This window comes from Vigna unguiculata, chromosome 4 (genome assembly GCF_037176805.1).
Source record: "Vigna unguiculata cultivar grain cowpea cultivar isolate G323 ecotype 2 chromosome 4, ASM3717680v1, whole genome shotgun sequence".
Taxonomy (NCBI): Eukaryota; Viridiplantae; Streptophyta; class Magnoliopsida; order Fabales; family Fabaceae; genus Vigna; species Vigna unguiculata.
In genome coordinates this window covers 41,342,461-41,403,408 of record NC_140795.1, presented here as the reverse complement: position 1 = coordinate 41,403,408, position 60,948 = coordinate 41,342,461, and the positions used below count along the sequence as shown (strand labels likewise).

Sequence of the window (60,948 nt, the reverse complement as noted above, 5' to 3'; positions counted from 1 at the left end):
CCCAAAGCACCTTTTGCCTTGTCATTCCTAGTGTTGACTTCGTATCTCACAAATTTGTGGATTTCTTCAGAGATAATTGTGGCGATGTCAACAGTCAGATCCTCCCTCATTATGCAATAAAAGAGATGACATCTAGGAACATTCAAGTTTGACACGTGACCAATGGGCACTATGTTTGCAAGTAAGAATGTGGTCCAGACTTGGGCTAAGGTTTTCATATCTCCTCTTAGAATTCTGAGGGGATTTCCAGTGGGTCCGACTTGATAAGATCGGTTGGCAGCGCATATAAGGAGTGCTACTTCATTTTCATCATAAGGTTCATGACTCCTCCTTCTTGTTGTGAAGTCACAGCGTTGCCCTGGTTGTAGAGGTAGTGGATTACCAAGGAATTCACTGATGGCAGCTCGATCATAGTTTACCCACCTCCCCCTAACTTTAGATCTCTTCTCACCAGGATTGTCCTCAGAATAAGCATTTGCATAGAACTCCCTCGCAATCTCTGGATCAAATTTAGGAAGCGGGTCAGCCAACTTCATCCAATTCCTCTTGATAAGGCCATTCAAGAATGGATCATATTCATCCGGAAGTAGGACCACCTTTCTTTCTTTGATAAAGACCCAGTTCTTTATCTTCTCATACCGTTCTTCTCTTTCGAGGTCCCTAAAACGGTTGCTTATTGGCCTTTCAGGAGAAGAGCTACTTGCACGTCTTCTCCTCTTCCCTTTGCTGGTTTCAGTAGTGGGAAGTCTAGCTGTTGTCTTTGTTCTAGCCATGGACCTGCAAGGATGAAATTCAACCCACCAAAAGCATGCCATGTCAGCTTTCACAACTTAAATGACCAACCAAAACGAAATTAAGTCACACATTTTGTCAAACAGCTTGAATACACTCTTAAAATATGAAATTTTTGAACCAATTCGCGCATAAACAACCCACATTATTCTGCTACAGCAACAATTCATATTAAAACTCATAACATAAACACAAAATGCAGCAAACAAAATATGGGCACTACCTAGGGTTTGCAAGAGCACAAAAACGTGACTATGCTTGATGGAAATGTAGAGAATGAGGAGTAGAACTTACCTTGAAGAGGAATTAGCAAAAGGAGCAAGAAAATTTTGAGTTAAAATGCAGAGAAAAGACTGAGTGATGGCACGCTCAAAGCTGAGGAGGGGAGAATTCTGGGCGAGAGTTGTGAGTGAGAGTTTGGGGAAAGAAAAGTGAGTGAATTCTGCCCCTGTCCCTCACTTAAACGCGAATTCTCGCTTAAGCGACTCAGTCTCGCTTAAGCGAGATGAGCGTGAGAGGAAAATTCAAAAAGTCTCGCGCAGGCGAGACTGTGTCGTCCAAATCACCCCTGGTGCAGGGCATTCTCGCCCAGGCGAGCAACTACTCGCTTAAGCGAGTATATCAGCAAAATTGGTTGGCTCAGGTTCTGCATATCTCGCCCAGGCGAGATATGTTTAGCTTGGGCGAGATTTTCATGCAGTTTTCACACACACTGATTTTGCCACTTTTCAATTTTTGGTTCACTTTCACTCAGCCATTTCATAATCCTTTCAGTCCAATTAACTCATAAACACACACCAAGCCATACTTCAATCAATTCTTTATCATTCTAAAAGGTTTCACATCAACAAACTCAAAATCAAGTTTTTAAACTCAAATTTCACAATTTGGCCAAAACAAGGCAATTTTTAGCATTTGATGATCTCAATTCTGGCACCAAAACTCATTCCCATGCTTAAAACACCAGTTTTGTTTGAAAACACTAAAAGTGCATGGTTTGCCTTATTGAGATGATTGGATGCTAAAATTCACCTTTTTACACACAAACATCGAACTTTAAACACAAACACATACTTACATACACAAACACATTTAATCACACAAGATGAAATTAAAGTGCAAAAACATAATTAAAACACTGGGTTGCCTCCCAAGAAGCGCTTGTTTAACGTCACGAGCCTGACGCCTGTTTCATTTAAGGTTCATCAAGTTGAATGATTGTGGCGAGCCTATCAATCTCACCATCCAGATAGGGCTTCAACCTTTGCCCGTTTACAACCCAGCTCTTTTTAGATTCAGGATCCTCTAGCTCAATGGTTCCATAGGATTTCACGTCTTTGACAAGGAATGGTCCTGACCACTTTGATTTTAGCTTTCCAGGGAATAATCTCAACCTGGAATTGAACCATAACACTGATTGGCTTGGATAAAATTCTCTTTTGAGAATTTTCTTATCATGATAAGCCTTCATCTTTTCCTTGTAGAGCTTAGAGGACTCATAGGCGCTGAGTCTCATTTCCTCCAATTCTTGTAGCTGTAATTTTCTCTTTTCTTCTGCTGCCTCATCATCATGAACACCAGCTAAAGCCTTTTTTAAAGGGTTTGCTTTTGTCACTTGCTTCCTAGCTGATAAAAAAGTTTCATCTATCACATCCACTTTGAAACATTGTTGTTTGTCTTTAGTATGTTGCATTGCCTCGAATACAGTAAAGTTGACTTCATCATCCTGCACTCTGACCTTCAGTTTGCCATCATCAACATCAATAATGACATTGGCTGTTTTCATGAAAGGTCTTCCCAGTATCAGAGGGACTTCAATGTCTTCCTCAATATCCATCACAACAAAATCGACTAGGAATATGAATTTGTCAACTTTAACTAAAACATCTTCTGCCACTCCATATGGATACTTCAAAGATCTGTCAGCTAATTGCAATGTCATCCTTGTAGGCTTTACTTCTATACCTCCTATTCTCTGTAGCATAGACAGAGGCATCAAATTTATACTTGCACCCAAGTCGAGCAATGCTTTATCTACTGGCAATGTTCCAATTGTGACTGGAATTGTGAAGCTCCCAGGGTCTTTGGATTTCTGAGGTAATGATTTCTGGATTATAGCACTGCACCCTGCTTCCAGCTCCACTGTCTCTTCAGAAAATTTTCTTTTCTTTGTTAAGAGCTCTTTCATGAATTTTGCATAAGTTGGCATCTGCTCCATAGCATCCAAAAAAGGAATATTAATCTGCAGTCGCTTGAAAATATCCATGAACCTTGCAAACTGCCTCTCTTTGTCCTTTTTGGAAGGGTTTTGAGGGTATGGAAGGTTTTTCAACTGGGGTACCTGTTTCTCACCCTTCTCCTTCTTTTTCTCCTTATTTTTATTTTTTTCTTCTTTTTCTTCTCTTCTATTTACAAACTCTCTTTTATTTTTTTCTTCCTCTCCCTCACACTCATTTTTTTCTTTCTCTCTCTCTGGTTCCTCCAACACCTCCTCCTCTACAACCAGGTTGTCTCCAATCCCTCTTCCCACAATCTTACCACTTCTGGTAGTAATTGAATTACAGTGCTCCTTCGGATTAGTCTGAGTGTTGGCTGAAAATTGACCTGCTTGCTGATCTGATAATTGCTTAGCCAACTGTCCAACCTGTACTTCAAGATTTCTGATTGAAGCTTCTGTATTTTTCTGATTAGTCAAAGAAGCTTGCATAAACTTTTCTAGAGTATCCTCCAATTTAGTTGTTCGATCATGCACAAAAGGATACTGTTGTTGCTGCTGTTGATAAGGAGGTTGTCTGTGTGAAGGACCAACATCTTGCTTCCATCCAAAATTCTGATTTGGGTTGTTTCTCCACCCTTGTGAAAAGTTGTTATTGTTGGAGAAATTTCCTGGTCTTCCTTGGTTGCTCACATATTGAACTTCTCCTTGTGAGCTATTCTGATAAGAACAATGACCATTTGGATGATCGCCTTCACAAAAGTCACATCTCATGGGTTGTTGACTGGGAGAAGATTGCACAACTTGCAACTGCTCTGGCAATTTAGACATCTGCTTCGTCAGTGCTTTAATCTGTTGAGTCAGAATTTTATTTTGAGCTAAGATCGCATCTGTAGTACTAAGATCAAACACTCCTTTCCTCTGAACAGTTTGCCTATTATGCTGGGCTTGATGATCTGTGGATGCTAATGCCTCAATGATTCTTGTTGCTTGCTCCGCATCTACACTCATCATTGTTCCACCTGCTGCTGCATCTAATATCATCTTGGTGTCAGGCCTCAGACCATTACAGAATATGTTCAGCTGAGCAATATCCTCAAATCCGTGATTTGGGCATTTCCTCAATAAGGAATTGAACTGCTCCCAAGCTTCGCAGAATGGCTCATCTGGTCCTTGCCTAAACGTCGAAATATCAGCTTTGGCTTTGATGTAGCGAGATGGTGGAAAGAATCTGTTCAAGAATTTCTCCTCAACATCCTTCCAACTGTTCAAACTCTGGTTTGGATGTGACTTAAGCCATTCCTTTGCTTTACCTGCCAAAGAAAAAGGAAACAAACGCATGTATACATGCTCAAGATCTCCTTCTTGAAAGCCCATGGTTCCTATCAATTCATAGAATGTAGAAAGGTGAGTATATGGATCTTCATTATCCATTCCAGTGAATTGATGAGAACTGATTAAGCTGAGGAAGGCTGGCTTCATCTCCAAAGTTTTGGTGGTGGATGGTATTGCTATGCTAGAAAAATATCTTGGCCCTTGCTGCATAGCATAGTCTCCAAGTGTCTTTCTGGCTGGAGCTGGTCTTTGATTCTCCATGTTTTCTGATTGAGGTGTGATGGAAGTACTGGAAGATTCTTCCCTTGTCTTTCCTTGCTTCTTTTTGCTTTTGCCTCTGTTCCTTCTAGCTGTCTTTTCTATCTCCGGGTCAAATGCTAATCGATCTTCAGAAACCTGACCTCTTAAGAGCATAAATCAAACAGCTCAAGCAAGGATTAGTACAAAGGAAAAATTTAATAAGCTATCTAATAAAGAAGAAAAAAAATATACACAAAGCTGGATGAGATAACTAAAAATTTCAAAAGAACACCGCTCCCCGGCAACGGCGCCAAAAATACTTGTTGGCCTCTTGGCAAGCGTACCAAAAGTCAACTGTAGTATAATGATTTGAAGTAAGAGTGTCGAACCCACGAGGAACGGATTCAGTGAAAATTAATAATTATCTCAATCAGCATATATATGCAGAAATTTTAATTCGATGGATTATCAGCAGTTAAACTAAATTGCACAGATAAAATACAGTAAAACAAAAAATTAGTTAAAAGATCAATAAAAGAAACTGGGATTGAATTTCATCTATCTCCCTTGTCTGTAATCTGGATGAATATAATATATATAACATCTGAAAATACCAATATTGAGGCACACTCAAAAATCATTTATACCGATCCCTCGTGTATAAAATTCATAAGATTAGTTTCCTGAATATTGATTCCTCACATATTCAGCAAACTATCCAGCATTACGGTCGAGTGTTAAAAGCAATTGATATATTGAGATCTATTCCTAGCATCACAGTATATCAAGTATCATTGTTCAAATCAGATTTTCAGAAATACTTTCCAATCAGATCTAAAAATCAAAATCAAAACATCTATTGATCAGATAGAAGTAAGCATTAAGAGCAGAACAATAATACCAATACTGAGTAAAACAGAAATGCTATATATAAATATCACCAGATTACATCCAAGTTTGAGTAGATTACATTCAATCCCAAGGAAAGAGATTAGCCACTCATGGTAGCTATCAAAATCCTAAGAGCTAAAGAAGAAGAAGAAAATGTGAACTCTGTAGCTCGTGGTCACAGCTCCAGCAATTCTGCAGTTTTTCTCCCCAAAATCTCCAACTCCCTCACTTTCTGATGCACTGAGAATATATACCCACGAAGTCTCGCTCAAGCTACCTAAGTCTCGCTTGAGCGAGATAGCATTCTTCATCCTAAAGAAAGCCTCTCGCTTGGGCGAGATGTGCTGAAGCCAACATCTCGCTTAGGCGAGCAAGAGTACTTCAAGCTGAAGAAAGGATCTCGCTTAGGCGAGCAAGAGTACTTCAAGCTGAAGAAAGGATCTCGCTTAGGCGGGATTGGCAGCATCTGAACTCGCTTGGGCGAGTATGGCGGCAAGAGAGAGCCTCCACTGCACGAACTCTCGCTTAAGCGAGATTCTGCGTCGCTTAAGCGAGAATGGCGGCAATGGCTTTAGCTTAGGCGATAATGCTTTGGTTTTGAGCGACGTTGACAGCATTCCTTCCCTATTTTCTCTGTTTCTTGCTTTCTCCTTCACTCTTCTTGAGTTCTCTTTAGTCTTTCCTGAAAAACACACAAAATAGGATCAAATGATTTCTTTAAATCAAAACTTGGAAGCATGTGATTGAAACTTAGGTTTAGAGAGAATTAATATGAAATGAACACAAATTTAAAGCATAAGTGCCAGAGTTTGTTATGAATCTTTACTGAATTTTGGCACTTATCAACTCCCCCCAACCTAGCATCTTGCTTGTCCTCAAGCAAAGTAACAAAATCAACAGCCATTCAAAACTAAAACTGAAATTGGTTATGGAGAAATCATTTTCATAGATCCTGTCCAAACAACTTTTGCATCCCAAACCACAGATTCAAGATCAGAAGCAAATGGTGAATCCAATTATCAAACGACAGTAGGATAAGAGTGCAGCCAATTTTTCAGGAAAACCAATTGTAAGAACAAATGATTCTAACCAAGGAAATTCTCTCTTAAATCTCACAGGCATGTGTTTCTCTCATTTTCCATTGGATTTCAACAAATCAAAATTGCTAGTCATTTTCAATTTAACCACAAACACACATTCAGCATGGATCTTAAGGTCTTTTCAAGGTTGTAATGAGGCTAGGCTTTCAAGAATAATGGTTTTTCAAGATTACCAAAAGCACAACTTAGAAAAGAGAGCATAACTACAATTCAAACCCAATTCTACTCTCCATTCCTCACAATTCAGACCTCAATACACCAAGTTTCTTTTTCATTCATAATTCACTCTTATCTCTTTTTGTTGTTTTCTTTTCTTTCCTTTTTGGCACTTATCAATAACCCCTTGTGTCTAGACTTTGCAGAGTTTAGAACTAGCACATGCGCATACTTCCATTAGAATTCTATATCAAAAGTATAATCTGAATATTTGAGTCAGAAGGTCTTGCATTTGTTTGCTATCACATGGCTTGGGTGCTTACTGGTTCGTATGTTTATAACCTGATTTAACATTTACTTGCTCAATAATACGATTAAAAATCTTTTGCTCTAGCTTACCCTTTCTGCTTGGTGTCTGTTTCTCTATTTGGCTTTTCCTTTTTGCAATGATCACTAAAACCTTGGTGTGAGTAGATGTGGAAATTCCTAGAGATCGTTCAGATGGTGGTGATGTTGCTTTCCAGTTTAGAAGTGTTATTTATAGCTATCTTTTTAGCAACTTTTGAGGCGCTAATGCCTAGGTAGTTTCTTGCTCTATGAGCGATCCTTTTGCCATTTATTTTTCTCAATTCCTATTCGAGGCATTCTGTTGTGCCTTTGGGTATTCCTTTCAGTATATTTTCTGTTGGTGCTCTATGTTATACAATAAACATGCGACGTTTTATTTATTAGATTTATTCTACTAAATTTGGACGTTACAATCTCTCCAGCAAGTAAAACACCCCTTTGACTTTCAAATAAAACACTTTTGCTATGAGAGATTCACTCGCCCAATGAATAAAGCTTCCCCTGCCTCCCTAACTTCACAAATTATGCTCTCGCTCAACGAGTAAAGCATTCACCCAAAGAGTCAACATAAATCAAACTTCATATCAAATTGGTAAGTCTGTTCAATTAACCTCATATGGCAATTATAAGCCTAAATGTACAAACTAAAACTAATTAAGCCAAATTTATCGATCTTTAAGATAAACGTCACAACAAACCACAATTACACATCACAATCTACCTAAGTCATCAATTCAACCAATCCGCTAAATCATATTATCAAACCAAAAATTCACACCACACACAAATTCATCTATTCTAAAACATAATTGACCACAATACCACTTGACAATGCAATCAATTTTAAATAACTAACTTCCTTTACTTGATTATGAGCAAGCAAACATTACTTTTCTGCCTCTAGGAGCCTCTAATCACATATAAAGGAATATCTATACAAGCAAAGCTCAAATGAATACCCTAACAATCCTAATTGAGCATAAATTCATCTAAAGCTTTGAGATGACACATACAACCTCCTAACCTCACACATTCAGTACAAAAATCTAAAAGACTCTAAAGAGAATAAATGATGAACTTTCTATGTTCGACAAACTAATTGGGTAGGAACATAGACCTTGCTGCCAAGAGTCTTATGACATACTTCAATACTCAAACAGATGAAGGATGGAGTTATAGATCTAGAGAGAAGGTAGAAAAAGAGTTTAAAAAAAGTTTTAGAATTATAAAATTAAACTCAATTACAACAAAATTCTATTAATTGTCTAACTTTTAGTAATAAAATAATAGAGTATCATCTCTTAATACTACTACTCTTCATTATTTTTTATCTCCTTACATTCACCTTTTTTATGATAACAAAAACTAATAAATTTATTATTACCATAATTCTAAAAGTAAATATAAATAATTTTTATAAATTTATTATAGATAATTATTTTAATTTTAAGAAATGGTTAAATTTAAAAAATGAGTCAAATGAAAAATACCAATTTTAAAAAAAATGTCATTTAAAACGTTAAAATTGGAAAATTAATTATTTTAATTTTAAAAAGACTTATTTACAATATAAAAATTGAAAACAAAATGTGTACAAAAAAAGGATTCCCCTTTATATAATGAAAAAAAAAATAGAACTATAATTATAAAAATAAATATGATTAATTTTTATTTTTATTTATTTCTGTAGATAATTTTATTTATTTAGTTTAAAAAAAGTTGAAAATATTAAATAAAAGATGTTAAAACTGAAAAAAGTCACTTATTTGGATAAAATTGAAAAAGAAAGTAGACACACAAAAAAAATCCTCTTTTTATATATATATATATATATATATATATATATATATATATATATATAATATAATATAATAGAATAGAATATATATACTAGCGCAATTATATAGACGCTATGACGCACATATGGATGAATGTAGGCATTTTTATATGTATATACATTTTTTTAATTTTAAAAGTAATAATTAAAGGCATAAAATTGAAAAATAAATATATAAAATTTTATATATATATATATATATATATATATAATAGTTATATACAAAATAAATTTTAATTATAAGTAGTATTGTGAAATAATTTTTCTTTTAGATAAAATAAATTTTAGTTATTGAAATAAAAAATATTATATTAAAATGATTAAAGAATTCTTTTTATTACGAGTATAATTATTTAAATTTAAAAATTAATTATTAAAAAAGTAAAATTGAAAAATAAAAAAATAACACAAAAAAGTTGTATATCTTAATGTATAGTTATAATTGAGATATAAATATAATAATAAATAATAATATAGAAATATAGATAATTAAAATGTTTTCACCATGTTATATACTTTCTCATTGCTTAATTATGTAGTTGAAATAAAAATAATAGTGTTTATCATATTCATCTTTATTCTCATTATTTCATTTGATAGCTTGATTTAAGAGTTAGTTTCCTTTGATTTTGTTTCCCATTTAATTAATTTTACCTGCGAAACTTTCTTCCATATTTGACTTGTAGTAGTCAACAAAGACTTTCTTTCTTATTTGACTCGTAGTAGTCAACAAAGACGGAAATGAAGTCTTAGCTACACAACTGTGTACAGACTGTTAAACCCTGTTCCTGGATTGTCATCACATTGCAAATCATCATTTGTAGTACTTCTGTTTTTTCACTTATCAAAGTTCATAGCATAGCAGAAAGTTCATATCTGGAAAATTGTAATGGCTTCTTTCATACTAAAAGCATTGTTTGCATTATCAATACTCGTTTTACATACCCAAGTGCTCATTCATGCATTCATCTCGTCATCATCACATGTGAAGTGCATAGAGAGGGAGAGAGACTCACTTCTCAACTTCAAACAAGGCCTCATTGATCGTTCTGGCATGCTGTCCACATGGAGGGATGATGACAGTAACAGAGATTGCTGCAAATGGAGAGGCATTCAATGCAACAATGAAACAGGTGACGTACGAATTCTTAATCTTCGTGGTTCCAAGATTCATTTTTTGACAGGTTCAATCAGTCTTACTTCATTGATTGACTTGAAAAACATGGAATATTTGGATCTTAGCAATAATTTTGATTATAGTAGAACGCAGCTCCCTCAGCAAATGGACTCCTTCAAAAAATTAAGATATCTCAATCTATCAAAAGTGAATTTTTATGGGGGATTCCTTATGAACTGGGAAATCTGTCAAAGTTGCAGTATCTTGATCTTAAAGGAAATTCTCTCGATGGAGCAATCCCTTATCAACTAGGGAAACTTGCAAGTTTACAATATTTAGATCTAAGTGACAATTATTATCTCCAAGGAGAAATTCCTTATCAGCTTGGAAATCTCTCAAAGTTGCAGTATCTTAGTTTTGGGTTTACATTGCTGTCTGGAGCAATCCCTTTCAAGGTTGGAAATCTTCCTCTCTTGCATACTCTTAAACTTGGTGGCAATTTTGATCTTACAGTTAATGGTGAAAAATGGCTATCTTCTCTTTCTTTACTAACAACTCTTGGTCTGGATTCATTCACTAATCTTGCTTACTCTCGTCACTGGCTACAAATGATTAGTGAGCTTATTTCAAACTTGAGAGAGTTGAGTCTAATCCGTTGTAGTCTTTCAGATAAGGATGTTTCATCTTTGTTTCCTTCTCATTCCAACCTTTCCACTTCTCTTTCCATACTTGATCTCTCTGGTAATATGTTGACGTCATCAACATTTAAATTGTTGGTCAACCATAGCCATAATCTCCAAGAGCTTTATTTTCGTGAGAATAATGTCTTTTCCTTTCCTTATTATCTAAACTTTCCTTCTCTTATGGTCCTTGATCTCTCTGTCAATAACCTGATATCCTCAACGATTCAAGGAAATTTCAACTTCAGCTCCACACTACAAGAGCTTTATCTGGTAGACTGCAGTCTTGCTGATGAAAATTTTCTTGTTCCATCTGCTTCCATGGGAAAGTCTTCAACTTCTCTTGTCACCCTTGATCTCTCCTTTAATGCATTGAAGTCATCGACCATACTTCAATTGATTTCCAACTTCACCACCAATCTTCATGCACTTTCCCTTAACGGTAATTTGTTAGAAGGTCCTATTCCAGATGGATTTGGGAATGCAATGAACTTTCTTGAAGTTCTTTCCCTTTCCTACAACAAACTGCATGGTCAGATCCCAGCATCCCTGGGAAATATATGCACACTACAAGAGTTACACCTTCGAAGTAACAACTTAACTGGGAAAATTTCTAGCCTCATTGAAAACTCTTCACTGTTGTCATCTTTGAGGATATTAGATCTTTCTAATAATAGGTTAACCGGAGAAATACCAAAAAGCATCGAGCTGTTGTATGAGTTGGAGATTCTTCACCTGCGGGAGAATAACTTGGAGGGTGACATCTATGAACTGTATTTTACAAATTTGTCCAAATTGATGGATTTAGACTTATCACACAACTCATTGTCGCTAAAGTTCTCAACAACCTGGATTCCACCTTTCCAATTATTTAATTTGGAACTAGCTTCTTGCAAGTTGGGTCCTAGTTTTCCAAGTTGGCTCCTGACTCAAAGCCGCTTAAGCTTTGTAGATATTTCTGATGCTGAGATTGATGACTATGTACCAGATTGGTTTTGGAACAAGTTACAATCTATAAGTACTTTGAACATGTCTTACAACAGTCTCAAAGGTATAATCCCAAATTTACCAATCAAGCTTACCAAGGCAGACAGAAATACAGTAATTCTAAATTCAAATCAACTTGAAGGTGGAGTTCCTACTTTTTTGTCACAAGTTGGCTCCTTGGATCTTTCCCAAAATATGATTTCAGATTTGGATGCATTTGTATGTGGAAAAGGAGCAACTGCAAACATCAACGTGCTAGATTTATCAAATAATCAAATAAAGGGTCAATTGCCGAACTGTTGGGAACATCTAAGTTCACTGGAATTTCTTGATCTAAGCAATAATAATTTGTCTGGGATCATTCCAAAGTCGATGGGTGCTCTTGTTAATTTGGGAGCTTTGCTCTTACGAAATAACAGTTTAACCGGAGAGCTACCACAAACATTGAAAAATTACACGCATTTAGAGACATTAGACTTAAGCGAAAATTTGATTCCTGGTCTAATACCTTCATGGATTGGAGATAGTTTACAGCAATTGAAAATCTTGAGCTTGCGATCGAATCGCTTCTTTGGAAGTGTTCCTGTACATCTCTGTCAGTTGAGGAGAATTCTTGTTTTGGATCTTTCAAGAAACAACTTGTCCAAAGGAATTCCAACATGCTTGAGTAATTTTACTGCAATGATGGATAGAACAGTAATAAACAGATCTGAAGTTATAGAAGGTACTTATGACTCTAATGTGTTATTGATGTGGAAAGGACAGGAACGCGTGTTTCTAAATCCGGAGTATCTTTTGAAGAGCATTGATCTCTCGAGTAATGATTTAACAGGTGAAATACCAAAAGAGGTTACGAAGTTACTTGGATTAGTTTCTTTGAACATATCAAGAAATAAGCTAGATGGAGAAATTCCTTTTGATATTGGGAATTTAAATTCACTAGAATTTCTTGACTTATCAAGAAATCATTTGTATGGAAAAATTCCTTCTTCTCTCTCCAAAATTGATCGTCTTGCTGTGTTGAATTTGTCAAACAATGATCTGAATGGAAAAATCCCTTGGGGAAGACAGTTGCAAACATTTGATGCCTCTAGTTTTAGAGGAAATCTTGGTCTTTGTGGTGAGCAACTAAACAAAAGTTGCCCTGGAGACAGTACAACAGCAATGCCTCAAGGAGCAGCAGAAGTTGATGATGAAGAAGATGAAAATTCAATTTTCTATGGAGCGTTATGCATGAGTTTGGGACTAGGATTCTTCATAGGCTTTTGGAGCTTATTAGGGACAATACTACTTTGGCAACCATGGAGAATTGCTTACATGAGAGTATTAAACAGAGTGACAGACTATATACTTATAAGGGTTGAATTGAACGTAGCCAAGTGCAATAAAGGATAACAGGTATGCTATTCCATTAACTTCTCTGTTTTAACTTTGCAATGTTTATTTCTCTGATTTATTATTTAAATAAATCAATGTCTTCTTTTGACATCGCACAAAATTTGCAGTTTTGGAGGGTTAGCTTCAAATTGCAATCTGTGATGAAAGCTTCATGACTTGTTGGATGTAGGATATGCAGTATTGAATTAATAGCGATGCTCTTCTGCCATGAGAAGAACAAATTAATAGCGATGGTTTCACTTCAAGAACAAAGTTTTTGAGTATAAAAGAACAATTTAGAATTTTATACAATCACGTATTTCACCCTCCTCTCTTCTTCTCCAACTTCACCCCGCCTCTAACTCCTTTCTCTCCTCTGACTCTGCTTCCTCATCATCCTAGTCCACTCAAAAGGGATGAAGTGATTATTTTTATTTAAGAATTTTATTTCTCATCGTCCTAGTCCAGACTGAATTGAAGGGATGAATTCAAACTCCCCACCCATTCTCAACATGATAAGTTTACTTTTGTTTATTTAATTATTAAAGAATTTGTGTTTAAATTAGTATCTAATTTAAAATTAGAGACTAAATTAAAATCAATAATAGTAAGTAGCAAAAACCTTAATACATAATGGTAGCGACCAATTTAAACTTTAATTTAAAAACTAATTATATTTTTATTTATAACAAAGACTATTTTTCAATTAAATTCATGTTAGTCATACGTAACCGTACATGAAATTTTTATTAAAAAATAATAAGGAAAGGGAAAAAATAAAATACGGGGAGATTACATCGAATCTATAATAAAATTACGTAAAAAAAAAACTATTATAAAAAGGGTTCATGATTTTCTACACAAAAATCATTCCACGTTTTTAACTCCGTGTATAATATACACTCGTTTAATTAAGTCCACACTCATTTAAATTTGTATATTATCTAAATCCACATTTGAAAAGAAAAAATTTTTGGATCAAATTTTGAATGAATCTCTCATCACCTCTATATTGTTGAATAATAATTCGTATGGATTACAGTTTGGATTGCTCCAAACCAATAATCTTTAGGTGTTAACGATCATTTAGATGTAGACATTTATCTTTGCGTTTCGTGCTTCCTCGACAACACATCTTTTGCAATGAGGTCAATTGTTTTTTCATCTTTTGCAACGGGGTCAATTGTTTATTTTTCCAGTAAATATAGAATTTATTATATAACCCCTCATCTTCCATATTATATGACCCTAATATTTTATATGACCCTAATATTTTGTAAGTTTGTGTCCTAATTAGGTATGCACCAAACTCTTCATATCTATACAGACTTAAATAAATGTATATTGTACCTGGAAAAAGGCATAACATCTTAAAAGATTTATCATTTCATAAAATGCCTTCAATTTTAGAAGTTTTTGCTTTGAAAGATTTATTATTAACTTCTTTGATTTTCTTTATAATTTAAACTTACTCATCATCCTTTTTCATATTAGAATATTTCCTTTCATCACGAGCTTGCACAACATTATGCGCTTTTATCACAACGGTTGGACAGGGAACCATCATTATTTCGCTTTATTTTCAATTTTAATTATGTTAATTTTGTTTCAACTTAATCAATAATTGATAATTGATGTTAATAAGTACACCTTTGGTATGCCATAATTACTAATTTGTTTATTAGAATGATAATTAATTAACACTATTTTTTTTTCAATACACAAGTGAAAATCATTACAGATCAAATGCAAGTTCAGTTTTCAACCATTATTGGAGTTGAAAGAAAACTAATGGAATTATTTTTTTTTACTAAAATTTATCATTTTTTTTCTTAGATATGTTAGTATTTACTCTAGTCAACCGATTATTAGCCCTATATCCAATATAAAAAGATTAAAAAAAAATGTGAAACGTATTACTTGAATGCGAAAAGAATCGTTATTGAATAATGTTTAATATCAGACCGAGACATAATACATATTGCAAAAGTAGGAAAACAAGACACATGACAATTATTTATTTCTTTGGTCTCACATAACTTTAGTGGTCCTTCGATTTTCCTTTGATTTAGAAACTAGCATTTCTAATCGTGCAACGCACACGGTACACGAGATTTTAAAAATTTTAAATTATAAAATTATAATTAAATTTATTATAAATATTTTATTTTATAAAATTAAATAATAATTTTAATTAATTTTATGACAAAAAATATTTAAATTATTTATTTTTAACAAAATATATCGTATATAACTATTTTAAATAATATATTAAGATTGAATTCATTAAAATTAAGAAATCAAATTCCATTTTAAATAAAATATTGATGGGGAAAACAATAACAAACAATATACCAGAGAATGCAGCGGATATAATTTCCCCTAACTTGCAAGAATCTATGAGGAGCAATAATCAAAGAGCAGCAATAATAAATCACCAAAAGCACAAATAAAGGCACCAAGATTTTTAACGTGGAAAACCCCTCAAATCAAGGGTAAAAACCACGAGTCGTCCAGACCAAAGAAATAGCTTCACTATGATCAACAAGAGTACAAAAGAGTCTCAATCAATAGCACAAATTAGTGCCAACACCCAACCAAATAACAAAGCAACAAAGCTTTCAAATAGAGAAGAACAAGAGAGGAAAACCTCTACAAATCACTGCTGCAGTGCGAAATTAATATCTCCCAACTCAGACCTCGTATCAAAGATCCGACCGGTCAGAATGAAGAGCAATGAGTTCCGAACCTGCTGTAAAAATTTCAGCCCGATCCAACGGTGAACGAATCCGCAGCGCCGAATTTACTGCGACAGCTCTATGAAAAACGTGAACAGAATTTTCCCTCTACCTCTCCCTCTATGTGTTAGGGCTTTCAGTGTATTCTGACTCTATTGTTCTGCCTCTCTCTTTATTTTATAGCCTCCTCTCCACTAGGTTTAAGTGAGACATGGGCTTCTCAAATTTTGGGCCTTTTCTCCACATAGGAAGGGAGCCCAATACCCAACAAATCTCCCCCTCACAACTATGTGGAGATAACCGCCAAACCGGCGATCTCACAACAAACTTCAAACTTTCCTCTTGGCAATGCTTTAGTCATCATATCAGCACCATTATCATCTGTATGAACCTTTTTCAACTCCAACAACTTAGCATCCAAAGCATCACGTATCCAATGATACCTCACATCAATATGTTTGGATCTAGAATGAAAAGTTGGATTCTTACCAAGATGGATAGCACTTTGGCTATCAACAAACAATGAATAGTTATCTTGCCTAAAACCAAGCTCCTGCAAGAATTTCTTCAACCATAACACCTCCTTGCATGCTTCAGTAATAGCAATGAACTCTGCTTCTGTAGTAGACAACGCTACACACCTTTGTAGTCTTGATTGCCAAGCCACAGCTCCCCCTGCAAACTTTATCAAATAGCCCGAAGTGGACTTTCTGGAATCAATATCCCCAGCCAAATCTGAGTCTGAGTAACCCATCAAAGTAGGTTTATCACCTCCAAAACAAAGCTTCATATCAACTGTACCATGAAGATACCTCAAAATCCATTTCACAGCATTCCAATGCTCTCTACCTGGGTTTGACAAAAATCGACTAACTGTACCAACAGCATGTGCAATATCTGGTCTTGTACACACCATCGCATACATCAAACTGCCCACCGCAGATGCATAAGGAACTCTACTCATATTGGTCTTCTCAACTTCATTTGAAGGACTCTGTTTAACACTCAGTTTAAAATGAGTAGCAAGAGGAGTACTCACAGCTTTAGCATTTTCCATCTGGAATCTCTGCAACACCTTCCTAATGTATTGCTCTTGTGATAGATAAATCTTCTTTTCTCTCCTATCACGTGAGATATGTATGCCAAGAATCCTTTTAGCAGCTCCCAAGTCTTTCATGGCAAAAGACTCGCCAAGTGTCTTCTTTAACCTGTCAATTTTGGAAATATCTTTTCCAACAATAAGCATGTCATCAACATATAATAACAGGATAATAAAGTCATCATTAGAAAAACTTTTAACAAAGACACAATGATCAGAAGTAGTCTTCATGTAACCCTGCTCACACATAAAAGACTCAAACTTCTTATACCACTGCCTTGGAGCCTGCTTCAAACCGTATAGACTCTTCCTTAGTCTACACACATATTCTTCCTTGCCTTTAACAAGAAAACCATCAGGTTGCTTCATGTATATCTCTTCCTCCAAATTACCATGAAGGAAAGCTGTCTTCACATCCATCTGCTCAACCTCCAAATCAAGAGTAGCAGCTAAACTTAGCACAGTTCTGATGGATGACATTTTCACCACAGGTGAGAAAATCTCATTGAAATCAACACCCTTTTTCTGTCTGAAACCTTTCACCACTAATCTGGCCTTGTACCTTGGAAGTGTAGAATTTGAATCTTGTTTCACCCTGAAAATCCACCTAGTTTCCAATGCCCTTTTGCCCTTAGGCAATTTCACCAAGTCGTAAGTGTGATTATCATGCAAAGATTTCATCTCATCTTGCATTGCATCCAGCCACTGTTTCTTCTCTTCACTATCCAAAGCCTCTTCAAAACACTCAGGTTCTCCACCGTCAGTCAAGGTTATGTACTCATCACAGGAATACCTTGTAGAAGGTTGTTTTTGTCTATTAGACCTCCTGAGTTGGACTTGAGGTGATTCAGGTATATCACCAAGATCGTCATCATCATCATGTTCCTCTTGAGCATCATCAATTGGAACCTCTACTCCACTTCCAAACTGTTGATCATCAACATCACCATGTTGCTCATTGTCTTGAGCTTCCGTTTCAACATTCTCCAAATTGTGAGTGGGCAACCTCATCGGATTACCATCAGTGAGATTACTGTCTTTCTCGGGTGTGGTCTTCTTCACCTTATCAATGTCTTCAATGGTCTGATCTTCCATGAATTGTACATCACGGCTTCTAACAAGCTTCTTCTCAACAGGATCATAAAACCTGTAGCCAAATTCATCCTCACCATAGCCAATAAAGATACATTGCCTTGTCTTTTTATCTAACTTGGATCTTTCATCCTTAGGAACATGAACAAATGCCCTGCAACCAAAGACACGCAAATGATCATATCTAACATTCTTACCAAACCAAATTTTGTCTGGCACCTCAATATTCAAAGCAACTGCGGGACTGAGATTAATAACATGCACAGCTGCAAGCAATGCCTCTCCCCAAAAGTGCTTAGGCAACTTTGCTTCTGAAAGCATACATGTAACCCTTTCAACCAAGGTCCTGTTCATCCTCTCCGCTAGACCATTCAACTGAGGAGTTTTAGGAGGAGTCTTCTCGTGTCTAATACCATGCTGCCTGCAATAAACATCAAAAGGTCCACGGTACTCACCACCATTATCACTACGGATGCATTTCAGCTTCTTGCCTGATTGCCTCTCAACCATAGCATGAAATTCCTTGAACTTTTCAAGTACTTGACCTTTCCGCTGAAGAGCATAGACCCATAGCTTCCTGGAACAATCATCAATAAAAGTAACAAAGTAAAGTGCACCACTAAATGACTTTACCTTTAATGGGCCACAAACGTCAGAATGCACCAATTCAAGCAATTCTGACTTCCTTGAGGGAGGATGCTTCTTAAAAGATACTCTGGTTTGTTTACCAGCCATGCAATGAGAACATTTCTCCAATTCTGCATTTCTCAATCCCATAAGCACATCCTTTTTAGCTAAGCAGTTAAGCCCTTTCTCACTTATATGACCAAGCCTCCGGTGCCACAAAGATGCCTCCATATACATAGCATTCACACTGTCTTTAGCAACCAAAGCTTTAGTCCAATACAATTTAGATTGTCTCTCCCCTCTGGCCATAACCAAGTTACCTTTAGTGAGCTTCCATTTACTAGAACCAAAGTGATTGTCATAACCACAATCATCAAGCAACTGCACAGAGATTAAATTAAAACGAACATCCGGAGCATGTTTGACTCCTTTAAGCAACAACTGCACTCCCATGTTGGTTTGCAGACAAACATCACCAACACCAATCACTTTAGACTCACCATCATTACCCATCTTCAACACTCCAAAATCACCAGAAGTGTAAGATGTGAAGAACTCCTTCCTAGGTGTAACATGCAGTGTAGCACCACTATCAATAATCCACATGCTCTCATCAGATACAAGATTAACGGACTCAAAGTCACGAAGAAGAACAAGATCACCATCTGTAGCAGTAGTGACACGATCATCATCATCATGATCATTCTCTCTCTGTTTGCCCTTCTTGTCTTTGTTCTCCTTTTTCCACTTAAAACAGTATTTCTGAATGTGTCCAGTTTTATGACAAAAATGGCACTCTAAATTCTTGTATCTTGACTTGGACTTGCTCCTACTCTTCTCTCTACCACCTTTATGTTCCTTTTTCTGACTTCTCCCCCTAGCTTCTGTAACAAGCATCTCAGACTGAGATGAAGAACCATGTGCCTTCCTTCTCATCTCTTCATTAAGAGCACCGCTCTTTGCCATCTGAAAAGAAACAACACCATTCGAGGCAGAGTTCGTAATTGAAACCCGAAATACCTCCCAAGACTCTGGTAGAGTATTAAGCAACCATAATCCCATAACTTCGTCATCAAACTTTATGCTCATTCCTGACAATTGATCTAGGAGCCCTTGAAACTCATTTAAGTGATCAGAAATAGAAGAATTCTCCATGTACCTCAAATTCATCAAGCAATTTAACAAATACAATTTATTATTGCCCGACTTAGAAGCATACAAAGACTCAATCTTCTCCCACAAAGCTCTGGCATGTGTCTCATTAGCAATATGATTATAAACATTATCTTCAACATATTGCCGAATAAAACCACATACCTGTTGGTGCTCAAAGTCCCATTCTTCTTCAGACATAGAATCTGGCTTCTGTGTAGCAAAGACCGGAAGATGCAATTTCTTGACAAATAATAAATCTTTCATCTTGCCCTTCCACAAATGATAATTTGTACCATTCAAAGTAATCATCTTTGCATTTGCCTCCATCATTCAAGCAAGTAAATATAGCCCAACCAAGAGCTCTGATACCACTCTGATGGGGAAAACAATAACAAACAATATACCAGAGAATGCAGCGGATATAATTTCCCCTAACTTGCAAGAATCTATGAGGAGCAATAATCAAAGAGCAGCAATAATAAATCACCAAAAGCACAAATAAAGGCACCAAGATTTTTAACGTGGAAAACCCCTCAAATCAAGGGTAAAAACCACGAGTCGTCCAGACCAAAGAAATAGCTTCACTATGATCAACAAGAGTACAAAAGAGTCTCAATCAATAGCACAAATTAGTGCCAACACCCAACCAAATAACAAAGCAACAAAGCTTTCAAATAGAGAAGAACAAGAGAGGAAAACCTCTACAAATCACTGCTGCAGTGCGAAATTAATATCTCCCAACTCAGACCTCGTATCAAAGATCCGACCGGTCAGAATGAAGAGCAATGAGTTCCGAACCTGCTGTAAAAATTTCAGCCCGATCCAACGGTGAACGAATCCGCAGCGCCGAATTTACTGCGACAGCTCTATGAAAAACGTGAACAGAATTTTCCCTCTACCTCTCCCTCTATGTGTTAGGGCTTTCAGTGTATTCTGACTCTATTGTTCTGCCTCTCTCTTTATTTTATAGCCTCCTCTCCACTAGGTTTAAGTGAGACATGGGCTTCTCAAATTTTGGGCCTTTTCTCCACATAGGAAGGGAGCCCAATACCCAACAAATATTTAGTAGATAATGTAGACAAATGTAATAGTTGATTTCCTAATAATAAAAATGACAAACAATATAGAAATTGTTGAGTAGACCCTATAAAAATACAAAATTTAGACGATACAAAAAAAATGTGAAAAGTAGATGATATAAAACTATAAATAATAGATGGTGCATACAGTGGTGGATCTTCAACCAATATTTTGGAGGTACCAAAATTTTAGTTGAATTACTCTTTTGACCATTTTTTTCGTTCAAAAAATGTTAAAGTTAGTCCTCTAGTTTTTTTTTTTGTTTCAATTTAGTCTCGATTCTTTAAAAATTGATGCAATTTAGTTTTTTTTAGTTAAATTTCTTGAAATGAAGCTCATATTTTTTATTAAAGTTGATACTAGGATTACGTTGGTCATTACACCAATAAAGCAAATCATTCTTACTCATTACTTCAAATTTGATGAAAAAACCTTGATCCAATACAAGAGATTTAACTAGAAAAGACCAAATTGTACCATTTCTTCAAAGATCGGGATCAAATAGAGATTTAAAAGAACCTAAGGAATATAGGGATCAATAGAATAATCCCAAAACTTTTATATAAGCTAGTAAAAATATTGTATTTACTTTCTATGATAATAAAAAATAATAAAATTATTATTATTATAATTATAAAATTAAATATAATAATTTTTATAATTTTATTATAATTAATATTCATTTATAATATTAATTTATAAAAAATAGATAAATAAAAAAATATTAAATTAAAAAATAATCACATAATATTAATAAAATAATTATTTTAATTTAAAAAATATTTAAAAGATAAAATTAAAAAATAAATGTGGACAATAAAAAGAAGACTTATCTTTTGTCGGTAGTTACTCTAGTCAACCGATTATTAGCCCTATATTTAATATAAAAAGATTAAAAAAAATGTGAAACGTATTACTTGAATGCTAAAAGAATCGTTATTGAATAATGTTTAATATCAGACCGTATAATGTTTAATATCAGACCTTGACATAATACATATTGCAAAAGTAGGAAAACAAGACACATAATAATTATTTATTTCTTTGGTCTCACATAACTTTAGGGGTCCCTCGATTTTCTTTTGATTTAGAAATATCTAGCTTTCAAACTTTCTTCCTTGCTTGACTTCGAAAGTCAATAAGATAGGGCCAAGAAATTAAGACTCTTCGTACAATGTCAACTACTTACACACTGTTGCGAAGGCAATCATAATTGTAAGCGCGGTGTTGGTTCTTTTATCGATATACCACAAGTTTCATATCAGGAAAATTGTAATGGGAAATTACTTTCTGAAAATCTTGTTTGCAGTGTTTGTATGTCTTCTGCGTGCAAAATTATCCATTCATGGATTCAACTCGCCATTACAGAGTTCACAAGTGAAATGCATAGAGAGGGAGAGACAAGCACTCCTCAATTTCAAACAAAGTGTCCGAGATTATCATGGCATGCTGTTCACGTGGAGCGATGATGAAAATAACAGAGAGTGTTGCAAATGGGAAGGTATTGAATGTAACAACGAAACTGGTCACATAGAGATGCTTGATCTTCGTGGTGGTTCAATATCGCATTATTTGTCAGGTTCAATCAATATCACTTCATTGTGTGACTTGCAATATTTGAAATATTTGGATCTTAGCTCTAATTTATTTCTCCATAGCCAAATTCCAGTATCCATCGGCTCCTTTCAAAGGTTAAGATATCTCAATCTATCAAAGTCAGTTTACTTAGGGACAATTCCTTATGAACTAGGAAATCTGTCAAAGTTAGAGTATCTTGATCTTAAAAGTAATGATCTTCATGGAGAAGTTCCTTCACAACTTGGAAATCTGTCACATTTGAGGTATCTCGATCTTTCAGTCAATGAAATTTCTCATGCAATTCCTTCTGAACTTGCAAGTCTGTCACATTTGAGGTATCTCGATCTTTCATACAATCAACTTTCTGATGCAATCCCTTCTCAACTCGGAAATCTATCACATTTGAGGTATCTCGACCTTTCTGGAAATTCATTTTCCGGAGCACTCCCTTTCCAGGTTGGAAATCTTTCTCGCTTGCATTCTCTTAGACTTGATGGACGTAACAGTCTTCATTTAAAGGATGAAAAGTGGCTGACTTCTCTCTCTTCATTAACAACTCTCAGTCTCTATTCATTTTCTTATCTTGACTTCTCTCATCCCTGGCTTCAAATTATTAGTGACCATCTTCCAAACTTACGAGAGTTGAGTCTAGTCCGATGTGGTCTTTCAGATCATCATATTTCATCTTTGTTTCCTTCTCAATCCAACATTTCCACTTCACTTTCCATCCTTGATCTCTCTTATAATATACTGACGTCATCAACATTTCAATCGTTGTCCAACTATAGCTCTAATCTCCAAGAGCTTCATCTTTCTGGTAATAACATTGTTTCGTCCTATCCTCACTATCCAAACTTTCCTTCTCTTGTGCTCCTTGATCTCTCTTCTAATAATCTGACTCAAACATCAATATTTCAAGGGATTTTCAATTTTAGCACCAAACTACAAAATCTTTACTTAAGAAATTCCAGTCTCACTGATAGAAATTTTGCTGTGACATCTGCTTCCATTAAAAATTCTCTTTCACTTGTCACCCTCGATCTCTCAAGTAATCTATTGAAATCATCGGTTATATTTAACTGGGTTTTCAACTTCACCACCAAACTTCAAACCCTTTCCCTGTATAATAACTTGATAGAAGGTTCCATTCCAGATGCACTTGGGAAAGTAATGAACTCTCTTGAAAATCTCGTACTTGAATCCAACAAACTGAAAGGCGAGATTCCAGCTTCCCTTGGGAACATATGCACATTGAAGATATTATACCTTGACGGTAACAGTTTGAGTGGGAAAATTTCTAGCTTCATTCAGAATTCCTCAAGGTGCAACAGCCCTGCACTTGAGAATCTAGATTTATCGAATAACTTGATTATTGGAAAACTACCTAATATTTCAGCCTTTACATCTTTGAAGAGTGTATGTCTTTCCAACAATCAGTTAACTGGAGCAATACCAGAAAGCTTTGGGTTGCTTCATCAGTTGCAGTCTCTTCGTCTTGAGGAGAATTATTTGGAGGGTGATATCAATGAATTGCATCTCACAAATTTGTCCCAATTGATAGAACTAGACTTATCAGATAACTCGTTTTCCTTAACGTTTGGTACTACCTGGTTTCCACCTTTTCAATTATTTAATTTGGGACTAGCTTCTTGCAAGTTGGGTCCTAGCTTCCCATACTGGCTCCAGTCTCAAAATCAGCTAAGCTTCCTTGATATTTCTGATGCGGGGATTCATGACTTTGTGCCAGATTGGTTTTGGAACAAGTTACAGTTTATAAATGAGATGAACATGTCTTACAACAGTCTCAAAGGCTCTATTCCAAATTTAGCGATGAAATTTCCCTGGGATTGTCCAAGTGCAATAATTCTAAATTCAAATAAACTTGAAGGTGTAATTCCTACATTTTTGTCATACGCTCGCACGTTGGATTTGTCAGGAAATAAGTTTTCAGATTTAAATACATTATTGTGCAGAAATAGAGTAACCAAAGGTATGCATGCTTTGGATTTATCAAATAATCAAATAACGGGACAATTGCCTGAGTGTTGGGAACATCTAAGTTCATTAGTATTTCTTGATCTCAGAAATAATAAACTATCTGGAAAGATTCCACAGTCCATGGGTACTCTTGTTAACTTGCAGGCTCTGGTCCTACGAAACAACAATTTTAGTGGAGAACTGCCACTCACATTGAAAAACTGTTCTAGCTTAGATTTATTAGACGTGAGTAAAAATTTGTTGTCTGGTCCAGTACCTTCTTGGATAGGGGAAAATATGGAGCAAATGAAAATCTTGAGCTTGAGAGTAAATCACTTCTTTGGAAGTGTTCCTGTACAACTCTGCTATTTGAGTCAAATTCAAGTCTTTGACCTCTCAAAGAATAACTTGTCAGGGGAAATACCAACTTGTTTCAGAAATTTTACCACATTGATGGAAAGGAGCGTAATCCGGAGGGAAATTGTAAGGAAACGAAAAATTTCTTCTCAAGAATCTTATGGAGATATTTATGACTCTTACTTGTCATTGGAGTGGAAAGGTCAGGATTATGAGTTTTGGAATCCAGAGAATCTTCTCAAGAGCATTGACCTCTCAAGTAACAATTTAACAGGTGAAGTACCGAAAGAGATTGGATATTTAGATGGATTGATTTCTTTGAATTTATCAAGAAACAACTTTCATGGTGAAATTCCTTCTGAGATTGGGAATTTAAGTTTGCTAGAGTTTCTGGACTTATCAAGAAATAATTTGTCAGGCAGTATTCCTTCCACTCTTTCAAACATTGATCGTCTTGGTGTGTTAGACCTATCAAACAATAATCTGAGTGGAAGAATCCCTTGGGGAAGACAGTTACAAACCTTTGATGCCTCTAGTTTTGAAGGAAATAATGATCTTTGTGGAGAGCAACTCAACAAAAGTTGTCCTGGAGACAAGACACAAAAACCTAAAGAAGCAGCCATTGATGGTGAAGAAGAGAATTCAATTTTGTATGGAGGATTTTACATGAGCTTGGGAGTAGGATTCTTTGTAGGCTTCTGGGGCTTGTTAGGGTCAATACTAATTTGGCAACCATGGAGAATTGCTTATATGAGATTCTTGAACAGACTCATAGACTACATTCGTGTAATGGTTGAACTGAACATTACCAAATGCCGTACTTTGCTAAAAGGATAGTTATTGGGTACGTTATTCCATTAAATTCTTTCTCTAAACTTGCTACTGCTTATTTCTCTGTTTATGTAGAATGTACTTTTTTTAAATAATAAGATTGTTTATCTAGATACAATCAAGTTCGAGTTGTTAGACTTATTATATCTTTACTTTTTCTATTGCTGATTTGTATCGTTTTACTATATTATAACTTCTTACTTGTATGTCTCTCACTCACAATTCGGTCTTCACTAATTTAAAATTTAAACATTGAATATGTCCAATTCTAAGTTTTTTTAATTAGTTAGTGCCTTTACTAATTGTGGTTTTCCATAAAATCATTATTTTACTTGCAATAAATAAATTATAGATGGCGTGCTCTGTTTGGATTACTTTTCTTGTTTTAGGAGAACTTCTATGATGTCTAAACCTCTTAAGTCTCATAGCTTTCTTCATCACGACTAATGTATGTATTGTGAATTGTATCACAGAATTTGCAGTCTATGGAAGATGATGAAAGCTGCATGGATTACTGGAGTAGGTATTGAGCTTCATTATCTTCTATTGGGTAATGTAAGCATTGAGGGAAACTTTTCTTATAATGCAAATTGACTACCCACATTTATAAGTGTCAACATTGATGGAAACAAAAACAAGTTTGGTTGCAATAATGAATGAGAGTTTTATGGTTCATTCATACTTCAGTGTACTCCTTCTTCTTTATTCTTTTAGAAACACAAAATATAATGGTGATATGTCCACTTAGTTGTTTATCTTAATACAAAAATAAATCCGAGTAAGTGAAAATGGTGATATGATTGCTCTACTATGCTTGGCTAACTAACGCTTAAACGCTAGTAGAAAATACACAACACCTATTTTCTATGCTTGTGAATGCTTTTATGGAGGTGGGCATAAGTGTCGTCATGGTTAGCTTGTCATCAGTGGATATACAGGAATGGAAACTTGGGAGAAGATAATATGTGCCATTAAACCATTATTATGTTGTACTTTCAGGATTTTAATATAGTTTGTTATTGAATCATTCCCAAATATTGGATATATCTTCTTAGGAATACTTATGTGTAGATGGATTTGGAATATAAACTCGAAATTTGGATTGATAGGATTTGTGGGTTGAGGATATAGGGTTGCTTATGGTTTTATTGAGATTTGTGGGAAGAGGTAGCCATGTATCATGTCTTTTTTTTCTCCTTTTCAACTTTTTTATGTATTTTTTGTACAATCGTTGGGACAACCGTATTGACCCTATTAATTCATATTTTTCATAACTGATTAAAAAATGGATTATTGTTAAAAATCCATCCACAATCACATAAATCGAATCATATCTATTTGTTCAAAATCCATTGAAATATAAGTCTAAGAACAAAGAGGGGTATCAATGGTGTTGAATTTTAGATTTGACCATTTTATTTGTAACACCCTCTTCACAAAAACATAGTTCACAAAAACATAGAACATGTTTTCTACTATTTGACCAAGAGAAATAGCCCTTTAAGATTTTTAAAGTTTTACAAGTTTCAAAACACCCGATCAACCCTCCCTCGTATGCTTATTTTCTGAGTGATTCTTTTAATTTTTTCTTGAGTACTCGTGAAAAAACTCTTGAGAAATTATCACCATCCTAATATAACCTCCTTTATATAATAAAATTATTCTGATTTTAAGTTTACGTGATTTCAAATAAGAGCATTTAATTTTTTTTTTCTTCTAGGTTAGAACTACCTTGTATTTACATGGAGATTCTGCTTAGAGTCTTGAGGTTAAATATGAAGTACTAGAAAACAAACTTTTGAGTGTAAAAACTTGGAGTACCAAAGATAAACTACTTTTTATTTTGTTAAACTCTTTATATTGTAATAGTCAAATGTCTTTCTAAGATTTTAGTGAATCTATATCTAGATTAGCATAGGTCCTAGGGGTTATTAGACAACTTAATTACTTATTTTAAACTTTAAGACATACACTACTAGAAATAAGTTTTTTAGCGACCGAAAAAATTAGGTCACTATTTGTGACCGAAATAGCTACCGAACGATATTTGTTACAAATTTGTCATAGCAACCGATCACCTTTCAAGTGACAACAATATGGTTAGCGACTAAAATAGCGACCGAACTTTTCAGTAGCAAAAATCTAGTCGCTAAATCGGTTGCTATTTATTCAATTTGGAAGCAATGTTTTTAGCAACCGAATTAGCGACCAATATGGATCTTGTATTAGCAACTGAATATTTGGTGGTCGCTAAATATATGTAATATGTTAATTAGCGACCGGAATACTTTGGTCACTAAATGTAATGTATTTAGTGACCGAATTAGCGACCGAATAAATATTTTACTAACAACCGAAAAACTAGTGGTCGCAAAATATGTATGATGAGGTAATTAGCGACCAAAGAATTTCGGTCGCTAAATATAATGTTTTTGCTAACCGAATTAGTGACCAAAAAGTTTTAGTCGCCAGATATGTTTCAAGTTTTATTTACTAACTAAAATATAACTAATAAATGTGTAATGATATTAATTTGTGTAACAACTAAAACAATGATCGATAATATTATTAACAAAATATCTACCACGGTGACTATATAAGTTGAAATAAAAGTTTTGTTTTTGAATTATATAGAATGCTAAAATCTTTGTTTTATTAAAAAAACTTTGTAATTTGAGAAGTTTCTAAATTGTTCAATATGGACTTAAGTTTTAGGATGTTGATTATTGTTATTATCATGATTATCACATTTTGATTGTAAAAATATCAAATAGTCATAACAAAGATAATTGTGTGGTAACAATTATAATTATGATTTAAAACTATTTATGATCAAGTATTAATTTTAATATTAATATATTTATGTATGTTGCTCTCTCGATGTATAAAAAATAACTAAAGAAATTCACAAACATAATATTTTTATTTCAAAAATATTTTTGTTCATAAACATATATTTATCATTATTATTAGCGACCGATTTTATACCTTTTAGCGACCGAAAAAATTAGGTGGTCGCTAAAATGCATTTTTTTTGTAGTGATAGGTTATAAATAAGGATGATTAGATTACTAATGAGACACATATATTATAAATTTGTCATATCTCTAGTTGATATGAGATCTTTAACACATCCACTATGTCGAGACATATATATCTCGATTGTGAGATTGACTAGATATTAATAGGTAATTTCATAACGATCTGATAATATATCTAACAAATAAAAAATCTTGCTATGGTAGGCTTTTAATGACTTTAATACCATTACAAGAAGTAAATTTTAAGTTTAACTCAATCTTATCAAACTAACATGTAAGATATGTTATAAATTTGTTAATGTAAAATTTCAACCATTAAAGTATAGCTTTAAAAAACCGTATATGCAACCACATTTGTTTTTCTTATATTTCATCACGAAACAAAATTGTTTAACGAACTCTATTCAATTCACACATCCATGATTAAGTTTGCGTTAATTATGTGAGAGAATTATAGATTGCAAATTCCTTCTTCAAAATATATTTTCATTATTAAAGGTAAAGATCGTAATTCCACTTCACCTTTCGCCATTTTAGCTTAACAGTGTTTCTAATTTTTTTTAGAGTTATAGCCGGTTTCTTTTTTTTTATGGACCAAAAAAAATATACAAAATGGAAAATATTTGAAGTGTTCAACTTTTTTATAAAAGTAGTCCAAAATACATTTTAGAACAAAGAAAAAAAGTAATAAAGAAAAAGAAAATAAAACAAAACAAAAAACAAAACAAAGAGAGACATGCTTAAAAATGCATAATAAAGATAAGATCGTACTCGTCGCGGATCTTAAGTATGATAGGAGACCCACGACTGTAAGGTCCACTTTAAATTTGTCATAATGTTTAAGGGCATATACTCTAATGAGTTGGGCTTGGGGCTGGCCCATATTTGTGTCCAAAGCCCCTAAATCAACCTAACACTCTCATTTTCTTCCACTTTTCAGAAAAGACCCTTCTCCTTCCTCTCTTAGAGCTGCAACAACAGTACTCTGCTAGGGTTTGAATCACATTCATCCTCAAGTTAGCTTAACCCTATTTCCTACTCCACGTAAGTTGTTTTTCAGCCCCTACTATTCCTTTGGTTTGATTTTCGTGTTTCTACTGAAGGTTAACCGTAGTGGACTTGTTTTAAATCTGTTTCCGCTATTTTCCAGTTCTCGAATTCGTTCTTGGAGTTGTGGTGCTCGTTAGCTTAAGTTTCGGTGTCGTTGGTTAGCACTTTCCAGATAAGTGGAGCTAGGGTTCATTGTTTTTGAAATATTTATGCCTGTTTGGTTTGCGTTAAGTTGTAAATGCTTCATATATGTTTTTGGATGTGTATTATTATGGTGCTTGTACTGCTGGAATGGCTTGAATCTGGTTTGGCACGCAGGGGAACTTGTGAGTTCTGCTAAACTCGCCCAAGCGAGCGGGTTGGTCGCTAAAAAAGAAAGCTCTCGCTTAAGCGAGGAGCTCTCACCTGAGCGAGAACAACAGCAGCTCACCCCCTATCTGTTTCGAGGGCTCGCCTAAGTGAATCCCACTCGCCTGAGCGAGATGGGCTAGCTTGAGCGAGACCTTGACGTGCCCACTATTGCAATCTCGCCCAGGCGAGGGGTTCCTCTCGCCTAACCGAGAGCTCCTTCGTCTGAGCGAGATTTACAGTGTTGATTGGTTAAATGTATGTTTTCTAATGTTTGGTTGGTGTGCTACTTTACAAAGTCACGTACGATGCCTTGTATGTATTATATATGACACAATGGGAATGAAATTGATGCGTTTGGCATGATCTTGTTTATGGGACATGATTGGATGGTTGGTTATAAATATAGGCATGAGATTGGTATGCACGATAACATGATGCTTGGTTGGTGAAACATGATTCTGGTATGGTTTAAAACGTAATTCCATGAATCTCTAGGTGAGATCTCATGGTGGTGCCTCATGGTCAAGACGTAATTTCATGATGGTTTCGCGGTGGTGCTTAATGGTTAGGACATAATTCCATGATTCCTGTTAGTGGGAGTTCATGGTGGTGCCTCATGGTCAGGATGTAATTCCACGGGATTTTTGTGGTGGTGCCTTATTATATAATTTAGTAAGGATTCAAGTAAGGATTGCATCCTGACACTCTAAAGAATTAGTTAGTCTCACGTAGAGCGTACTGAGTCAAGTGGTGAGAGTGGCATGAGGACCTAATCTTTGGTAGGATAATGTCCTTAGATGTTTGAAGGCTAACCTTGAGTGTGGTAGGGTGAAACCCATTTGCAATGGTTCTACAGTGTAGTAAAGGCCACCACAAGTGCAAGCATCCAGTGAATCTGACTGATTATATGTATCTGAATAATTGAGTCTTAGTGTCTTGCTTGTCGGTCATTACATGCTTTGTTGATTTATGTACTCTTAACATTTAAATTGTATGTTCGATTGCATGATAAAAACCTTTTTACTTTACCTTACCCTTTTTGTTTGCTTGTGTGTTCTATGTGTGGTTTTCTCCTTTTGCGATGATCATCAATTTATTGATGTGAGCAGATGTGGGAACTACTCGTGATCATCAGGGTGATGGAAATTCTGCTGCATAGCTTATCTTGGGTCGAATCTCGGTTCTTTGAGTTTTTCTTTTAGGGTTGTAGCCCATGTATTGCCTTGCTCTTTGAGTATTTATTTTGAATAATGTTGAACTCTTATTCCATTTTGTTAATGGAATCATGGTGTGCCTCAGTTTTCCGTTCCAAGTATTTTGGATTACTGTAAGGATTGACATTTCCACTCCATGACAATGTTGTTAGGAATCCAAGTGTGAGTCTAAGTCCCACATTGACTAGAAATGAGAAAGTAGAGCACTATATAAGAATAAAGACCCATAAACTCATTGTCTTAAGGTTTTGGGTTGAGAGTGGTGTCAATGCCTTATATGGTTGGGCTCAGGTCTCATTGGTGTTGTATCTCCTCGGTGATACCCCCTCTGTAAACCTAACAAGTGGTATCAGAGCCGATGGTTAAAACCGGCTTAGACGAGTGCAGTATGGTCCTAGTATCGAAAGTCTTCTGGGCAAGTATTCTAGGTAAGCGTGTCCCGTTAAGAAAAGAACGGCAGTACAGAAAAAAGTAGAAAAGAAGTACTCGTGGTTGGGAATGCTTCGGCTGGAGGGGGACTGTACCAATGTGGTTGAAGGGACTCACCCTTGAGGGGGAGATTGTTAGAAATCCAAGTGTGAGTCTAAGTCCCACATTGACTAGAAATGAGAAAGTATAGCACTATATAAGAATAAAGACCCATAAACCCATTGCCTTAAGGTTTTTGGTTGAGAGTGGTGTCAATGCCTTATATGGTTGGACTTAGGTCTCATTGGTGTTGTATATCCCTAGTGTCTTTTTATTATTATGTGTGATGTTTTTACAACGACTCTCCCAATGTTTTTTTTTCTTTTTTTTTATATATTTTAAAAATATGTTTATATATTATTTATATAATTTAGTTTTAAAATGTTTTATTTAAATTTAAAAATCACGTTTTACTTTGCTGTTATAATTTATTTTGCTTCTTTTTTTGATTTATTTCTCTTCGGTACCTTCATCTCTTTCTTTGTTATTCTTTCTATTCCAATTTTTATCATCAATATTTTATCATTTGCAGAATAAAATGGCATCACAGCAAAATTGAGGAGTTAAGGAACAATTCTTTTTTTTTAGTAAATTCATTTTGTACCCCTTTTTTTCCGAAACAATATGGTTTCCTCTTTTTTATGGCTTTTCTATGGTTTAGGAATATCTTTATGATCATAAAATCATGCTTTAATTATTGATCAAACTCTCTTTGGGTAGATAAAGTTATTTTAGCCTTTGAAATTGTATAAGGGAAGAGCAATATTTAGTCTTAGTTTTGAGATTTAAGTTAGGGTATTCATAATTTTATCTTTTCTGAAATAGGTGAGAGGTGACAAATTTATATTAGAAAAAATATGATAAAGAGTAGAAGAATTGATTATTTTTTCAAGAGGAATGCTTGTGATGAAAATGAAAAAAATGCATCTATGTCATCTAAATTAGAGAAACTTCACGATAATTCAAAAATTGAAGAAAATAAAAAACAACTATCTAAAAGTCCTAAAGTTACATACAATGAATTTGAAAATGCTTTACAACGTGGTCCGGGGAAATATCCTCAAATTTGGCAATACCCATCAAATAAATTGATGAGGTACGAAGAACTTATCTAAAATGAGATCCATGTCAAATGCATCTAGAAAATGATACATTGTCTAGTAAAGATAGTTATCCAAGAAGATTGTAATACACATGGTTTAGCTTATTTCATTCATCGTTAGAGTATTCGGTAATCGCCATTAAAAGATGTTGCATATTGCTTACCGGGCTATCTTTTTAGTAAAAAACCAAACGGACGACCTAACTCAAATGTTTTCATTGTTACATGTAATTGAGTTGATTTTCATTGAATTCTAATTGGCATTGAGTTGATTGTCATCAACATGTTTTAACTTCTTTCAGTGTTTTTTTATGGGTTTTAAAATTTTTTATAGCAAGCATTATAATAATCTATATTAAAAGGGATATTACAACAAACTTTAGTTTTGATTCAATTATTCAACATTTTAAGTCATTTAAAGAGCACGGAGAAAATACTATGATTAAAGGTAACTTTTGTTTTTTTTTAATATATGATTGTTGATAACAAACTTTATGTTACGCTTTCATATATATTATTATCATATTTTTTTGGATTCTATTATCATATATGTTTGTTTTGAATAGAGAAAAAATGATGTGAGGAAAGAATTTTATTTTAATGTTGAAAAAATAATTTATATAAAATTTTGGTTCTAAGTTCCGGCACTAATCATACTCTTCCCAAATTATAACAGTTTATCAAAGTGATTACCTGTTTAATACGAATTAACGTTCTTCGTGTTCACGACAGTATTTAAAACTGAATATATATGGACGTGGTGTGAGTCACAAATGTTGATATACACAATCAATGATATTTTTTCACTCTTCACACACTATGGTTTGGGAATGTACCCAACAGCTCTAATTAATCAGCATGTAATGTGTGTGTGCTGACTTTCATAGGTGATCTAATGCAAGAAAACGAGTAGCAGGCTTTATGAAACGGTTTCACTAAAACAAAAATGGTCGTTACCTTGACGTATAATACAAACATTCAGAAAAGGTAGTGAGAAAGTCATGGGCAAATTAAAGTTGAGCACACAACACATGAGAAGGGTCGGTACGGAAACAAGACATGAGGAAAAAGACTTATGATCGGAAACCAGACATGAGGAAAAAGACTTATGATAAGGATAGCAAGGTTGAATAACGAATATTTGCAGGGTATTTTGTATTTTGGATTTTGGGGTCTATTTAAAAAGAAATTTGTATAAATGAGTTCATTTAATTTTTTTTTTGCCAAAAAGGGTTAAGTCGTCAGGGGAGGACGACATTACAGGTGAAATCATCCTCCACCTAACCGATTTTTTTACTTGTTTTAAAAAAACAATGTCGTCATTAGAGACGACGATTTTGGTTTTAATTGAAAAGTGAAGTCGTCCTCTAACGTGACGACTTCACTTTTTCAGTTTTTTTTTTCATAATTAATGATTTTAAACAAAAATACATAAAATTGATAACTGAAAATTTTTAAAAAATAAGAAAAATTAAAAAAAAAGAAGAAAAATAATCAAAACTGAAAAATTTGAAAAAAACAAAAAATAATGAAAAATGATAAATTTGCAAAAAAATAAAAAAAATAATGAAATATGAAATATTTGAAAAAAAAATAGTGATAGAGAAAAATTTGAAAAAAAAAATAAAAAATAATGAAACTGAAAATAAATAAAAAACAAAGAAGTGAAAAGTGAAGTCGTCATTTTAGAGGACGACTTCACTTTTCATTTAAAATCAAAACCGTCGTCTTCAATGACGACATTGTTTGAAAAAAACGAAACTGGTCAGGTCGAGGACAACTTCATCTTAATGTCGTACTCCCCCACAACGACTTGATCCAATTTAAAAAAAAAATAACGGATCCTATTTTACAATTTTGTGGTGAAAAAGACCCTCAAATACAAAAAAAAAAAAACATATTAAAGCCTAGTATTTTGAAGAAGACATATGATAATGATAGCAAGGTTGAATATTGAATATTTGCAAGATAATTAAAACCTAGTATTTTGAAGAATATGAAATACATTGAAGATCTTGCATCAATTAGTTGAGATTAAATTCTAATATATAAATAATATAAATTTCATTTTATAAATTAATTTTGTAAAATTAAGTTAAATTTAAAATTATATATATATATATATATTATTAGTGTAAAAATTAGATTTTATGATGATTTATTATGACAGTTATAATCCACCCATCATAATATGTGAAGCACTGGCATAATTATAAATATGATGAGATTTTCTATACCGGTTATTATTAGAACCACCATAGTAAGTAGGAGAGGAGACAATTTGTAAAAAATACAAAATTTTATATGCTAGTTATCAAAAGAACCGTCATAATAAGTGAGAGCGGTGACAATTTTGTAATAATACAAGTTTATTATATTATTTTAAATTTAAAATACAAATACTATGTAGGTTCACTATAACCAACATAATGATTTTAATTTTCTTCTTCCCTCCAATTGTTTTGGCGTTGCATTTCACACTCCCAACTCTCCTCCTCTCTAGACCATTGTCTCCTTCTCGCCTCCTCACTACACTACATCACACCCCGTCTCTAGTGGTGGAGGATCATTGGGGGCAGCGGTGATCGTGGCCTCCCACAATTTTTAATTTTTAATATTATATATATATATATATATATATATATATATATATATATATATATATTATTTTCAATTTTTTAAATTTTTTTGTTATATTTAACATATATTGGATTGATAGAAGTTAAATGAGGTGTCTTTTTCTTTATTTTATAATGCATAACATTTAATGTTAATAAATAATAAAATATAAAATCAAATGTAATGAAGAATAAAAATATTTATTAAGATATTTTTTATTTTCTTTCTTATTGTATTTTTTAAGTTTTTCACAAATTATATTGATCTCACACTCTCATATGTTTCCTTTTTGTTTTGAAAAAAAAAAACAGTTAAATATAAACTTATTCTTCTTGTTTTCATTTATTATTTGTTCTCTTTTATTTGTGAAGACAAAATATAACTCTCTCGTATTACTGGATAGTGAAATATTTGTTTAATAGTTAATATTATTTTTCATCACATGAGCCTTATATTCATTTTTTTATGATTATAGAAGAAATGAATGTACTATGTGTTTTTTCATAATCATCTTTTAATGGGACTTGGTTGTTATTGATTTTTTTCTTTTAGTAACTCTTAATTTTTAGTTTTTAATTAAATTATGATAAATTATTTTTTAATCTTAAACTTAAAAAAGAAATAGGTATATTGATGAAGAATAAAAGAATAAATTTATTTCTTAAAAGTGATAAAAAAAAAGCTATTAATTGGTGAAGATGAAATCAATACAAATTCAATATCTTAGCTTTATGCATCCTGAATCATGATACAAATGATCATATTGTTTGATTAGAGGAACGTGTTTTATATTAATTCTTTGGAACATGTTTATATTTACAATGAAAAAGAAATAGTTGAAAATTTTAGTTTTGACTTAATTATGGATGAGTTCAAAGATCTAAAAAACGAAGGATAATTCTTTGTATAGGTGTGATTTCTTTTGTAAATACATGGTTATACTAAATTATTTCTTCATTTTTATTGTGTTAATGACAACAATTAAATATATAAAGTTTGAATTTTGAGTATATTATTTTGATTCTCCCAACATTATTGGTTAAGATCCGCCACTGCTCGTCTCCTCCTATCTCTAGCGGTTGTTCGTCTTGCTTTGCTCTCTCGCTCTCGCTTTCGCAGCTCTCCCGTTTGGTAAGTGGGTGCATTTCTCCCATTTAGAGTTTTTTTCATTCCTATGCCACAACTTTGAGAATCTTTCCATGTGATTTTCCAATAGCCAGATTTGGTTGCAATTGATTCTTGATACATTTATATATTTCTTATCTTGAGGACCGAAGAAATACCACTCCAAATATGTTCCAGGTAACAATGACTTCCTTGTACTGTCATGGTGGTGCTCAATACCAATAACATATGCTTGTGTAATAAGTAAGATTTATAGTTGTTCATAATACGAGAGAATTAATTTAATTTTATTCATTATATACATTTTTATAGTAATCATATGTTTATAAAGTTTTTTTTACTAGTATATAAACATATTAAATCGAGGAGGATTCATTATTCAAAAAAAAGATGTACAAAGTTATTAAAGGAAAAAAGTAAGAAAGTAATATATTGAATGTCTAGATAATTAATATAAAAGAAATAAAAAAATTGTAAATTAATAGTATTATATTAAAATAATATCTATTTGAATATAGTTTATTACTTATCATATCCTAATACTTAAATTTCGTTGAGCATAGGCAAAAAGGTGAAGATTGTTAATATAAAATAAATTCTTAAGAAAACATAGAATTGTTTAAAGATTAATAAAATATTTTTCCAATTCAGCAGTCATTTGTACACAAATAGTATAATAGATATCGCTCAAACTTTAAACTCTTTCTATAATATAAGAAGAAGAACAAGAAATCCTAGTAAATTTAATTAAACACGGATCATAATAAAAACAGTGTGAAAAATATAGAGAATAAAAGATAACTTCTTTTTAGTTTCATATAACTGAGGGAGTCCTAAAACAAAGCTTATATTCTTATTAGGTTTTGGGTTAATTCTCCGCGTGGTCATAAAAACCACAAGCTTTCATAGTCAACATCATCATGAATCATGATGCTGTAAAAACTTCATATTCATAGCCAACAGTATGATTCATGCACAACTATGCCAACTACTTACACCCTGCTGTATACCGCAAATTATAAATTGGTAGTGTTTCTTCTTTTACTCACACCAAGGTTCATAGCATACCATAACTTTCATATCTGCAAAATTGCTATGGCTAGCTACTTCCTCAAAATATTGTTCATAGTGTTCCTGTGCCTTGCACATACCAAAGTTTCCATTCTTGGATTCAACTCGCTACCACAAACTTCATATGTGAAATGCATAAAGAGGGAGAGACATGCACTCCTCAATTTCAAACAAAGTGTGGAAGATTACTATGGCATGCTGTCCACGTGGAGGGACGATAACAGAGAATGTTGCAAATGGGAACGAATCGAATGCAACAATGAAACTGGTCACGTAGAGATGCTTGATCTTCGTGGTTCAGAACAACAGTTTTTGTCAGGTTCAATCAATATCACTTCATTGGTTGACTTGCAAAAATTAGAATATTTGGATCTCAGTTTTCTTAGTTATTCCATTAATGTTCAAATGCCTGAATCCTTTGGCTCCTTGCAAAGCTTATATCAGTATCTTTATTTCAATGCGAGTCGAATTCCAGCAACCATCGGCTCCTTTCAAAGCTTAAGATATCTTAATCTATCCCAATCAATTTTCTTCGGGAAAATTCCTTACGAACTGGGGAGTCTCTCAAAGTTAGAGTGTCTTGATCTTAAAAGAACTGGTCTTGATGGAGAAATTCCTTCTCAACTTGGAAATCTCTCGCATTTGGGTTATCTTGATCTTTCAGGAAATTACTTTTCTGGTGCAATCCCTCATGAACTTGGAAATTTGTCACGTATGGTGTATCTTGATCTTTCAGTAAATTCACTTAATGGAACACTCCCTTTCCAGGTTGGAAATCTTCCTCTCTTGCATTCTCTTAGACTTGATGGACGTTCCGGTCTTAATTTAAAAGATGAAAATTGGGTATCTTCTCTCTCTTCATTAACAACTCTCTATCTTTATTCATTTACTTATCTTAGTTTCTCTCATCCCTGGTTTCAACTTATTAGTGACCATCTTCCAAACTTACAAGAGTTAAATCTAGACAGTTGTAGACTTTCAGATGTTGATTTTTCACCATTTTCTCCTTCTCAATCCAACATTTCCACTTCACTTTCCATCCTCCATCTCTCTAATAATATGCTCAGGTTATCAACATTCAAGTTGTTGTCCAACTATAGTCCTAATCTCCAAGAGCTTTATCTTTTTGGTAATAACATTGCTTTGTCCTCTCCTCATTATCTAAATTTTCCTTCTCTTGTGAAACTTGACCTCTCTTGTAACAATCTGAGTCAGACATCAATGTTTCATGAAAATCTCAACTTCAGCACCAAACTACAAGTACTTCATTTGTTTAAGTGCGGCCTCACTGATAAAAGCTTTCTTGGGTCATCCACTTCCATTAAAAAATTTCATTCTCTTGTCATCCTTGATCTGTCATATAATCAACTGAAATCATCGATTGTATTTCAGTGGGTTTGCAACGTCACCACCAAACTTCAAAGCCTTTCCCTGTATAATAACTTGTTAGAAGGTCCCATTCCAGATGCATTCGGGAAAGTAATGAGCTCTCTCGAAGTTCTTGAACTCTTTTCTAACAAACTAAAAGGCAAGATTCCAGCTTCCCTTGGGTTTCTTTATCAGTTGTGGACTCTTCATCTTGAGGAGAATTACTTGGAGGGTGATATCAATGAATTGCATCTCACAAATTTGTCCCAGTTGTTCCAACTAGACTTATCAGACAACTCATTGTCTCTAAAGTTTCCTACCACATGGATTCCACCCTTCCAATTACTTAGTTTGGGCCTAGCTTCTTGTAAGTTGGGTCCTAACTTCCCAAGTTGGCTCCAGACTCAAAGTCAGCTAAAATTGTTGGATATTTCTGATGCGGGGATCGATGACTTTGTACCAGATTGGTTTTGGAATAAGTTACAGTTTATAAGTGGGATCAATATGTCTTACAACAGTCTCAAAGGTGTCGTTCCGAATTTAACGATGAAGTTTGTCGAAGATGGTTCAAATGCAATAATTCTAAATTCAAATCAATTTGAAGGTGTAATTCCTACATTTTTCCAACACACCGGCACGTTGGATCTGTCGGAAAATAAGTTTTCAGATTTAAAGACACTTTTGTGCGAAAATAGAGTAACAGTAAACATGCACACTTTGGATTTATCAAATAATCAAATTGCAGGACAACTACCTGAGTGTTGGGAACATCTAACTTCTCTACGATATCTTGATCTAAGAAACAATAAATTATCAGGGAAGATTCCACAGTCCATGAGTACTCTGGTTAATTTGCAAGCTCTGGTTTTGCGGAACAACAATTTGATTGGAGAACTGCCACTCACATGGAAGAATTGTTCTGAGTTAGTTTTATTGGACGTGAGTAAAAATTTGTTGTCTGGACCAATACCCTCTTGGATTGGAGAAAGTATGAAAAAATTGAAAATCTTGAGCATGCGAGTAAATGGCTTCTTTGGAAGTGTCCCTGTAAATCTCTGCTATTTGAGACATCTTCAAGTCTTGGATCTCTCAAGGAATAACTTATCAGGAAAAATTCCAACTTGTTTGACGAATTTTTCTACAATGATGGAAAGGAGCGTACTCCCAATGGCAATGGGAAGGCAACGAAAAATTTCAACTCTAGGGTCTTATGCTAATATTTATGACTCTTACCTCTTATTGACGTGGAAAGGGCATGATTACGAGTTCTGGAAGCCAGAAAATCTTCTTAAAAGCATCGACCTCTCAAGTAATGATTTAACCGGTGAAGTACCGAAAGAGGTTGGATATTTAGTTGGATTAGTTTCTTTGAATTTATCAAGAAACAACTTTCATGGAGAGATTCCTTCTGAAATTGGGAATTTAAGTTCGCTGGAATTCCTAGACTTATCAAGAAATAATTTCTCTGGAAATATCCCTTCTACTCTTCCCAACATTGATAGTCTTGGTGTGTTAGACCTATCAAACAACAATCTCAGTGGAAGAATCCCATGGGGAAGACATTTTGAAACCTTTGATGCCTCTTGTTTTGAAGGAAATGTTGATCTTTGTGGAGAGCAACTCAACAAAAATTGTCCAGGAGATGAGACAATACAAGAAACACAACAACCAACAATAGACGGTGAAGAAGACAGTTCAATTTTCTATGGAGCAATATACATGAGCTTGGGGCTAGGTTTCTTTGCAGGATTTTGGGGTTTATTTGGATCAATGCTAGTTTGGCAACCATGGAGAATTGCTTACATGAGATTCTTGAACAGAGTGATAGAATATATACTTGTAATGGCTGAGCTCAACGTTGCCAAGTGTCATAGGTGGCTAAAAGGATAGTTTGTAGGTACGTTCTTCCATCAACTTCTTTCTTATAATTTGCTACTTCATTTCTCCGTTTTATTCACATTACTTTGAGAATGAATGTTTTTATGAAATTGAATTGTTTATTTCGATACCAATCACATTGTTAGACTTTACTTATTAAATATTTACTCTTTCTTTCGGTGATAAGTATCGTTTTACTTCATTATATCACTTCACTTGTATGTCTGTCACACCCACGTATTGGTCTGCATTAATTTAAATTTTGAACATTGAGTTTGTCCAATTCAATTTTTTTAATTACAGAGTTAGTGCCTTCACTAATAGTATTTTTTTTTAAAAAAACACTATTTTACTTGCAATAAATAAATTATAGATAAGTTTTCTTGGTATGCGACAACTTCTCCGAAGTTTAAACCTCTGTATTATTAAATATCTAATTTTTCTCCATTACAGCTAATTAGAGTATGTCTTGTGAATTGTACCACAGAATTTTCAGATTATGGAAGATGAAGCTCAAAACTTCTAACTTGGATGAAAGCTGTTGTGTGATCTATGATTGTCCTTGCCAGAATATCTGTAAAATAAACTTGAAATCCAACACATAAAATTAGCAGTTGAATTTATTATTTGTTTGTAAACGTCAACCAATACATAATTATTGACTTATTAATAATCCCCAAGTTCATATCAACCACGGTAAATTCTATTATTATTATTATTATTATTATTTCTATTACTATCTAACTAACCTTATCTTCACTTCTAACTATAGTATTTGGAAAGATAACTTTATCCCTGTTCCTCTTCCCTACTGCTTTTAACTTCTCTAATGCTATATTATATTCCTCCATTCCTCAATTTTTCTCAGGACATCTCAAAATAACTGCAACCTCCCCCTGAATGTTATTTTGAGCTTAGGACAGTGAAGGACTCAAATTTTTTACGATCATTCACAACGGACACTACAATTTAATTCAAATAAGCAAAGCCGCGATCATAAACGCCGATATGGTCACAATCTCATTCAACCATGACTGTTTTAGAAAACCATTTTCTTGTTTATGTTTCGCATATTTATAGTATAAAAGAAACAAACACATTTCTAAAATATTTTATATAAGTTTACTTTTTTTTTTCATGAATAAAATTATATGATTATATTTAATTAATTTAAGCTAGATCATCAAGGTAAAGCTATTAAACCAATATGATTATATTTGGGAAAATAACTTGATGAACTTGAAGAATTAAGTAAAGATGAAAATATTTCCATGATTATTGAAGATGTTGCTGCTTAAAATGTATCTTAGAGTTTAGTTTTCTTTGATTGTTATTTGTGTCTTCACACAAGATATTCACAAGACATTTTTATTTCAGTTCACAAACTAAAATGAAAGAAATTGACAAAAAAAAGTTTTTATAAAGTTAAAAGTAAGTATAAAAAGTTTTTTTTAATGTTTTTAATCAATTAAGCAATCAAATAATCAATTATGCTATTCATAAGGCCGTCCAACAAACATCTCAAAGTATATTTGCTCTTGGAAAGATTCAATCTGGTGATGATTAAATCAAATTGTTCGTGAATACACTACAAAAAAATTAATTATAACTGAGGTTTATTATCGGAGTTATTATAACCTCTTGCAAAAATTATACATAATTGAGATTTGTCCTAAACCCCTAGTAACTAGGCCTGGGTTTAAAAAAACCGCACCAAATTTCAGATTTTGATTTTTCCTTCATTTTTACTTTTCCTCTTTCCTCACTTTGCGTCTTACCTCTCTTTTATTTTTGTGGTATACTATTGATTTTCGTTCCTTCCGTCTTTTCCTCACTTTTCATCTTCCCTCTCTTTTATTTGTTTCGTGTACCATTGATTTTCTTTTCTAGAATATCCTCTCTCTTTAATCTCATCTTCCTATATGAAGAAAAAAAAATTAAACTCCATTTTTGTGATTAAGTATTCATCTCATTATTTGAAAAAAATTCTCCATTTCCTCTTTCTTATGCATCTACTAAACCCTAGGTATCCTGATCCCTAATTCCTTTGCCCTTGATTTTTCCTAATTTCTTTGCCTAACTCTCACTAGGCATTCATGAGGAAGTTCGCAAGCGGTACACTACGCAGTAGAAGCTCTACACCACGATGATGACTTGGTTGTTCGACTTCGATTGATTCCACTATGTAGGTGCCGTCTGCATTGGAGTGCTTGTTGGCCGCGAGGGAGAATCCGAGCCAGGTGTTGATGTCGGGGGCGTCGTCTTCCGCGATGAAGATCGTCTTCCACCACGGTCGTAGGTCTCTTCAGCCTCGATGTTCGCCTCCTCACAGCCCGCCCAAGCCTTAAGGTTGCCGATCTATAAACCATTGCAAAGAAGTTGATTTTGGTGACCGACGTTTAAGGATTTGGAGGATCGAAAAGCTTGGTGAAGAAGATTGACATAAAAGGAGTTAAGAAAATGGTTTATGAGGGAAAATGCTTCACTTCCTTTGAAATTGGTATTTTCGCTCGTTCACTTCCTTTGAAAATTGTGCCTATGCTTACCACGATGTTTGTGTGCTTCATAGTTGGGTTTGTCTAGGCTATTTCTTGAGCTACAATATGTTACACCATCAGCAAAAGTAACTTCTATATAGAAATTATATTTCCAGAATATAACATTGATGTGATAATGCATTATTTTTTTTATTAATCTTGGATATATTAGTTTGGATAGACAAATAATATCCTATTTACCTTGAGAAAAATATTTGTCTAGTTGTGCTATATTTGGGAGATTGTATGGTCTTTTGGTTCTTTCAAACATCAGAATGTTATAAAGGAAGATAAGGGATATGCACAAAATTCACTGGCTTAGTTATGATAATGTTTTTCATCATGACTCAACAAAAGTTCATTTTTCTATCAATAAAAACATTCCAAAATATTAACAAAGAGTGATTCATTCTTTGAATGCAAAGTTTAATTTTCTGATAACCTGAGATTTATTTTTACACCTGAACTTGAAACAAAAATCATGTAAGTAGGCATACCTATTATTAGTCAAGGATGCTTCTTCAAATTCAAGATTCTCTCATGGCTGAGATAATCATAGTTATTGGAAGTTGTTAGTTCATAGTAATAGGTATCCAATGTTTTGCATTCCTTTCTATAATAATCTGCAAACCATAATTCTTTAGGCAGAAAGCTTTTATAATGCATTATCCCTTCCATGTGCAACACCACTAACCAAAGTTTTTCTTTGTATAAATATTATTTATTAATTAAGATAAATTGGTGTAGGATATTAGTGAGTGCCCTGTGATTAAACCACTCCCATTGTACGGTAGAGGAAGAGATGCAACAGTAGGAAGGTACACCAGCCTCATATTTGGAACAAACCTCACTGATGTTATTGTCATAGGTATGCAAAAAGTTACATGCATGAAAAAAAATATGAAACTAGTAGTTAATGATTGGTGAACCTTTTCAAAAAACATGTGCTATACGGATATAAAGTTTGAATTCCTATTATCATAATGGATGCTGATAAAATGCTGAACTGGGTGGTTGGTTTTAGAATAATAGAAAGTGGAACCATATATATAAACAATATTTAAACTTGAGTCAAGCACCTTTTATTGAAGTTATCCACCAAGTAACATCAGGTGAGGACTAATAAGTCATAACAAGTTGTTTTTTCATTGTTCCAAGATTGAAATCTAGATGCACTTTAGAAGCATAGGAAAAAATATTAAGATTTCCCCTGAAGTCCTGTCAATTTCTTCAGTATACTACTAATGAAGTAAATGTGTAGATCAATAGAGGAATAGCATCATACCAGCAGCAGCAACTCTGGTACCAGTATCAAATCCTTCCCATGCAGTTCTTCCTGGTTCATCAAGATTTACATGTCTGCCAAAGTATGTGATATAAATAATTGGAGTGAGTACAACAGACATAAATCATGTTCAAGATAAAAAATAAACATGGAGTGAATACTAATGATAATAACATTATTACAACAACAATAATAAAGGTAGAAGGAACTTATTAGGGAGGAAGTAAACCCTCATTTTAGTTCCTCTATTGATGCAATCTTTGCAACCCTGCTACTTTTATAATGACTCGTATGCAACAACCTAATAGTCCAAAAGGAATTATTTTACTTATAATGATTGCTTCTATGTTTTAGTGAGACCAAAATCAATGAAGAAAACTAAAGATTTTTGTGAAATTCTAAGTGTCTACTGTATTTATGGTGTTTAGTTGACTAAGGTTTATTGAATGGTGATCTCAGGATTTTATTGGGGTACTTGTTGTTGATCTTGCTTGCATGCAAGAAGCAATGAAAAAACTTGGTGGTGATTCTATTAAAATTAACCCCTTAGTAAGTCACGTGTTTGTGAACACTAATGTATTAATTAGATTGACATTTTATTATTGTTTTCAATGCAGCGGTTATGTTTTAATGATTTTAAAATTGGTTTCCTTTAGGTACTAGTGGCTTTTTTTCATTGATCACTTTGTTTAGGTTGATGTGGCAAGATCTGAAAATGTTGTTGATACAAACATGGAACTTGAATTCCAAAGAAACAAATAAAGATTTAGTTTCCTTAAATGGGGTTCAAATGCATTTGGGGGCTAAATGGAAGAAAATGGTGAAATTATGGTGCAACATTAATCTTCAAAATATTTTAACTATAATTATATGGGATGAACGAAAGTTCATAGTCATTTTATGGAGTCATTTTATGGGATGAACGAAAGTTGCATGCATATAATTAACTATAATTATATTATAGTTATATTGTATTATATGGTAAATATTATATTATTTTATGGTATAAGCATAGTCTAAATATGAATGGCAATACCACTAATTTCTATGTTTTTTTTCCTTATCTCTTTTAGTGTTAACTAATTCTTCTTATATTTTTGTACATGCAAATCTTATAAATCTTATATTCCTCTATTTTTTTTCTACTGTTGTGGTTCATTATATTCTTATGTTTCATACATCACCGGTAATGTACAATAGTCTTGAGTGAAGCTTCCAAAATCTAAGTGAGTAATATCTATGAAGTTTAAAGATAATGACAACAATTGTTGGCTGAAATTCAAGACTTGAGTTTTCCCTTTTGCAAGTGGATTATTTGCTAGGGAAACAAGCCTTCTTTATCCAAACTGACAGTGAGGTAATTGATTCATGAATAGCCTCATGACATGCGTTTTTAACCTTCCTTTCTTTTTCATTTTTGGTAAATGCAAACAAATTGTTGTTAAGATACTAGTGAAGGAAAGCAAAGTGTGGTACAAAACATAAAAATTTAAATGCTTATTATATCAGAATTAAGAGTTACTGCAGAATGGGATTTGAAGGAAACTTTATTTATGGAGATGATGTGAATAAGATATAATATAGTATATATGTGCTTGCTAAATCATAATCGGGGAAGCCCACATTTGATTAAAATAACCTGCTACTTGATGAGAATGGTCAATGGAATAAGGTATCTTGGTGAGGTTCCAATTATGGGCACATAACAATAACCTGATATTTTTATTTGCAGTCAATTATCTGATGTGTGTTGTTTGTTGCAACATAACAAATGTCTTGATTTATGGGATAGATGAAATTTTTTTACCCTGTATTATCATTATAGGTTCAGGCAACTCATTTTTTACCTCAAGACTTGTTTTGACTTTTATCATACTGCTATATTTTGCATTGTATTATCATTATTGTCTGATTTAAGAGTATCTGGAGAATCCAATTTAATGTCAAATGCATTTTTCCATTTCTTTCCAGCTTTCATTGTTTCTCTGGACCTAGAAAGGTCACAGAACATTCTTTTTCCTAATCCATAAATAAAGGCATGTGAAACTTTCACTTTGTGAATTGATATCTTGTCTTTTTCAATCTATTCCACATAATATTTTTTGTATATCTAACTTCTCTCTAGAAATATACTTCTAGTATATCTGAATATAGGTAGTTTTTTGGTAACCTTTACCGAATCAGTATAGCTTAAGTACTGGTTGATTATATTCTTGTTTAATGGTATAGTCAGTATCTCATTTGTTTGAACATGCTACACTCTCATCTCCGATGAATGTGCAAGTTACAAAATGACTAAATGGAAAAGAACTCATTAGATGTGTAAGTTACTTTCATTTGAAAACTGTTTTCAAATATACACAACTGTTGTGTCCATGATTTCCCCATCCTTTTCTTGAATTGATGAAAACGAGACCATTGTAGTGAACGTTGTTTAGTTTAATTAATTATCGAAAAGAAAAATGTGGGAATAAGATTAGACAGAGTAAGTGATTATGATTAGATATAATTTGTTGAGATCTTTGAAGTGAGTTTACGAAAATATGATATTCCAGAATGAAGGGAATGTAGTGTGAGTGAAAAGGCGATGAGGAAGGTAAATAAGAGTTGGAAGATGGGAAACAAGGGGTGCAGGTGTTGGGATAAACATGACCCACACTTGTTTAAGTGCTTTTTAAGAGTAGTTGATTGAGTTGTTTTGAACTAAAGTGCAGGATGTAATAAGTGCACAAATTTTAACTCTAGCATTTGTATGGATCACCAAATGCAGCAATGTTACCACGACGAGAGAAAACCTACATTGTCACAATATATAACATATCATTATCATGCACATTCAGTATCTAAGGATAGTAACTAGGTAATGTACCTAGTAATTCCCTAGTGAGTGAGTTGAAACCTGCACCACATTAATCAAAATAGTATTCCCATGTCCTTATGAACTTTTCATAAAATCCGAGAGTCAAAATTTCGTTGTCAGCAAATACACACATTTTCACTGTCAGCATAGCATACCCTCCAGAAAATTTCCATTATCTATACACAAAACTTGTATAGAAGTACTAATCTGTCAAATACCCGAAGAACAAGAAGTTCCATCTTACTTACATATTCTTTGGCATATATTATCCATCTTACTTATATATCTTTACTTTAAATCCAGTTATTAACTGTGGTAAACTTGACAAGACATCTTATCTTTTTTTACTAAAAACAACTATGTCTATTGATTTTGATGTGTTTGTAGGCCACCTTAAGATGAAGAAAACATCAACCAAGAATAATAGATCAAATGTACACACCACTCATAAGTTGAATTTATAATTTAAATCTTTAGTATATTAATATATATTTTATATTGTAATGAATGTTATTAATATCAAGGAAGTGTTCCTAATGAAGAAACAAATGATTCAGATCAAAATCAAGACTGATAGTCGAAGAATGCTATATTAGACTTTTACTATTTTACTTTCATGAAGAAATAAAGATATTGTAATATTCCACTAATTTGAACATCTAAATTTTATTGTTACCTTGAACAGACAAACTTTCTTGTTTTTATATATTATACCCCGTTATAAACAAATATCAAAATTTTAGAACTTTTGTTTATTATTTTATATGTTTCAGGAGTTATGTGGATTAAAAAAGTGCAACAAATAAAATTAAAGGGATTTAAAACACCAAGCAAAAGTCATCTATAAATAATGAATTGCATTGTAGGAGTGAAAAAACTTCACGAGGAATTTAAAAACGTTGAAATTGATAGAAATTGAAAACGAAGAGAGGTTTGAAAAACTTTCAGAAAGTAGTAGAGGTTCCAGAACTGTCGATAAGTAGTGGCGGTTCTAGAATCGTCGGTAGGTAGCAGAGATTCCAGAATCGCCGTTATGTAGCGGAGGTTCCAGAACTATTGGTAAATAGTGGAGGTTCTAGAATTCCCGGTAAGTAGCGGTGGTTCTAGAACCGCTGGTAAGTAGCGGGGGTTCCAGAATCACCGATAAGTAGCAGGGGTTCCATAATCACCGGTAAGTAGCGGGGGTTCCAGAACCGCTGATAAGTAGCGAAGGTTTAAGAACTGCTGGTAAGTACTGCTTTACTAGGGGTTGCTGAAAATCGCTGGTAATCTGTTAACGACGCTGCCTTTTCTAGAGGAAAACCAAACCGCGGGTAACGCCTTTAGTGGAGGTTAAAATCGCCGAGAAAAATAACCTCCGTTAAAAATTATTTCTCTTGTAATGATATCACTAACAAAATGTTTTTGGCATAATCGTTTTAACTCGCTTAGCGCCTCCAAAACATTTGATAAGCCTTTATGTGTGATCACTTCAAGATAACAATCAGATATGAGAGGGAAAAGACAGAGGCATATACATTCAAATCTAAATACAAAATATTGCAAAATAATATAACAAGAGAAAAAAATATTTTTTTTCTGTTACTATAGAGAACAAATTCAATCTCTAATGTAAAACATTTTATATGGAGAATGGGCTACAAAAGAATTTCAACCAGAGATAACCTTCAATGAAAAGGAATAGTGGTACAGAGTAAGACATGGGTGTTTTGCAAAGAACAAGATGAAACTATCCAACATTTGTTTCTAAATTGTAAGTGTTTTCTAGCATGGTTTGGAACCTATTTAATAAGTGGATGAGTCTTAAAACAATCCAACATAGCTATATCACATAACACTCCCATCAGTTCTACATGTCTATGATGAATAATAATGAAAACATTCTCTCGAAAACTACGTGCATGGCAATAATGAGATGTACATGGGATCATAGAAATCATGTGTTGTTTTTAGGTGTCATAGTTGATGGGGAGGAAATATTTGGAATCATTCAATTGTATTGAAACCCTAACCCCTTTAGGGTTTCCCCTTTTTCCCTTTCCCTTATTTTGATTACTGGTTAAATCAGTAATCTAGGGTTTGTTGTTACCCTTTTTTCTTTTCCTATAAAAACCCCTTTGGGTTTTTCCCATGACTGTAACACAATATTTTTTCCAATACAGAAGAACAAAGTTTTGTTTACTCACCTTGCTTTGCGTTTTTCTCTCTTAGAGCTTTGTTCTATTTTTCCGCTTCTGTCTTGGAGTTTCTCTCCTCCCATGACAACATCTTCCTTCTTCTCCCTTTCGCTTCTCTTCTTTGCAGCCATGACTCTCTCTCTCTCGCGCATAGTTATGAGAAGAAGAGTGTTTATGATACTTCAATATGGTACCAGAGCAGGTTCTTAAACCTGTTTCCACAAACCTCTACATTCTACATGGAAGTGTTTTTTGGCACCTTTTTTGAAGAATCATGGATGAAAAACCAGAAACAAAGCCAGAAAACACCAGCCAGAAGGCCAAGAGATTTGATCTTGACCAATCCATCATACCCACCAGTCCATTCTATCTGCATCCTGGGGAAAATCCAGGTTTGGTTCTAGTTTCTAATGTTCTAAATGCATAACTATGTTTCTTGCAGCAGGAACATGCAACATGCCTTGCTCTCTAAGAACAAGCTAAAATTCGTTAATGGCAGCAATATAACCCTTCTTCCCACTGATCCAAATTATGAAGCCTAGGAAATATGCAATGTGATGATTCTCTCATGGATTATGAGAGTCCTTGAACTAAATATTGCAAAAAGCGTGATGTATATAGATTTTGCTAAGGAATTATGGGATAAATTGAAGGAAAGATTCTCCCAAGGAGATTACTTTCAAATTTCAGATCTGTTACAAGAGATTCATTCTATCAGACAGGGAGATAGAAGCATAAGTCAATTATTTACAAAAATAAAGAAACTGTGGAAGGAGTTGAATTTCTTGAGGCCAGTGCCCAACTGCACCTGTTGGAGACCTTATGATTGTGACCTTACCAAAATTTTCTTGAAACAAAGGGATACTGAGCATGTTATTTGTTTTTTAAAGGGATTGAATGACAACTACAATAACGTTAGAACTCAAATTTTACTCATGGAACCCTTACCTAGCATCAACAAAGTTTTCTCTCTTATCATGCAACAAGAAAGGAAAAGCAATGGTTCTGGAATTGTGACCAATGGGAACAAAATTCTGATGAATACTTATGACAGAAGTTATAAAAGCCAAGAACAAGGTTCTTGGAGGGGTCAAGGGAGAGGCCACGGATCTCGAACACAAGGAAGAGGAAGAGGCAAAAATCCTAATCAAGGAAAGCCATATACCTACTGCCACAAGATGAACCACACTGCAGAAGAATGCTATTCAAAGCATGGGTATCCTCCATGGTATAAATAAAGGGCAGAACAAGACAAAAACTCTTCCAACAATAAATAAGACCCGTGGAATTTAATTAATTAAATAAATAATTAATTAATAAATGCGGGTAGTGGGAGCCTTTAAGGCATTTAATTAATATTTGTATGACGTGGAAAAGTGCTAGCTCAAATGATTAAGAGTACTTGATTGTGTGAGAGGACTTGGATTCACGTCCTATGTATCCAATTGTGTGTTATTTATTGTATTATTTTAAATATATATTGATCATGTTGAGAGATAATATAATCATTGAATTATATTAGTCATCATGAAACATGAATTGGTTGAATTGGTGGTGCACTTGCTTTGATATTGGCATGGTTGTGGGTTCAAACCTTGGAGAACCCAAATTGAACTTTATTTTTGCTAAACTTAGTTTTGGCTTGAATATGAAAGGGTAGTTTAAACCCTAGCAGATATAGCAGCCAAGAGGGGCTAGAAAATAGTCCTTAATGAATCATTAAATGGTAATTATCATATATTTTAAGCCATTTTTCGTTTTGGACAAATTAATCCCAATTAAGGTGCAATTAAAGAGGGAAAAAAGGGAGTGAGAGAAGGGTTTTGTGAGTTACCATTGATCTGCATTTTGAGAGAGCGAATTCAGAGTGGAAATTGGTGTTTAGAGTGAAGTTTAGAGGCAAATTTGGAGAAAACCAAGGCAAACCATTTGGGGAGCAAGGAGGAATTGAAGAATATTCAATTTTAGCAAGGAAAATCCAAGTTAGGGAAGTTATACACGTTAATCTTTATGTTAAAATATGAATTGCATGAATAGTATGTGTTAATTGTGCCTGAACCCTTTTTGTTCTGTCAAATTTCGGGTTTTTAGAAATTTCCAAAAACTGCTTGGCTGACTAAGCATGGTCGCCAAATGACACTGATGTTTGGCCTAATTCTAGGCTCCTGAGGGAAGAACTATTTGGCGGCACATCCCTAGCAGCCACGCGACACAAGCCTTCAAACCCTATTTTTTGGGTTTTTGATGAATTGCCTAGTGGTGATGAACACCCACCAGGCGACACGTACCAATTTGATTCAATTTTAGTATTTTTTGGATTCTAGGATGATTCTAAACAGAAGGAGAGTTAGTTTCAATTGTTAGGTGATGATTTGACATTAACTTTCCTTGAATTTTTGGTGATTGAGGGTTAAATATGATGGAACAGTGCAGATGTGAGTTAGGGTTGGAAAGTCTAGGGATTTTGGGAGTTAATAATTAATTGATGATGAAATTACGTAGTTAATCTATAGAATTTGACTCTGATTGTAGAATGGGTATCTTTTGTATCAATGCTTAACTAATGGAATGGAGTAACCGGTCAACGTAAGGGGTAATGGAGTTTTGGGCTCTCGTAGGTGCAGTGAAAAACTGGAAGCTTTTCCAGATTTCATGCACTGTCAGCGCCATACAGGTTGTTACTGCGTGGATGCGAAGTGCAGGGTAGGGTTGGGAAGTCTGTTAGAGGAGATTGATTGTGAGAAATGATTTGGAGATCTGTAAACTGGGATATATTGTGGTAAAATATAAGAACTAATAGTGAAGATATGATGCATAGAAGGGTTGATAAATTACAAGAAATGAGCATAAGAAATAAAGACGGATAACTCATATATGAGAGAATCAGATATGTGTTGGTTGTAGGATTTTTCCAAATGGAGAAGAATGACTTGGAATGATTCATGGCGTGACTATGACAAGAATATGTTGGGTTCGCATACTGCATGAAATTGTGTAGGAGTATGGGTTTAAGTGGCTAGAATATACAGTTTAGAGTGTCCCGATGTTAATGATAAAATGCAAAGGTAATTTTAGGTCCAATAAGTAGGGATAATATTTGTTATATGTAGTTGGTGTAAGTGCTATTACGGTGCCATATGAATCAGGGAAAAATTGTAGATTATTTTATTATGGTTCAGGCTGAGAGTGACAAATTGGAGAGTGAGAACTTGGTTAAAATAATATGGTTGTGTGCGGTCTTCTATGAACTTGTTTAGGATCCTGGCATATTATAAATAAGTAGGGTGATCCTTAAGGAAGTCTAAAATTGGTAGATTTGAGTTGTTACATGGAAATGGGAGTTGGTATCTTGATAATGAGTAACTACTAGAAGAGGGATTCGAGTAAATTGGTGAAAAATATCATAAATATTGATGCCTGGATTGAGGAGCAGAATTTGTTTAAAACTACCCAACACCAGAAGTGTGTTGTTACTGATACAACACCTGGCGGCAGAGTCGAAGCCGCCAAGCAATAGTTGCCAAAAGAGAGCTATGGAATGTGTGTGCGCCTAACGATGAGAGTCATCCCGCCAGGTGGTATCTGTAGTGTTGATGAATCAAAGGCACTACGCGCCTGGCAGTACGTGTTTCCCGCCAAGTGATTTTGCTGCAGCAGCCTTGGGTTGCTGGTTCTGCGTGCGTGATCTACAAGGCTTTTAGGATACTTTAAAGGTCGGCTTGCTGGTGTTCTTTGAGTTGAGCTCGGAACATATCCCTTGAGTTGAGCTCGGGATAGGGGTTAAACACGTGGCATTCCTCGAGAAGAGCTCGGAATGACATCCCTCGAGTTGAGCTCGTTGGCGGATGAACATGAGGAACCCTTGAGTTGAGCTCGGGTTGGCGAGTGTTGTCGGTGTTAGTGTGCTGGTTGTGGCCAGTACGGATGGGTCTAGATGGATTGCCCTCCTCAATAGTTAGCTGACGAGTTTGGTAGTCTTGGGATGTTGCGAACTATGTTCGTATTTGGGAACTCTACCTAACGTTACGGTGTATGATCCGTAGCAATGGCTTCCTGCACATGCTCTATCGGTTGTGGCCGAAAGGTATGACAACAAGACACCTTGAAGTAGTCACTAGAAGATGTAGAACATGAATAACATGGTTGTGGTCATGTGATATGGAATCAAATGAGGGAATTCCTCTAGTGTGATTGTATAATATATAAATATAAGTGTTTTATGTATGTATGTTTATATTTGTATTCTGTTAAGCTCACCATATTTACTTGTGATTGGCGATGATCGTGTACGCGTTACACGTGAGTAGATGATGTTGTTGCAGGTGGTTCTGGTAAGGCTTAGCTACGAAGCAGGGATTTTGGAGTTTTCATTATTTTATGGTTTTGAAATAAAGTTGTAAACTCTATGGATGTTTTACATTATTTTGAGTTTTATAAATTATGGAATTTTGGACTATTCATAGATTTAATTTTTAAATTTTCCTCGTTTTTGGGAAATGATGCATTAATAAAGGAAGCTGATGTAATATTTCTTTATTTATTATTTAAAATCTGTAATATCCTGACGGGATGTTACATGCAACCTTAATGTCAATTCTGAGTCTCAAAAATCTGTTGAACATGCCCCAAATGAAGGTACTGTCAATGCTTCCCTTAGTGCTGAACAGATTCAAAGGCTGCTGAAACTTTTGGATGACAAAGATGAGTCAAAACACACTATTAGTCACATCCAAAGCTTCAACAATAATGCATCAACTCACAAACATCAACAAGGTAAACTCTGGATTCTTGATACAGGGGCCACTAATCATGTGACCTATGACTTAAATCAACTTTCTATTTTCTACAGAATCAAGCCCATTACTGTGAAATTACCTAAAATTCCACTACTGTTGTTGAGTTTGCTGGAACTAAGAATTTTTCAGATTCTTTAGTTATTTTTAATGTTCTTTACATCCCTGAATTTTCTTTTAATCTAATATATGTTCAAACTCTCATTAAGGACTTGAATTGCAAATTAACTTTCTCTTGTGAGCACTGTCAGATACAGGACAATCATTCATCCAAGATGATTGGGCATGCTAACATGATAAATGGGCTTTACTACCTAGATGAAAATACCTCCACTCTACAAGATCATGCCTTTGTAAATACTACTGTGAATTACTCTAAGAAAGATATCAATGTTTGGCACTACAGGCTAGGACATCCTTGTAATAATGTTTTAAAAAGAATTTTTCCCTGTTTATAATTCTTTTAAAAACATATGTGATATTTGCCATTATTCTAAGCAACACAAATTGCCTTTTTCCAACAGTACTACTAATTTTGATGATTATTTTGATTTAATACATGTTGACATATGGGGAACCCCACAACAAAACTCTGTCATTGAAAGAAAACACCAGCATGTTTTGAATGTTACTAGAAGTTTACTTTTTCAATCCAGCTTACCTAAATGCTATTGGTCTTATGTTGTTAACCATGTTGTTCACCTAATAAACAAAATGCCTTCTGCTATTTTAAAAAATAAGTCTCCTTATGAAATGCTTTACTAGAAACCTTCTATCTATCTTGATTTAAAAACCTTTGGTTGTTTAAGTTTTGCTTCTACTTCTGATGTTAACAAAAGTAAACTTGATCCTAGGGAAAGAAAATGTGTCTTTATTGGTTTTAAGAATGGAATAAAGGGATACATTCTTCTTGATTTAAAAACCAGAGAGATTTTTATAACTAGAAATGCTCTATTCTATGAAACTATCTTTCCTTGCAGCTCTATGGATAATGACACTACTAAGAAGACTATGACTCAAGATCTAAATTTCTTAAATGATTCCTGGATTAATATCAGGGAAGACCATGTTAATCTTAAAAATCCTACAGAAAAAAAATCAGGATGATGATGAAAGCATTGTTGATGTTGATGAAGACAGGGTTATTAATGATCCTAATCATGGACAAACTGAACCTGAACAGATTGAGAACCAATCTGCCCATGATCAGGGCAATCAAAATGACAGCATAGTTTATCAATAGAGTGAGGTAGAAGAAGACATTCAGATCTAAGAAGATCCAGAAGAGACAAAAAGCTTCCTCAGTACCTAAAGGATTACCAGGTTAATGGTTCCTTTATTATTAATAACTCCTGCCAATCTAAACATACCAATCAACTTAAGAACAACTATAAAACTGCTTATCATATTAATTATGTTGTATCTTATAATGGTTTGTATAAGGAACATCTCAACTACACTCTTGCTATCACTGCCAATCATGAACCATAGTCTTATACAGAAGCCAATAAAATTACTGAATGGATGGATGCCATGAACAGAGAGATACAAGCCTTGGAGAACAACAAGACTTGGTATTTCACTGATCTCCCTGATGGAAAAAGGCCTATAGGGTGCAAATGGGTTTTCAAGACCAAATGTAGTGTAGATGGAACTATAGAAAGACATAAGGCTAGATTGGTTGCAAAAGGATATTCTCAACTTGAAGGAGTGGACTACTTTGACACTTTCTCTCCTATGGCTAAGCTCACGACTGTAAGGATTATTCTAGCCCTAGCAGCTGCAAAAGACTGGTACATATATCAACTTGATGTTGATAATGCCTTCTTACATGGAGATCTAAAGGAGGAGGTCTACATGACACCTCCACCAAGACTAAAACTTACCAAACAAGGTCAAGTTTGTCGCCTAACCAAGTCTTTGTATGACTTCAAGCAAGCCAGCCGATAATGGTTTGCTAAGTTGTCCTCTTTTCTCTTAAATCTTGGATTTGTTCAATCTAATTCTGATTATTCCCTTTTTACATATAAAACCACTAGTACTTTCACTATTATACTTGTGTACGTAAATGACATTATCCTAGCAGGGGACTCTACAAAGTCATCAATAAAACCAAGGGTATGTTACATCAGACTTTCAAAATCAAGGATTTGGGCAAGCTGAAATACTTTCTAGGCTTTGAAGTCTCAAGAAGTAAAAAAGGGATCCATATGTGTCAAAGAAAGTACACCTTGGACATATTAAATGAAACAGGAATGATCAACAACAAACCTTGTCAAACTCCCCTCATGAGTAACATAAAACCTCTCTTTGATACCAACAAACCCTCATGTGTGACATCCTTAAGGAATATTACTTAATTAAATAAATAAATATGGAAAATGAAATTAAACATCGTAATATTATTATTCCCAAACGCAGGAAAATTTAAAATGTTTAAACAACGCGCCAAAAGTTATAGAATAGAAGTAGGAAAAGCATTAATTTTCCAAACTCCATTAACATAAATAAAAGCATAGTAAAATCCCTAGTTCTAGTCCCAGCTAGCCCTCACTCCGTCGCCTGTGCATCCACAGCATCACCTGTATCATCATCAGCTCCCGTGTAACGAATCACACGATCATCGCCAATCACAAACAGAAAGGGTGAGCTTATGAAATTAGAAATAACATATAATATATCATAAGAGAAGTTATATTCCCATTCTATTTGTCCTAGTTAGTTCTTGGCCAAGACCTTAATCTCCAATGTGTTTTAGCCTTCACAACACACAAGTAGTTAGCCTTGGACTCAGGATTTATGATGCTCACACGAACATGCTCGCTCGTGGTCCTGCCTCTATGAACCTCCCTGCTCGTAGTCCTGCTCTACGAACCTCCCCGCTCGTAGTCCTGCTCTACGGACCTGCCTGCCCGTAGTCTAACACATGTGATCCACCAACCACGTACCTCCAGGCATGCAACATCTCTCAAGTGCGAGCACGGAACATACAAACCTACCTCGCTTGTATCCCCACACGAGAGTAACTGGATATGAACCTCCCCGCTCATATCATCACATGTTCACCACCATCCATGAACATACATGAACATACCTGTTCATGGCACAACATCCCCTGATCCAAGTATAACATCACCCCTTAAAAGCAACGCACGCAAGTCACAAGCACAGCGTTATCACCTGGTGCAACCTAAGCATCGCCAAGTAAAACCTACACATACCGTTTGGGAGAACACCTCTGGCGCTAGGCGCCAAGTGAGTTCAGACCCTTTGTTTGAAGGTCCACCGCCTGGCGCCACGCGGTCCAGGGGCTTCCCTGGAAGTCCTATCGCCTAGCGCACCTACTCGAGCCGCCAGGCGCCATGACAGTAGCGAAACCTGCTAGTTTATAGCATACATCAGAATGTCCTTTAATCTAATTGCTTAGTCAAAATGGCATACTCTCGTACCAGGACCTGATTCTAATTGCTCATCAATCACAACCTGTTTTGATTGCCTATAACTCATATTCACCATTCAACATTCCAACTATGTGATTCACCCACCACTTTGTAGTTTTATCGGGTTTCAATCAACTTATCACAGAAACATTTCTTACTCACTTCTTATACCCAATACGGCTCATTAGCAAGCAATCATGTCCTTAACCAATTGTTTACGTACCCTTTTATCACTCAATTGCCATTCCTAATTTCACCTACTCTAATGCACCAGAATCCATATTTCTAGCTTAACCACTCTTCCTTTCAAATTTAGTTAGTCTCTACTCTCATTGTTCACTTGTATCAGATTATTAGTCTCCACTAATGTTCATTACCTATTAGACATCAATGCATTCCAATTGCACTCTCTAAATCAATGCACTACCTATAACCATAACAACCTCCTATTCCTCTATATTTCCTCCAGCCATGCTAAATTTTCTCCCAATTCAATTCAGCTACAATCTCTCTCGCAGCCACTGCACCATACTTCCCACAATAGTGCTAGCCAACATCTATCACCTGGCGGCCAATAAGATGCTGCCAAAAGGCACATCAGTACCTCGGTAAAATTCCAGGTTTCTTGTACCTGCTAACCCAATCTTTCCCTTCTTCTTTCCAGTCAACTACTACACACTAATATTTTAGAATCAATATAATTTCATGCTACTAATCCATTCCAGAACATTATACCAATTTAACTAAGGCATCATTGACGTCAAATTCCAAGAATTCAGAATCCTTCCCTCACGTAAATGAACCTTTAAGGTTTATAATCACAACCTGAATTCTAAACACTCCAAGTGATGACATTCAAGCATAATCCAACATTCAAATATGCAAAAATATCCGCATGGAACATCAACACATCATAGAATTCAGAAAAATAGAACGAAATAGCCTTATTCAAGTCACATCGCTTGGCAGTTAAACCTCACCGTCGGGCAGCTCATGACAGAACCCAAAATTTTGGGTTACAGCTGATGCGGCGCCTGGTGGCACCATCCTTGCCGCCAGGCAGTTTCTGGGCGGAAAACCAAAAACCTCGAAAAACAACGTGAAAATACATGGTTTACATGCAAATTGATCATAGCAAGGCACAATACATGATACACGAATCAAACACATAATATAACAGCTCCCCTTACCTGGAAATTCGTGCTCCAATTGGTCATCTAACCCTTTTCCTTATGATGCCCAAGAGTTTCCCTTTTCTTCTTCACAAAAAACTCAACTCCACCTCCCCCAAAATGCCAATAACTCCTCTACAACCCTCTCTTGCCAGTACTCTCAACTACAATCTCATTTTCCCTCACTCTCACCAATTTCACTAACTCTTAATTACTCCTTAATGATTGTTAATGGTCCAAAAACGAAAATTAATATTAATTATATGGTTAATTATTATTCAAAGTCAATTATGGCTATTCTCTACCTCTCTTGGCTGCCACTTTTGTAGCTAGGGTTTTCCTCTGCCTTTTCACATTCACACCAAAATAAAATTAGGCAAGAAAAGAAAGTTTTAGTTTCATTCCTGACAAGGTTTGAACACACAACCATTCAATTGCAAAGCCAAAGTATAACCAATTCAACCAATTATGTTTTGTGATAATTCCTATAATTTTATGATTACATTATCACCCACCACATTCAAATATAACATTAAAATAATGCACAAATTAAATAACATACAATTGGCATACATAAGACTCAAACTCAAGTTCTCTCACACAACTAAGTATTCTCAACCATTTGAGCTAGTACTTTTCCACGTCATAACAAACCGCATTAAATGCCTTAAATGCTCCTACTACCCGTATTTATTAAATAATTATTTAATTAATTATTTAAATTTCTCGGGTCTGACATCATGCAATGCTGACTCCTACAGATGACTGATAGGGAAACTTGTTTAGACACCCACTACTTATCATCACCAAGCTGCCTAACATATCCTAAGATACATTAAGGCTAATCCTGGTCGTGGACTATTTTTCCCTAAAGAGAAAGACCTACAAATTAAGGGCTTTAGTGACTTCGACTAGGCCACTTGCATTAAAACCAGGCACAACATCACTGACTACTGTGTTTTCTTAAGAGGTTCGCTCATACCTTGAAAATCAAAGAAGCAGAACACTGTTTCCAGATCATCCTCTGAAGCCGAGTACAGCGCCCTAGCAACCACTTCCTGTGAAATCCAATGGATCAGTTATATCCTTCGTGATCTTTGCACTCAACTTAATCCACCACCAGTTCTCTACTGCAATAATCACTCAGCTCGACATATCGCTCAAAACCCTTCATTCCAAGAGCGAACGAAACACATTGACATTGACTGTCATGTGATTTGTGAACGGCTACAGAACAATCTCTTCCATCTTCTTTCCATCTGCTCCGACAAACAACCACTACAAGAAAAACCGATATTACTGACGGTCAAAATCCGTCAGTAATAGTCAAAATTCATCGCTAAATCAACATTATCGACGATCAAAAATCCGTTAGTAAAATGCTTGTCGGTAAAATTTTATCGACGAAAATCATGTTCTGTCAGTAATTACCAGAGAAAAAATCTGTCGGTAATTACCGACGAAAAAATCCATTGATAAATTTGTCGATAATTACCGACGAATTTTTCCATCAGTAATTATCGACCGAAAAATCATCTGTAATTATCAAAAAATCTGTCGGTTAAATTTGTTGCATTGTTCATCTTCTTCCTCCCTCTTTCAATTTTTTTTTCGTTGTCGTCATCGCCACCGCTGCCACCACCGCCGTCGCCTTCGTCTTCTTCTTCTTCGTCTTTCTTCTTCTTCTTCTTCATCTTCTTCTACTCCTTCTTCCTCCTCTTCTTCTCCTTCTCCTTCTCCTTCTTCTTCTCCTTCTTCTTCTCTTTCCCCTTCTTTTTTTTCTTCTTG

General features: G+C 34.5%; 4 protein-coding genes and 1 non-coding gene across 6 annotated transcripts; 4 read left to right on the top strand and 1 right to left on the bottom strand.

The window, feature by feature from the left end:
- Positions 1 to 1,987: 1,987 nt before the first annotated feature.
- LOC146887208 (uncharacterized) lies at positions 1,988 to 4,756 on the bottom strand. Its single transcript, XM_085672061.1, has one exon. The coding sequence runs from the start codon at positions 4,754 to 4,756 to the stop codon at positions 1,988 to 1,990; it is 2,769 nt and encodes a 922-aa protein (XP_085528187.1).
- Positions 4,107 to 4,213, top strand: LOC146887209 (small nucleolar RNA R71). Its single transcript, XR_014994711.1, has one exon. It is a non-coding gene; the product is annotated as a small nucleolar RNA R71 (small nucleolar RNA).
- A 4,994-nt stretch (positions 4,757 to 9,750) lies between the features above and the next one.
- On the top strand, positions 9,751 to 13,588 carry LOC146887207 (receptor-like protein EIX2). Its single transcript, XM_085672396.1, has 2 exons — positions 9,751 to 13,096; positions 13,204 to 13,588. Exon 1 carries the CDS (start codon positions 10,640 to 10,642, stop codon positions 13,091 to 13,093), a length of 2,454 nt encoding a protein of 817 aa, XP_085528522.1. The 5' UTR covers positions 9,751 to 10,639; the 3' UTR covers positions 13,094 to 13,096; positions 13,204 to 13,588.
- Positions 13,589 to 22,110: 8,522 nt separating this feature from the next.
- Positions 22,111 to 26,644, top strand: LOC146887206 (receptor-like protein EIX2). Its single transcript, XM_085672242.1, has 2 exons — positions 22,111 to 25,622; positions 26,083 to 26,644. Exon 1 carries the CDS (start codon positions 22,142 to 22,144, stop codon positions 25,613 to 25,615), a length of 3,474 nt encoding a protein of 1,157 aa, XP_085528368.1. The 5' UTR covers positions 22,111 to 22,141; the 3' UTR covers positions 25,616 to 25,622; positions 26,083 to 26,644.
- Positions 26,645 to 37,674: 11,030 nt separating this feature from the next.
- LOC146887205 (receptor-like protein EIX2) lies at positions 37,675 to 40,909 on the top strand. Of its 2 annotated transcripts, XM_085672130.1 has the most exons (2): positions 37,675 to 38,050; positions 38,114 to 40,909. In XM_085672130.1, the coding sequence occupies exons 1-2, from the start codon at positions 37,675 to 37,677 to the stop codon at positions 40,906 to 40,908; spliced, it is 3,171 nt and encodes a 1,056-aa protein (XP_085528256.1). In that variant the 3' UTR covers position 40,909. The 2 variants fall into 2 exon arrangements, with proteins under 2 accessions (XP_085528256.1, XP_085528255.1); XM_085672129.1 differs by having other exon boundaries at positions 37,675 to 40,909.
- The last annotated feature ends 20,039 nt before the right edge of the window (positions 40,910 to 60,948 follow it).

Coding starts and splice junctions, on each gene's coding strand:
- LOC146887205 (XM_085672129.1), top strand. CDS start 37,675: ATGGCTAGCTACTTCCTCAAAATATTGTTCATAGTGTTCCTGTGCCTT.
- LOC146887206 (XM_085672242.1), top strand. CDS start 22,142: ATGGGAAATTACTTTCTGAAAATCTTGTTTGCAGTGTTTGTATGTCTT.
- LOC146887207 (XM_085672396.1), top strand. CDS start 10,640: ATGATTAGTGAGCTTATTTCAAACTTGAGAGAGTTGAGTCTAATCCGT.
- LOC146887208 (XM_085672061.1), bottom strand. CDS start 4,756: ATGCTCTTAAGAGGTCAGGTTTCTGAAGATCGATTAGCATTTGACCCG.